At 43.5% G+C, this 72,089-nt stretch overlaps 1 protein-coding gene across 1 annotated transcript; it reads left to right on the top strand.

Annotated features, from left to right (window-relative positions):
- Positions 1-13,346: 13,346 nt before the first annotated feature.
- Positions 13,347-62,628, top strand: SLC7A14 (solute carrier family 7 member 14). Its single transcript, XM_066589999.1, has 7 exons — positions 13,347-13,650; positions 43,637-43,873; positions 45,832-46,049; positions 48,317-48,463; positions 51,662-51,870; positions 51,968-52,845; positions 62,065-62,628. The coding sequence occupies exons 1-7, from the start codon at positions 13,347-13,349 to the stop codon at positions 62,376-62,378; spliced, it is 2,307 nt and encodes a 768-aa protein (XP_066446096.1). The 3' UTR covers positions 62,379-62,628.
- The last annotated feature ends 9,461 nt before the right edge of the window (positions 62,629-72,089 follow it).

Below are 72,089 nucleotides of genomic sequence, written 5' to 3'. Positions count from 1 at the left end.
AAGGGTGCATTCAGACGACCGTATATCGGCCGGGTTTTCACGCCCAGCTGATATACGGCGTCTCTCTCTGCGGGGGGAGGAGGCTGGAAGAGCCGAGAGCAGTGCTCTGAGCTCCCGCCCCCTCTCTGCCTCCTCTCCACCCTCTCGGGACGGGGGCGGAGATAATTCCTGGAACGTAGCCCCGCACCCGTTCCGCCTCCTCTCATTGCAAATAGTGCAGAGGGGCGGAGAGGGGGTGGAGAGGAGGCAGAGAGGGGGTGGAAGCTCAGTACACTGCTCCCAGCTCTTTCAGCCTCCTTCCTCATGCAGAGAGAGATGCCGTATATCGGCTGGGCGTGAATATCCGGCCGATATACGGTCGTCTGAATGCGCCCTAAGGCCCTATTCACACAGCCGCATATACGCAGCTATTTAGCCACATACAGACATCGGACAAAAATCACGACCATCTGAAGCATCGAATTCCAATGTATTCATTCAGATGAGCTATTTTTAGCTGCGTAAAAAAGTCGCATGGGGAAAACTAGGACACCAGCGACCAAAAATGGCGAAAGATTTTATACGCAGCCGGAAAATTTTACAGCTGACTCTAGTTAAATATTAGAAATCATTCCGAGGATTTCTGCCAACCAAGGGATTTCTGCGCTGCAGCGTATATTTTCGCTACTATGCCGCAGCCGTCCATGTGAATGGACAAGAAAATGTGACTAAAAATCAGGACTTGATCACAGCTATTCTTCATTCATGTGATTTTTGGCGGTGATGCGGCCAGCATGAAAACGCATTTGGTCGTGTGAAGGACGCCTAAGGCCTATGTCTGCATGCACAGCTCTTTATAAAATCAACAGAACTGCAAAGACCAGGAAATCTGTCTTTATGGCTGCTTCAGCTGAGAGTGAATGATGTTGATTTGCATGCTTGCCTGCTCTGTTTTCTTCACTTTTTTGCACACTCAGGCTTCTTGCACACAGCTAGCAAATACAGACAACCTAACAATTTCACTTTCCTCGACAAGCTATTGGCAGTCATCTTTACCTTCATTTTTCTTTTTACCAAACCGTAATTATTAAAACAACGCGTTAAAACAAATGGATATTTGTGCCTGAAATACACCAGCGTGGGTTTATAAAGATGATAAAAATACCTCTTCCCCGAAAATAAGCCCTACTCTGATAATCAGTCCTACCCCTATTTTCAGAGGGTCTGGGGAATGGGCTTGAAATATAAGCCCTCCCTCAAAAATAAGCTCTAGCTAATTGGAAAAAAAAAACATCAATACTCATCCAATCAGAGCCGGCGCTTGATCATTCACAGCCATTCAGTGAATGACATCGAAAATAAGACACTGTGCCTCTATTGTGGCTAAAATTAATATTATTTTCTGGGAAACACAGTAGTAGAAAAAGATGTGCAAAGTTCGAATGTACCATAATCGTCGTCATCAACAAGACCTTATTCTAACAGAAATGCTGAAACAGAGGACATTCAATATCCTACAGTAAATTAGAACCGGCGATAGAACATTGTAATCCTGGCCCTGATAGTCCACTGGAGGTCAAGGTGTTCTTTTTTGTGGAACTACAGCATTGTGTAAAAGTTTTAGGCAGGTGTAGAAAATGCTGCAAAGTAAGAATGCTTTAAAAAAAAATAGAGTTATTAACCCTTTCCAATCCAATTTATATCCTGGTTTTCCTAGGGGGCTTACTCTTTTTCTACCATTAACAACGGCGCTATCTGCTGGCTAAAGCCAGTACTGCATGGGGTAACACGCTGGATAGGCTCCGACAGCAGAGAGGCCGGCAATATACAGTAAGAGAGCCCCAACAGATGTCTTCCAACATCGGAGCTGTACAGCCTTAAATCATAATGTCTTCAGAGGTCAGACAGTGGATTGAAAAAAGTTAATCCTTTCCAATCCACTGTCTGACATCTTCCTACATTCTGATTGAAGCTTGTACAGCTCCGACAGGGTATTCTTACCATCTATTTCGAGCCACTCCGCTGTTGGAGCCTCTCTAGCGCACACACACTGGCTTCAGCCAGTAGATGTATAACAGCAAAAAGAGAAAGTCTTGTGGGAAACCCTGAATCCAAAATTGGATTGGAAAGGGTTAATAGTTTTTTGGTCAATTAACAAAATGCAAAGTGAATGAACAAAAGAGAAATGTAAATCAATTCAATATTTAGTGTGACCATTAGAGATGAGCGAGCATACTCGTCCGAGCTTGATGCTCGTTCGAGTATTAGGCTGGCTGCACACGGCCGTGACGGGCTTCGCCGCGGAATATTCCGCGGCGAAGCCCGTCGCGGCGCCCCCAGAGACCCCATACTTACCAGCGGATCCGGCGCTCTGGGTCCCGCGTGACGCTTCCCTGCCCACCGCCGCCGCGTCATATGACACACCGGTCGCGTCACATGACATGCCCACCGCGTCATATGACGCGGCCGGCCGTGTCATATGACGCGGCGGCGGTAGGCGGGGAAGCGTTTTCACGCTATCTTCCGCTGTGCTACAGTGGGAGATAGCGTGAACGGACGGCTTCCATTGACTGCAATGGAAGCCGTCTGCGCGTACACCCGCGGCAAATAGAGCATAATAGCTGCGGGCAACGCAGTGGATTTTCGTCGCGAATTACGCGGCGGAAATCCGGTCGTGGGAAGGAGGCCTTAGGGTGCTCAAGACGCGGTACTCGTCTCGATTAAACGAGCACTGACCATTGAATTCAATGGAGCTGAATGACAGCTGAGAGATGCCCCTGATTGGTCCCTGCGCTGAGCCAATCAGAGGCAGCACTCACCCATTCATGAATTCTTGAATAGGTGAGTGAGAGCTGCCTCTGATTGGTGAGGCTGTGACCAATCAGAGGCAGCCCATTCAGCAGGCGGGGATTTTAAATACTACTCAGAGCAGTTCAGGAGAACTGCCGGCCAGACGCGGCTGAACTCCGGCTGCAGAGGAAAGGTGAGTATACATTTTTTTTTTATTTTTACACAATTTAGGATGATTTTCAGGTAAGGGCTTATATTTTTAAGCCCTTCCCGAAAATTCATCCCACGCTCACCAGCAGCCCATTGCTTTCAATGGAGCCGGCTGTATTGCCGGCTCCATTGAATTCAATGGGCTAACATCGTTCTTCTCTGCCACAGCTGTTACAGCTGTGGCAGAGGAGAACGATCTTTATGCTGACAGTATGGGGGGGGGGTCTCACTCTTGCCACTATTGTGGCTTAATAGTGAGACCTCGGAGCCCGAAATGCAGCCCTGCATGTTGCTCCTCGCCTGCCCTATCTATTTCTGTGTTTTTTACATGACTGGTGATTTGCTAAGATTTTCACAAATGAAAACCTTAGCGGAGCACCAGTCATATATAAAAATGCTCGAGTCGCCCATTGACTTCAATGGGGTTCGTTACTCGAAACGAACTCTCGAGCATCACTGAAAGTTCGACTCGAGTAACGAGCACTCGAGCATTTTGGTGCTCGCTCATCTCTAGTGACCATCCTTTCCCTTCTAAGCAGCATCAATTCTTCTAGGTACACTTGCACAGTTTTTAAAGGAACTCGGCAGGGCATTTTTTTCAAACATCTTGGAGAACTAACCACAAATCTGTGAATGTGGGCTTGCTCAAATCCTTCTGTCTTCATGTATTCCCAGACAGACTGGATGATGTTGAGATCAGGGCTCTGCGGGGTCATATCATCAATTCCAGGACTCCTTGTTCTTCTTCTTTACGCTGAAGATAGTTCTTACTTACATTGGCTGTATGTTTGGGATTGTTCTCCTGCTGCAGAATACATTTGGAGTCAAGCAAACGCCTTCTAGTTTATAAAAAAGATTATTACTTTGCAGCATTTTGTCCGCACCTGCCTAAGACTTTTACATAGTACTGTGGTTGAAAAGAATCATTCTCAATGGGAGAAAATGTATTTTCCATCCGTCAGAAATGTATTAGACAATCCTCTTTAGTGGTAATCGTTATGACTATGACTGTAGCATTTAATGGGTATCTCTGGAGCATATTTTACATTAACGATTGGGCTCGGACAGTGGATGATGTATTAACAGTGGAGTTAATAAACAGCCTAATTAGGTGCAGAGACATAAACCATTTTTCCCAGATAATGAGACCTACCCCTATAATAAGCCCTACCCTTCAAATATAAACTCTCCCACAAAAATAATCCCTTGATACACTAAATTAAAAAAAAAATAAAATGAAAAAAAGCAGTACTCACCTAATAACTTACTATTTGCTTTTCTAGTGGGAAGATTAACTTTAGGGACCTTTCACGTGGTACAGAATAGGCCACATTACACACAGAGATCTGCATAAATTCCACACCATATCCACAGGCTACCTGATAAATTTGTTGCAAAAATTGAAAATTGCTTAAAATCTAACAGCAATTCTGCATCAAAATGCACAGCACAGTTAGGCCCCATGTCCACTGCTGGGTCAGATTCCGCATGTTAGAGCCCGCAGCAGAATCTGACCTTGCCCGCGGCCGAGGAGTTTGCGTACCTGTCCGAGTGTTCTTTTTTCTCTACTGCGGATGCGTGCGGAAGTGCCGGCTGGAGCACATGCGCAGTAGAGTTTTTTTCAACCTCCTGCTTTGCTGCGGACAGGCCACGGATCGTCTGCACCCATTGACTTCAATGGAAGCCGTCCGTACAGAATTTGCACTAAAATGGAGCATGCTGCAATTTGTTTTTGCACCGAAAGGTCCGCAAAACAAATCTGCATACTTTAATTTAGCTGCGGACGCTCATGCTTCTCTATGGGCGGCTTGAATTGCGGATCTGACACGCGGGTGATCTACACAGATTCTGGAAATCAAATCCAACTGTGGACATTGGGACTTAGATGTGCGGATTTTGGATTCCTGCAACTGTGGATTTGGCTGTGTGCTGCGGCGTAATTACATCCTGTGTGAAAGGTCCCTTGGAGGACAAATGGCTTCTGTAATAAATAAAATCCTCCGCCAAGAACAGGAGCGGCTGTTAAACTTTATTATTCTGACACTTCAATGGCTACTGTACAGATTGCTGTAATTTACAACATAAAGCCCGATTCTGTACATTCTCAAAGTCTGGGATTCCAAGCAATGTAAATGAGAACATAAAATCAATAACTACAAATCTTTAAGCATTACCATTCCCAAAGAGTTCTTCTAATCAATGACCATATAATACACCTCTATGAGGCTAAAGCAAGCAATATATTCTAAGAAAGCTGAAGGGCTCTATATTTTTGCAAGCAATGCTTAAATTCTTGAGCCCGAAAACATCGGCTATGTAAGTGAAATTAGTTTGTTTAGTATTGATGTGCGACCAATAAATGGCAGGCGCATTCATCTGTGTACATTTGGGTTAATACTTTCAGAAGATCAGACTGACTGTAGAAATTTCACCCATCAAAATGTATTGAAATTTTTTTACGTTCACTTTTCTTACATTTTTCTTTTTTCCTTCTTTGACCGCTCTTGCTGGCCTTTACTGACCTGGTATAGGAACATGACTGGAAGACATTCCACTAAGGCTTCCTTCACACATGCTTTAAAGATGGCTACTATATAGCTCTTTGGGGAATTTGATGAGTTAGAGATAACCTTTATTATAATGTATGCCCAACCTCCCAGTATAATGTGGCAAGTGAGTATAATTGCTTCCGACAAAGATGATTATCCATTAACCCTTTCCAATCCACTGTCTGACATCTGAAGACATTATGATTTAAGGCTGTACAGCTCCGATCTTGGAAGATGTCCATCAGTGTTCTCTTACTGTATATTGCCAGCCTCTCTGCTGTCGGAGCCAATCCAACGTGTCACCTCATGCAGTACTGGCTTTAGCCAGCATATAACGCTGTTGTATAACGGCAGAAAAGGAGTAAGCCCCCTAGGAAAACCAGAATACAAACTGGATTGGAAAGGGTTAACTATTGTTGGCAATGAAAATAAAGAAAATTGTAAGATATAATTACAGACATATAACTGATGGCAGATCAACAAAGCAAAGGCGAACAGTTTACACTGGGTTACCAACTCTATAAAGACAAATTGAAAATATCTTGATTTTAAGTTTACAGTATTTTTGGTAAGCTAATTGTCAGATAAGTGGATGTGAATCCACCTTCCAGCACCGATTTGACATAGGGCTATCTGTGGAGACAGCACTTGATCAAGCCTGATTTTCAACTTTGACCCCCCCCCCCAGCAGGAAATTGTCTTTGGTGCATGGTCCCTAGACCATGCAGTCACATGCATAGCTAGTCACAGTGGTGTGGCAGCTGACACTGTGCAAGGTTGAGGTGTGGTACCTGTTGGTGTGTAATAGTGTAGTAGACAGGCAGACAATGGTCAAGGCAGGCAGCAGAGATGCAGTAACGAGGGTCGGAGCAGGCAGCAAGCATTAGTGAACTCTAGGAACCTAAGCCAAGGCCAAGGAGCACGGAAGTCGAGAGTCAGGCAGAAGTTAAAACCAGAAATGTACAGAAACTGTGGTTTTGCCACAATGACTTTAGGGGACCAATTGCTTAGGCATCCTCTATGGGGAAAGGATGTCTAATATAGGAGGAAGTGACTGGAGATTGGTAAAAAAAACTTAATAAGAGTGCGTACACTGTCTCTTTAAAAGAAGGGATAGAAGCATATATGCACCCTATGGGCCAAAGCCAGGGAGGAGGCAATGCAGTGAGGAGAAGATGGAAGCAGGCTGTGAGAAATGACAGCGCCCGTCTGTCACTCCTTTGACAAGTGAGCCATGGTGGTAGTGCACCATGACACCAATGAGCTCTAAGCAGAATGTTTTTAATTATATGCTTTGGACAGTGGTATGCAAATAATTAAATTATACACCACTGATATGCACAATTATTAAACGGTATAGAGTTTAGTGGAAAATCAGGTAGTGATCAAAGTTAATGGCATGGAAGCCTGTGTTCAGGCACACAGCAGATCAATATGCACAGAGCCCCTTTGACGTCATAGGGCTATAGACAAACACTCCATGTACTGTGTCATGGTCTTTCCATTGTGGTCATCTTATTTGAAAAGATTCCAGCCTCCTTAGTAAATGGTCATTGTAATTTTGAGGATGTACTGTAGTTGAAATAATCTAATAAAAATCATACGTTGTGTTTGGTTACTATTCTATTTGAAAAATCTTTTAGGGAGACCATTTATGTATAAAATCTGAAAATATATTGTTCATGTTTATTAGTCAACATTAGCCCACTCCTCCTAGCATCATAATAATAATCTTTATTTGTATAGCGCCAACATATTCCGCAGGGCTTACAAAGACAGGGGGAATACAGAAGGACAAAAGTACAAAAATCAGTTGATGTATACAATAGGGGTGAGGGTCCTGCTCCAATGAGCTTACATACTACAAATAATGGGGTGATACAGAAGTTAAAGGGGCTGGAGATGTGCACGGTATGGCAAGGTGGAGAGTGAGGGATGCTATACACAGACAATGGTCAGATATTTGGCTGTGTGAGGGCAGAAACGGTATGACTGCAGGAGCGGTTTATGATGGCTAGCAGGGATTGCAGTCAGTAGGTCAGAGAGCATGTTATCAGGCGGCGTACAGAGGAGTTTGTTTAGGGAATGCGGTATGCCTCCCTGGATTGCCCAGATATCCTTTGGTAGTGCATTTCAGAGTACAGGTGCTGCTCTGGAGAAGTCTTGGAGGCGGGAATGAGAGGTTCGATTTAAAGGGGCACTCAGTCTGGTTTCATTAGCAGAGTGGAGAGCCCGGGCTGGGTGATGGATTGAGATGAGGGAGGCAATATAGGGGGGTGCTGTGCTGTGGAGGGCTTTGTGGATGAAGGTAGTGAGTTTAAATTGAATTCTGTATTTAACGGACAGCCACTGCAGTGACCGGCACAGGGCAGAGGCATCCAAATAGCAACCGGACAGGAAGATGAGCCTGGCTGCTGCATTCAGGATGGATTGGAGGGGGTAGAGCCCGGAGCAGGGGAGGCCGATCAGCAACGAGTTGCAATAACTGAGCCGAGAGTGGATGAGGGCAACAGTAAGCGTTTTTAGCGTATCCGTGGTGAGAAAAGAGCAGATTCTTGCGATGTTCTTGAGGTGCAGCTGACATGTCCGGGCCAGAGATTTGATGTAGGGGGTAAAGGAGAGATCGGCATCGAATATGACCCCAAGGCAGCGGGCATGCTGTCTGGGAGTTATGGTGGTGCCACACACTGAGATGGGGATGCCAGGATGAGGTCGGTTAGTAGAGGGCCGAAACACCAGTAGGTCAGTTTTAAATAGGTTAAGTTTTAGGTAGAGAGAGGACATAGTGTTAGAGACAGAGGACAGACAGCCGGTGATGTTTTGGAGGAAATGTGCAGAGATGTCACAGGAAGATGTGTATAACTGGGTGTCATCAGCGTAGAGGTGGTATTGGAGGCCAAATCTCCTGATGCCTTGTCCAATAGGGGCTGTGTAGATGAAGAAAAGGAGGGGGCCGAGGACCGAGCCCTGGGGGACCCCAACAGCAAGGGGAAGAGGAGGGGAGGTAGAGTGTACATGACTGGCTGCGGCGTCTTGCAGTGCACTGACTCCCTAGCCCCGAAATCCCTTAGCTACCAGAACAGTGAAAGGCTTCCCCGTGGGGATGAAGGAAATCCCCCACCTCGGAGATGAAGGGAATCCCCCACCACAGGGATGAAGGGAATCCCCGCCGCGGGGGACTCCCTTCATCTCCCTTTGCCGGCCGTCTCACATTGTCTCCCATAGAAGTCTATGGAGCCACCGGCGTTGTGCCATCAAAAGATAGGACAAGTCCTATCTTTTGACGGAGAGAAATCACATCATCAAAAAATCACACCTATCACACTATCTTTGGCTGTGCAAAAAAATCACGGCTATCAGTTGTGCTAAATTGCATGAACGAATAATAGCCACAACTTGGTCGTGAGTTTACACAGCTCGCTACGGTATCTTGCTGGAGATGATGGAAGTCCCCGTGGGGATGAAGAGAACCCCTCACTGTGGAGATGAAGGGAATCTCATGGCGGGGTACTTCCTTAATTCATCTGAAAGAACCCATAGGAAACCTTTGGTTCTTTTAGATGGGATTTTTTGACGCACCTACTCTGACGCTTGTGTGAAAGAGGCCTTACAGGACAAAACGAAATGACTGATCTCTATGGGACTTCAGTGGTTTCCTTTTCACCACCTCTTTTAACGGCCGTGTTTTGCATGGCGGGGAAAAGATAGGCACCTGTCGTCGCGGGTCTATTTTCAAACTCTGGCGCGGAGTTTCAACTCCCTGCGAATGGGAAGGGATTCTCCTCGTGCAGGCACAGCTATGCTCTGTACTGCCATGCGTGGTTGCGCCTACGGCAGTCTGAATAGGCCCTTGTGATCAGCACCTTCAGAATTGCATCTACACTACCGTTCAAAAGTTTGGGGTCACCCAAACAATTTTGTGTTTTCCATGAAAAGTCACACTTATTCACCACCATGCGTTGTGAAATGAATAGAAAATAGAGTCAAGACATTGACAAGGTTAGAAATAATGATTTGTATTTGAAATAACATTGTTTTTACATCAAACTTTGCTTTCGTCAAAGAATCCTCCTTTTGCAGCAATTACAGCATTGCACACCTTTGACATTCTAGCTGTTAATTTGTTGAGGTAAGCTTGAGAAATTGCACCCCACGCTTCTAGAAGCATCTCCCACAAGTTGGATTGGTTGGATGGGCACTTCTGGCGTACCATACGGTCAAGCTGCTCCCACAACAGCTCAATGGGGTTCAGATCTGGTGACTGCGCTGGCCACTCCATTACCGATAGAATACCAGCTGCCTGCTTCTGCTGTAAATAGTTCTTGCACAATTTGGAGGCGTGTTTAGGGTCATTGTCCTGTTGTAGGATGAAATTGGTTCCAATCAAGCGCTGTCCACTGGGTATGGCATGGCGTTGCAAAATGGAGTGATAGCCTTCCTTATTCAGAATCCCTTTTACCCTGTACAAATCTCCCACCTTACCAGCACCAAAGCAACCCCAGACCATCACATTACCTCCACCATGCTTAACAGATGGCGTCAGGCATTCTTCCAGCATCTTTTCATTTGTTCTGCGTCTCACAAACGTTCTTCTTTGTGATCCAAACACCTCAAACTTGGATTCATTCGTCCACAACACTTTTTTCCAGTCTTCCTCTGTCCAATGTTTGTGTTCTTTTGCCCATCTTAATCGTTTTCTTTTATTGGCCAGTCTCAGATATGGCTTTTTCTTTGCCACTCTGCCCTGAAGCCCAAAATCCCGCAGCCGCCTCTTCACTGTAGATGTTGACACTGGTGTTTTGCGGGTACTATTTAATGAAGATGCCAGTTGGGTACCTGTGAGGCGTCTGTTTCTCAAACTAGAGACTCTAATGTGCTTATCTTCTTGCTTAGTTGTGCAACGCGGGCTCCCACTTCTTTTTCTACTCTGGTTAGAGCCTGTTTGTGCTGTCCTCTGAAGGGAGTAGTACACACCGTTCTAGGAAATCTTCAATTTCTTAGCAATTTCTCGCATGGAATAGCCTTCATTTCTAAGAACAAGAATAGACTGTCGAGTTTCAGATGAAAGTTCTCTTTTTCTGGCCATTTTGAGCGTTTAATTGACCCCACAAATGTGATGCTCCAGAAATTCAATCTGCTCACAGGAAGGTCAGTTTTGTAGCTTCTGTAACGAGCTAGACTGTTTTCAGATGTGTGAACATGATTGCACAAGGGTTTTCTAATCATCAATTAGCCTTCTGAGCCAATGAGCAAACACATTGTACCATTAGAACACTGGAGTGATAGTTGCTGGAAATGGGCCTCTATTCACCTTTGTAGATTTTGCACAAAAAACCAGGCATTTGCAGCTAGAATAGTCATTTACCACATTAGCAATGTATAGAGTGCATTTGTTTAAAGTTAGGACTAGTTTAAAGTTATCTTCATTGAAAAGTACAGTGCTTTTCCTTCAAAAATAAGGACATTTCAATGTGACCCCAAACTTTTGAACGGTAGTATATATTCTAAAGTATATTCACACATGGCAGATTTGTTACAGACCTTTGACAATTGTCCTATTCCCCTGCAGACATCCATGTACACGCTGCAGAACCATCCATATCCATATGCATGGAACAGATTTATCAGACACAGACATTTCTGCAACAAATCTGTACATGTAAATATACCTCAAAACCAGAATATGAAAATTCATCTATTACTGCAGGGCAGTCAAATATCCCCTCCCAACAAGCTTGCATTCAAAGTGGCCAAATAAATTGAAATATGGGAATTTGATTGGCAAGGCTGGAAATGCCACTGTCAACCAACATCAATGTGCAGATGCTGTATAGTAATGCTAATAATGATATGCTGATATATTAATGATAAGAAGATTATTAATATTGTGCAGAGACTATCAGTATGTGTCCATATTATCTGTAACCCCTCTGTAACGCCTGCGGCTTGCTGTAAGGGTGTAGGGTAGGAGCGAGCAGTCAGGTGCAGCCACATAAGTAGCATAATACAGATAACACACAGACACTAAGCTTCTGATAGAGAGCCAGAGAAGAGTGGGAGGCTCAGTAATCCGTCTCAGTAAAGCTGCTTTCGGGATGGAACATCCTAAGAAGGTAAAAATATCAGAATATCCATACAGCAAATTCTGGATACACGCACACACGAATGCTTCTTCCGATTCGAAAATTTGACGGCTATAGCACCCATTTATTTGAATGGGTCTGCTCAAATGGGCTTTTTTCTTACTCGGACTTTCATATGACCGTACACGCTAAAACTATTCACATAGACAGCATATTTACCCATGAACAAGGTTTAAAAAGGTAGCTTTGCCTGCATGTCTGCGCATGTTACTATACTTTTTGGTGATGCATAACCAGTTCACACACGCATGGCACATCCTTTCCGTGGAATAAAAGTTTAATTAGCGAATTCCGTAACATATACAACTCATAAGAGCACTAGAGAGCAGAATTATGCCCTTAGCACAGTTCAGATAGGGATGCTGCAGTACGCCAATGTCCTGCCAAACAATATGGGGACAAATGCAAGACTATACTTTACGATGTACTATTTCTCCCTTCTATTCCGTTCCTTTTTAGATTTTGATTTCCCCCTTTCTTTTTTCCTTTCTTCCTCCTTTCTATGGTTTGTTTTTCCATCTTACGCCGTCCTAATGTTACACCACAGTTAGCTGTTTAAAATTAGGAGGTTCTCCGTCACTATCACGAGAATAGAGGAATATAGAGGGTACATGGGGTGGGTTGGGTTTAGGTAGAAGGGTGGGGAGGCATGGGTCAGGGATTGACCTTTAATGAGGGTCCTCTTACCTCTTTACAGGGGTTGCAAAATTCAAGACCAAGCATAATTGCAATACCATAGGTAGTACCTGAATAGTCCCACCTCCAGGGGTTTATTGTACATGCTTTAATGTTTAGCACTTTGCCTTAATCCAGTTGGGGAATTCTGTACCACTGGTTAGGTTGCAGGTTGTCATTTTCTTTGCATTACCTAACAGTGATTTAACTTGTTGTTTTGGAAAAATGGAAAATTCATAAATAAAGAATTAAAAAAAAAAAGTCTAATTAGCCTAATGAGGTTCAGATGTGTTCTTATCCCTGCATTTTGAGCAGTGTTGCATGCTTTCCCTTGCGTATTTGCACACCTCCCATAGACTTCTATGAGACCTTTGCTGGCAGAATGCAGGAAAATAGAGCATGGGTTTTTCCATGCGAAAAACCCATGCTCGCGAGAATTAACCCATTGAAATCAATGAGTTCTGTTCTCTGTGATTACGCACGCAAAAACACGTGCAAATTGGTGACAACCCCGAAATAGTTCAAGTACAAAAAAATGTAGTATGTCCTATTGTTGTCAGAATCTCAGCTGAAAACTGGCGTGCACATTGGAGAGCAAACAGACGGAATGTCCATGTGCTTTCAGAAGAATATCTGGCGCAAATTTTTATCAGTCCATGTGTATGTACCCTAATTCTTCTATATATCTGTATAATTTATATACACTGCAGTATTCAGTGCTGCAGTTGCACTAATATTCCGCCCGGGGAACATATCTTATTTAAGATGTTTTATCTTACATATTTAATGCTCAAAATAATTCTCTCTAACCAGACTATTGTATTGATTATCTTACAGATTCCTTTATATCCAGATCACTGAGAGAAGTACATGCGTAATATGAGTCGTAATACAAGCCACGTGCAACTCAACTAAAGCCCTACAAACTGAATGTTGGGAGGAACCGCAGTGAGCTACGTTTTAGCATTCTGCACATTCTTTGAAAGAAATTTCTTAAATCATGAGTGGTTTCCTTTCTTATCTGAATCCAAGACGGATTCCTTGGGGGGCCACATGGCATGCCATCACTGCAAGAGTTTTACGTACCAAACCAGTAGAGTCCATGCTGGAAGGAACAGCAGGAACTTCATCTCATGGAACAAAACTGGCTCGAGTTCTGACTACTGTGGACCTGGTATCACTTGGTGTGGGCAGCTGTGTTGGCACTGGGATGTATGTGGTCTCTGGACTGGTTGCTAAGGAAATGGCAGGACCAGGAGTCATTGTGTCCTTCATCATCGCAGCAGTGGCATCCATATTATCTGGTGAGTCGTGTGCTCCTACTCCATACTTTTGCAGATCCCATTAGAAATTGCCTGGAAAAACACTTGATTCAAAGGTTTTTGCTCTTTAAAAAAAAAAAGTGTTAATGTACAATTCACAGAGGCTGTGTTCAATGTGCTTCCGTAAGAAGTTTTCCTGCATTCATATGCATGCTATTTATAAAGAAACATTTAGGCAGAAATTTATTAAGTGATTTGCACCAGTTTTCTAGTTGAGAAACGAAATTTTTGGTGCAGGCCTGTGTTTGCAACTTTGTGGATTTTATGTCATTCTTGAAACTTTTCCAAAAAGTAGAAAGGGATTGGAAAGAGAGGCAGGGCTGTCTGCAGTCTTATAGAGTTACTAAAATTGGAACAACTTACTCCAATGGGTTTCTGTTTAAAACTTGTGTATGAAACGTCAGACTTAGGGCTCATTCATACGGGTGTTAAAATCGCACAGAAGATAGCTGCACAAAAACATTGCAGCTAACTGCACTAAAAAGTGCGTGAATGGATGATTTTCTGCTTTCTGATTTTTTAGCTTCATTTGCACGTAAATGAAGCTCCCTTTGCTGTATGCAGATAACAGCAGGTGGTCTGTTATCTACCTACAGTTCCATTGTTCTCCCATGGGACAGCAGCTAAAAACAATGTTATCAGCGCTCCCGTTGAGAATCACAGTGTGGAATTCATGTTTAGTTATTTGGTTATGCTGAACTAAAAATCATTGTTCAGATGAAAAGGTAACGATGGTAGCATTTATCTGCAACAATATGGCTTAAAAGACATCGTTTGAATTAATTTAGAGCGATAATCGTTGTGTGTAAATGAGCCTTAATGCTGCTAAGCTCCCTCTACCCTCCCATTCCAACTGTTTAGCGGAGGATGCAGAAGACAAGCGGGGTTTCCCCGCTTGTCTTCTGCATCCAGCTGTTCCCCCGCTCCGAGTGCGCAGCAGTTATACAGCCAAGCGCTTCCAGCGGAGGATGCAGAACACAAGCAGGGTGTCCCCGCTTGTCTTCTGCATCCAGATGTTTTCTGCACGGAGCACCTGGCTGTTATACAGCCGAGCGCTTCGTGCTGGGTATGAAGAACAGAGCTGGAGCGCTCTGTTCTTCATACTCAACCCGTTATCAGGGAGCTGGATACAGCTGAAACAATAGTATCAGCTGTAACCCGCTGTGAATCCCTGATAAGGCTCATCATTGTCTTTCAGCACGCTAAAAGACAATGATGAGCGATGGCTTAACAAAAACTGCCCGATGTCAGTGCAGTTACACACAACGATTATCGCTCAAAAGACGGCTTTTAAGCGAATTTTGAGCGATAATCATTGTGTCTAAATCGGCCTTAAGTCTCTCATTCCCATTGTTTAGTACTAGAGATGAGCGAGCACCAAAATGCTCGGGTGCTCGTTATTCGGGACGAAATTATCGCGATGCTCGAGGGTTCGTTTCGAATAACGAACCCCATTGAAGTCAATGGGCGACCCGAGCATTTTTGTATTTCGCCGATGCTCGCTAAGGTTTTCATGTGTGAAAATCTGGGCAATTCAAGTGATGGAAACGACACAGCAACGGATAGGGCAGGCGAGGGGCTACGTGTTGGGCTGCATCTCAAGTTCACAGGTCCCACTATTAAGCCACAATACCGGCAAGAGTGGGCCCCCCCCCCCTCCCAACAACTTTTACTTCTGAAAAGCCCTCATTAGCATGGCATACCTTTGCTAAGCACCACACTACCTCCAACAAAGCACAATCACTGCCTGCATGACACTCCGCTGCCACTTCTCCTGGGTTACATGCTGCCCAACCCCCCCCCCCCCCCGCACGACGCAGTGTCCACAGCGCACACCAAACTGTCCCTGCGCAGCCTTCAGCTGCCCTCATGCCACACCACCCTCATGTCTATTTATAAGTGCGTCTGCCATGAGGAGGAACCGCAGGCACACACTGCAGAGGGGTTGGCACGGCTAGGCAGCGACCCTCTTTAAAAGTGGTGGGGCGATAGCCCACAATGCTGTACAGAAGCAATGAGAAATAGAATCCTGTGCCACCGCCATCAGGAGCTGCACACGTGGGCATAGCAATGGGGAACCTATGTGCCACACACTATTCATTCTGTAAAGGTGTCTGCATGCCCCAGTCAGACTGGTAATATGTACCTTAACAGTAACCGCGTTGGTGGTAATGTGGTGGTGACTGCGGACCTAGTAGCGCGGTTTTATTTTGTTGGTTTTCGGAATGTGGCCAGGATTAAGTGGGCCGTGGCGGGGGGATGGTGGGGGGGCTCTCTTGTAGTGTCGGTAAAGGTGAAATTCTTTGACTGCCACCAGATGAACCAATGCAAAGGCATTTGCCAAGAATGTTTTCCCTGTTGGAGGAGGAGGGGGATGTTTTTGAGGCACTACGTGTCCTCTCCACGTGTCCGTGGTTATATGCACCTTAACAGTAACCGCGTTGGTGGGAAATGGCCTCGCCGCCATCATGTCTTTGGGAAGCCTCTGTTTCCACACCCCAGAGACATACCATTAGCAGCGGTATAGGCAGAGCCCAGAATTCGTAACATTTCAGCCGTAGCATTAGGCCAGGCCCCACTAACATATCACTAGCAGCATTATAGGAGGAGCGCAGTCTTCGTTCCATGTCAGCAATAGTAGCACTCAAGACAGGCCCCAGTAACAATTCCGAAGCAGCAGTATAGCGGGAGCGCAGTCTTCGTTCCATGTCAGCAATAGTAGCACTCAAGACAGGCCCCAGTAACAATTCCGAAGCAGCAGTATAGCGGGAGCGCAGTCTTCGTTCCATGTCAGCAATAGTAGCACTCAAGACAGGCCCCAGTAACAATTCTGAAGCAGCAGTATAGCGGGAGCGCAGTCTTCGTTCCATGTCAGCAATAGTAGCACTCAAGACAGGCCCCAGTAACAATTCCGAAGCAGCAGTATAGCGGGAGCGCAGTGTTCGTTCCATGTCAGCAATAGTAGCACTCAAGACAGGCCCCAGTAACAATTCCGAAGCAGCAGTATAGCGGGAGTGCAGTGTTCGTTCCATGTCAGCAATAGTAGCACTCAAGACAGGCTCCAGTAACAATTCCGAAGTAGCAGTATAGTGGGAGCGCAGTCTTAGTTCCATTTCAGTAGCTGCAGTATAGCCAAGGCCCAAGCTACATTTATGTAGCTAAAGTGTAGGCCAACCCCACACACACTTCTGTACCATGAGTACAGGCGAAGAACATACAAATTGCTATGATTATACTGTAGGTGAGGGCCCCAAAAAATTGGTGTACCTAGAGTACTAATGTACCTCAGTAAAAATTGGCCATGCCCAACCAAGATGGCAGGTGAAACCCATTAATCGCTTTGGTTAATGTGGCTTAAGTGGTAACTAGGCCTGGAGGCAGCCCAGTTTAACGAAAAATTGGTTCAAGTTAAAGTTTCAACGCTTTTAAGAGCATTTAAACATATAAAAATTGTTTAGAAAAATTAGATGAGTGAGCCTTGTGGCCCTAAGAAAAATTGCCCGTTCAGCGTGATTACGTGAGGTTTCAGGAGGAGGAGGAGGAATATTAGACACAGATTGATGAAGCAGAAATGTCCCCGTTTTGGATGGTGAGAGAGAACGTAGCTTCCATCTGCGGGTGCAGCCTACATATTGCTTACGTATCGCTGCTGTCCGCTGGTGGAGAAGAGAAGTCTGGGGAAATCCAGGCTTTGTTCATCTTGATGAGTGTTAGCCTGTCGGCACTGTCGGTTGACAGGCGGGTACGCTTATCTGTGATGATTCCCCCAGCCGCACTAAACACCCTCTCCGACAAGACGCTAGCCGCAGGACAAGCAAGCACCTCCAGGGCATACAGCGCTAGTTCAGGCCACGTGTCCAGCTTCGACACCCAGTAGTTGTAGGTGGCAGAGGCGTCACGGAGGACGGTCGTGCGATCGGCTACGTACTCCCTCACCATCCTTTTACAGTGCTCCCGCCGACTCAGCCTTGACTGGGGAGCGGTGACACAGTCTTGGTGGGGAGCCATAAAGCTGTCCAGGCCCTTAAAGACTGTTGCACTGCCTGGGCTGTACATGCTGCTCGATCTCCGCACCTCCCCTGCTACCTGGCCCTCGGAACTGCGCCTTCTGCCACTAGCGCTGTCGGATGGGAATTTTACCATCAGCTTGTCCGCCAGGGTCCTGTGGTATAGCAACACTCTCGAACCCCTTTCCTCTTCGGGAATGAGACTGGGAAGGTTCTCCTTATAGCGTGGGTCGAGCAGTGTGTACACCCAGTAATCCGTAGTGGCCAGAATGCGTGCAACGCGAGGGTCATGAGAAAGGCATCCTAACATGAAGTCAGCCATGTGTGCCAGGGTACCCGTACGCAACACATGGCTGTCTTCACTAGGAAGATCACTTTCAGGATCCTCCTCCTCCTCCTCCTCCTCCTCATCCTCCTCAGGCCATACACGCTGAAAGGATGACAGGCAAGCAGCAGGGGCACCGTCAGCAGTGGGCCAAGCTGTCTCTTCCCCCTCCTCCTCATCCTCCTCATGCTCCTCCTCCTCCTCCTCCTGAATGCGCTGAGATATAGACAGGAGGGTGCTCTGACTATCCAGCGACATACTGTCTTCCCCCGCCTCCGTTTCCGAGCGCAAAGCGGCTGCCTTTATGGTTTGCAGGGAACTTCTCAAGATGCATAGCAGAGGAATGGTGACGCTAATGATTGCAGCATCGCCGCTCACCACCTGGGTAGACTGCTCAAAGTTTCCAAGGACCTGGCAGATGTCTGCCAACCATGCCCACTCTTCTGAAAAGAATTGAGGAGGCTGACTCCCACTGCGCCGCCCATGTTGGAGTTGGTATTCCACGATAGCTCTACGCTGCTCATAGAGCCTGGCCAACATGTGGAGCGTAGAGTTCCACCGTGTGGGCACGTCGCACAGCAGTCGGTGCACTGGCAGATTAAAGCGATGTTGCAGGGTGCGCAGGGTGGCAGCGTCCGTGTGGGACTTGCGGAAATGTGCGCAGAGCCGGCGCACCTTTCCGAGCAGGTCTGACAAGCGTGGGTAGCTTTTCAGAAAGCGCTGAACCACCAAATTAAAGATGTGGGCCAGGCATGGCACGTGCGTGAGGCTGCCGAGCTGCAGAGCCGCCACCAGGTTACGGCCGTTGTCACACACGACCATGCCCGGTTGGAGGCTCAGCGGCGCAAGCCAGCGGTCGGTCTGCTCTGTCAGACCCTGCAGCAGTTCGTGGGCCGTGTGCCTCCTATCTCCTAAGCTGAGTAGTTTCAGCACGGCCTGCTGACGCTTGCCCACCGCTGTGCTGCCACGCCGCGCGACACCGACTGCTGGCGACGTCCTGCTGCTGCTGACACATCTAGATTGCGAGACAGAGGTTGAGGAGGAGGAGGGTGCTTTAGTGGAGGAAGCATACACCGCCGAACATACCACCACCGAGCTGTGGCCCGCAATTCTGGGGGTGGGTAGGACGTGAGCGGTCCCAGGCTCTGACTCTGTCCCAGCCTCCACTAAATTCACCCAATGTGCCGTCAGGGAGATGTAGTGGCCTTGCCCGCCTGTGCTTGTCCACGTGTCCGTAGTTAAGTGGACCTTGCCACTAACCGCATTGGTGAGGGCGCGTACAATGTTGCGGGAGACGTGGTCGTGCAGGGCTGGGACGGCACATCGGGAAAAGTAGTGTCGACTGGGAACTGAGTAGCGCGGGGCCGCCGCCGCCATCATAGCTTTGAAAGCCTCCGTTTCCACAACCCTATATGGCAGCATCTCAAGGCTGATAAATTTGGCTATGTGGACGGTTAACGATTGAGCGTGCGGGTGCGTGGCGGCGTACTTGCGCTTGCGCTCCAACACTTGCGCTAGCGACGGCTGGACTGTGCGGTGCGAGACATTGGTGGATGGGGCCGAGGACAGCGGAGGTGAGGGTGTGGGTGCAGGCCAGGAGACGGTTGTGCCTGTGTCCTGAGAGGGGGGTTGGATCTCAGTGGCAGGTTGGGGCACAGGGGGAGAGGCAGCGGTGCAAACCGGAGGCGGTGAACAGCCTTCGTCCCACCTTGTGGGGTACTTGGCCATCATATGTCTGCGCATGCTGGTGGTGGTGAGGCTGTTGGTGGTGGCTTCCCGGCTGATCTTGGCGCGACAAAGGTTGCACACCACTGTTCGTCGGTCGTCTGGCGTCTCTGTGAAAAACTGCCAGACCTTAGAGCACCTCGGCCTCTGCAGGGTGGCATGGCGCGAGGGTGCGCTTTGGGAAACAGTTGGTGGATTATTCGGTCTGGCCCTGCCTCTACCCCTGGCCACCGCACTGCCTCTTGCAACCTGCCCTGCTGCTGCCCGTGCCTCCCCCTCTGAAGACCTGTCCTGTGTAGGCGTTGCACACCAGGTGGGGTCAGTCACCTCATCGTCCTGCTGCTCTTCCTCCGAATCCTCTGTGCGCTCCTCCCTCGGACTTACTGCCCTTACTACTACCTCACTGCAAGACAACTGTGTCTCATCGTCATCGTCCTCCTCACCCACAGAAAGTTCTTGAGACAGTTGGCGGAAGTCCCCAGCCTCATCCCCCGGACCCCGGGAACTTTCCAATGGTTGTGCATCAGTGACGATAAACTCCTCTGGTGGGAGAGGAATCACTGCTGCCCAATCTGAGCAGGGGCCCGAGAACAGTTCCTGGGAGTCTTCCCGCTCCTGAGCATGTGTCATTGTAGTGGAGTGAGGAGGCTGGGAGGAAGGAGGAGCAGCAGACAGAGGATTCGGATTTGCAGCAGTGGACGGCGCAGAACTGTGGCTGGACGATAGGTTGCTCGAAGCACTTTCTGCCATCCAGGACAGGACCTGCTCACACTGCTCATTTTCTAATAAAGGTCTCCCGCGTGGACCCATTAATTGGGCGATGAATGTGGGGACGCCAGAAACGTGCCTCTCTCCTAATCGCGCAGCAGTCGGCTGCGACACACCTGGATCAGGAGCTCGGCCTGTGCCCACACCCTCATTTGGCCCTCCGCGTCCTCGGCCGCGTCCACGTCCTCTAGGCCTACCCCTACCCCTCAGCATGCTGTATTACCAGTGATTTGATTTCACAGGCAGGAAATAAATTGGCGCAAGCCTGCAGGTCAAATATAATTTTTTCCCTTTTTTGCAAAGGAAAGGCCCCACTGCATATATTCAATGAACAATACGTTTAATAACTGTGGTGTGGCCCAGAAAAAGTGTCACACAACTTTAGTGTAGCAGAGTTATTAACTCTGGCAGAGCAGGTATTTGCCAGTCAGGAAAGAAAATGGCGCAAGCCTGCAGTAAACCGTAGCTGGTTGCGTCTGATTTTTGTACGTTCTCCACGCAGCACACACGTACATGGAGACCTTAGGACTGACACAGGCAGGCCAAATATAATTTTTTCCCTTTTTTGCAAAGGAAAGGCCCCACTGAGTATATTCAATGAACAATAACTGTGTTGTGGCCCTGCCTACACAATTCTGTCCCTGTAGTATCAATGGAGGGTGCAATGCTCTGCACAGACGATTTTTAGAAAAAAAAAAATATGCAACACTGCTAACAGCAGCCAGCACAGTACTGCACACGGTTAAATTTGGCCCTAGAAAGGACCGTTGAGGTTCTTGAAGGCTACACTCACTCCTAACACTCTCCCTGCCTAAGCACCACTTCTGTCCCTAATGCCGGGTGCAATGCTCTGCACTGCCGATTTTGAGAAAAAAAAAAAAAACCACTGCTAGCAGCAGCCTGCACACAGGTAGATGTGGCCCTAAGAAGGACCTTTGGGGTTCTTGAAGCCTACACTAACTCCTAACGCTCTCCCTACAGCAGCTCCAGCACGATACCACTGTCCCTCAGCTAACTCACAAGGCATGTGTGGCGAGCCGCGGGAGGGGCCGACTTTTATACTCGGATGACATCTGATCTCCCCAGCCACTCACAGCAGGGGGGTGGTATAGGGCTGGAACAACACTGGAGGAAGTTGTAATGCCTTCCCTGTCTTTCAATTGGCCAGAAAAACGCGCAAATTTCTCAGGGAAGAAAGTGAAAGTAACCCGAACACCGCGTGGTACTCGTTACGAGTAACGAGCATCCCGAACACCCTAATATTCGCCCGAGCATCGAGCTCGGACGAGTACGTTCGCTCATCTCTATTTAGTACTTTAAACTAAACAATCGGAATGTTTAGCTAATCTCCCTCCCTTTATTTCCAGCTCCCATAGGAGTCTATAGAAACTCCTGAGCATGGAGCACCAAAGGTAGGTCAGGACTAGAGATGAGCGAGCGTACTCACTAAGGCAAACTACTTGAGCGAGTAGTGCCTTATCCGAGTACTTGCCTGTTCGTCTCAAAAGATTCGGGAGCGGCGGGGGAGAGCAGGGAGGAACGGGGAGGGGATCTCTCTCTCACTCTCTCCCCCTGCTACCCCATGCTCACTCCCGCAACTCACAGCTCTTCCCTGCCGACACCCGAATCTTTTGAGACGAGCGGGCAGGTACTCGCATAAGGCACTACTCGCTCGAGTAGTTTGCCTTAGCGAGTACGCTCGCTCATCTCTAGTCAGGACCTATCTTTTCGCACAGCAGGGAATTTCAGTTGCTGAATTACAGTCGCTCATGTCCTATCTTTTTGGGTACAATTTTTTTTTTGCGCGCCTAAAATTCCTTTGCCTGAATGTTTCCATAGGAAACCATTGGTTCTAATCGTCACGTATGCAGAAATCTATCGATCAGCAGAAATCCTCGGAATGGCTGCTAATAGAGACAGCTGTCTTCTTTTCCCAGAATTATACGCCGAGTAACTCCCTCCAGTCCTTTTATGGGAGCTTCCTGCATATCTAGATAAGAGATAGGGCAAGTGCTATGTTTTGACACAACAAAAAATGCTTCAGATGGTCGCGATTTTTTGGGCAATTTTTTTGATGCAGCTAAATAGCTGCTTATATACGGTTGTGTGAATAAGAGGGCCTTCACAGTGGCAAGAGAATTGCGCAAATTTCACACAATGTGAGAGTGAGTAAAAACACATGATTATGAAACCAATGATTTTCAATGCTTTCATTCTCATTGCGATGTTTTCACTCCCGTGATGCTGCATGAAAAAAAAAGCAATATGTCCTTTCTTTTTTGCGATATTGCTCAGTGTTTTCAATAGGGCCGGCAGCAGCCGTGCTGGCCCTACTAAAAACAATGGGAAAACATTTCCTGTCATGGCTTTGACAGGTGCGTCAGGGGATTCTTTCAGCCCCGCAGGAATTCCCCTCAGAAGTGGTGTGGAAATCCCTTGAGTCATGGCAGGGTGAAGGGATTCCCCGCAATGATGAAGGGATTCCCCACAGTGAAAAGGCCTCACATCCAGGGGTTTCACAGGGATTGCAAGGGCGATTGTGAATCACGGCCCAATATCGCGGTCGCTAGTGTGAAGCCAGCCTAAGACCTTAAACAGATGAGCGTGAAATTCCTATGTGCATAACACAGTGAATAGAACCCATTGATTTAAATGGGTTCATTCTCACTTCTTTCTTTTTGTGCCTGTTTTTGTGCAAAAAAATAGGACCTGCATTATCTTGTGTTTGTTTGCTCACCAAAGAGCCCAAAAAAGGTCTATGGGAGGTGCGCAAGCACACTTTTTTATTGCATTATTTGTAGTATTGTATCTATTATGTTTCATTGATATATATTTCAGAGCTCCTAATTAGAGATGAGCGAGCGTACTCGCTAGGGCAAATTACTCGAGCGAGTATTGCCTTTTGCGAATACCTGCCCGCTCGTCTCAAAAGATTCGGGTGCCGGCGGGGGTGAGCGGTGAGTTGCGGGAGTGAGCAGAGGGGAGCGGGGGGAGAGAGAGAGATCTCCCCCCCCCCCGTTCCTCCCCGCCCCCCACCGGCACCCGAATCTTTTGAGACGAGCGGGCAGGTACTGGCAAAAGGCAATACTCACTCGACTAATTTGCCTTAGCATGTACGCTCGCTCATCTCTACTCCTAATGTTAAAATAGCTAAATCAGTCTAGCTAAATCAGTTTCAAAAGGGGCCTAGAATTCGATGCATTAACTCACAATATGTAATTAGGTTAATTTAAAAATAATGTTTTGGAATAGTACCTCTGGAGTAAACCAAGGGGTATCTTTATTTGTTGTCGGAGTGTTTCAACCTTGTCTGTCATTCTCTCACATTGCCACCGAAATGCATCAGTCTCAAGTACCTCATTAAATTTGAAATAGATTCTAGAGTTGAGGTCGTAGGCTTTCTGACTAGAAAGTGAAGCGAATACTTCTCATTGGCAAGGAAGGTCATTGCTGGGCTCTTTGTGTTTCTACTGTGACCGTGTCATAGGTTGACATGAAACACAGTGTAAGAAATGACTTCACAACAGACATTGTGGAAAGGTCAAGGCTTTTTGCAGAAGCAACATTAGTAGTCTTCTATACCTAATTAATAGAGATGAGCGAGCATACTCGTCCGAGCTTGATGCTCGTTCGAGTATTAGGGTGCTCGAGATGCTCGTTACTCGAGACGAGCACCACGCGGTACTCGTCTCGATTAAACGAGCACTGACCATTGAATTCAATGGAGCCGGCATTACAGCCGTCTCCATTGAAAGCAATGCGCTGCCGGCGATCGTGGGATGAATTGTCAGGAAGGGCTTAAATATATAAGCACTTCCCTGCAATTCAACCAGAAATGTGTAAAAATAAAAAAAATATATACTCACCTTGTCCCGGCAGAACGATGTTAGCCCATTGAATTCAATGGAGCCGGCAATACAGCCGGCTCCATTGAAAGCAATGGGCTGCCGGCGATCGCGGGATGAATTGTCAGGAAGGGGTTAAATATATAAGCCCTTCCCTGCAATTCATCCAGAAATGTGTAAAAATAAAAATATATATATATACTCACCTTGTCCCGGCAGACGGAGTTCAGCGCGGCCGGCCTGCAGTGGGTGTGAAGGGGGTGTGAGTCAGACATGCCCCTGATTGGCTCAGCGCTGAGCCAATCAGAGGCAGATCTCACTCACACCCATTCATGAATAACTAACTAGAAGTAATTATTTAATTCCAGTGCTAAGCTTTAAATGTTTATGTTCTTAAGATGATCCTGATAATCTTGAGAATAATGGCGGTAGATGTTTAGTTTGTGCCGGCTACGTAGTCAAACATTTCTTTTTCATTTCTGAATTAAAACTGACCCTCAAGGTTTGATGTTAAATTACAAAGCTGAGCAAAACCTTTATGTTCTAATTCATCAAGACAAATTGTCAAGAATATTCTGAGCTTACATTAAATTACATGTGGCAGTTGGATGCGTCAAATTTTATACTACATTACTTATATGAAATATAAATACTCATGTGCCGGTGACTTAAGCTTGACAAAGATTGATGAAACCTAAGTATTTATATACAAGAAATGAGGTTATACGAGGGGCGTTCATTAAAGATTTCCCCTGACGCACTTCCTGTGGACTGAGAGCAACGAAACTTGGCACAGTTATTAGTCCTTCTCTACATAGGTGTCACATAGGGACACACACTTCTCCCATCTCTTTATGCAACTGTAAACACCTCGCTTGTAGAAGTCGACAGGTTACTCCAAAAGTCACATTGTGACTTCAGAAATCAGAGTCTCATCATTTGGAAAATGCTTGCCCTTCAGAAATGACTTCATTGTTGGAAAGAGGTGGAAGTCCGATGGTGCAACTTGGGGTGAGTAAGGGGGATGCAGTAGAATTTCATACCCACAGCAGAGTGCTTTCATCTGGGCAACGTGAGTTGTGAACTGGGGCATTGTCTTGAGGAAGGCAGACACCTTTGGTGGGCATGCCACGTCTCTTGGTTTGATGGCCTCCCACAATTTTCGCAGTAGTGAAGCATACTATGCCCAGTAATCGTGGTACCCTTTGCTCAGAAATCCATCAAAACTACTCCGTGCTGGTCCCAAAAGCTTGTAAGCATGACCTTTCCTGCCGAAGGTTAGGCATGTGCCTTCTTTGAAGGCAGTGAGTCCGGATGCTACCATTGCATTGACTGGACTTTAGTCTCCGGATCATAGTGATGGACCCAGCTTTCATCCTGTGTGATCAGTCTGTTGAAAAGGTCCTCCTGGTTTCCATGGCACATCATCAAAAGAGCCTGGGGGCATTCGACTTGTTCCTGCTTCTGGAAAGGTGTGAGCAGCCGGAGAACCCAGCGAGTGGATACCTTATGCATATGAAGGTGGTCTTGGATATTTGTTTCCATGAGCCCCACACTAATCTTGACATTTTGGGATAGGTTGCAAATAGTTATGCAGCTGTTTTCCAAAATGGCGGCCTCCACTTGCTGGATGGTGTGTTCATCAATAGCGGAGTGGGGTCGTCCTGAAATTGGAGCCATTTCCACTGAAGTCCAACCACATTTGAATTGATGATGCCAGTTCTTGACTACATCATATGATGGGGAATCCTCCCCATAAACCTCTTTCATCTCATCAAACGTCCCCCATGGCGTCTGGCCTTTCAAGTACAGGAACTTCATGAGGTAAAAGAAAGACCGTTATTAGTTCAGAGCTGCAAATTGGCACGTAACCTATAGAGGCTTATGTCATTACACATGTGCAGTTTCAGCATCCTGCAATAAATAGAAGTGGGTCAGGGGAAATCTCTAATGAACGCCTTAACGTTTTTCAGATAGCTTAATTCCATATCTTTAAGTTTCTTTTGTTGTTTTCAGCTGTAGATTATGACTATTGTGGTTACATTCTGCTGGAATCCTCCAGGGGATCAAATTGTGCCCAAGGTGTCTGCCAGCTCTTGTCGAGACTTTCTGTGCAACTATTGTTCAAATGAAGGCTATTCCTACCCCAGCATTCCCTGTCTAGATGTGGTTTATTCCAAGGTGAGGGGAAGCAATGTAGCTAGTAAAATCAGCTACAGATACACAACTGATTCCTGGTCAAAATCCAAAACTACGATGCGGATTTTAACGCTGGATTTTATGTGGAATTTTCTGCAGTGGACATTCCTCAATGCTTCCGCCCCATGTGGAGATAACCTAAGAGGTGTCTTGTGGAGTGTTCCCAGTATGTAGTGGTTAGTAAATACCAAAAGTGGTGCATTACATTGAATAACATTACTTTATTGATGAATATTAAAACATGTAGAACACACTAAGGCCGAATGCACACGGGCGTATTTGCATTGCAGAATCCTAAGTGGCTGTGTGCATTCGGCCTGAGACAAAGAAAAGTGGAACAATGACTGTGACACTCATAACTGAATATAAATGTATTATTAATAATCCTCATGTTCTAATAATACATTTCACCACATAAACACTTAGCTGTGCAATATTATAGGAGAGCAAAATAAAATAAGATTTAATTTTAATGGTGGAGGTGGAATTTCATCTGCCTCTAATAGTATTAGTTTCCCAGTGCAGAAACTCAATATGCACTCTGCAATATGTCTGGAAGACAATTAGGTGAAAATGAAAAACTAATATCATTTGCCTTTATTTTTACAATTTGCAGTTTATAAATTATTCTTCTCCTTTTGAGTTACTCCCAATGATCCCAAGACTAGGCATGTACCATGTCGAAACATTTCATGGAGTAGTATAAAACCTAACAAAAAGCCTGCGCAGCCATTTGTGGCAATGCACTAAAGCATGAGTGCACAACTTTTTCTGGTCCTAGGGCCATATTGTCAAACTAAACCATTTTTAAGGGCCACAACAAAAACCTAAACCGGTGTAAGGCCTAAAAAAAGGGGAGGCGGTGTTGTGTTGTATGTTAGGAAACATTAATTTCCACACAGAGATTCAAGCTTCAGAACATGGTAGTTCTGTAGAAACTGTTTGAGTAAGAATACAAGGAGAGAACAACTGAAAGGACACTATTATAAGTATTTACCATAGGCCATCTGGACAAGCAGAAGATATTGATGAACTCTTTCTACATCAGATGGCCAAGCTCTCAAAGAAGCATGACATAGTGATCATGGGAGGTTTTAACTATCCAGACATTTGTTGGGAATCTAAATCAAAAGAAAAACCTAGTGGCAACTCCAGCCTTGAAGGTAGGGCTGGAGCTGCCGCTAGGTTTTTCTTTTGATTTATTTTGGTTCCCTTACCAACAAACCTGAGCCGAGATTAGTGCTGCATCTTGAGCCTAGACTAGCTAATAGGGCATCTTAGTATATCTATACAAGGTTTGTGGTACAAACCTCAGGGACTATAGGGTCAGAATACAGCTCTAGATTGAGACTGAGGGATACGATATATGTGCTTCGACACATTCTACTTAGCTGTAGACCCTGAGGGGTTATTATTTAGGAACCTACTACCTAGCAGTCCTTAATTTCGTCCTTGTTTGCAAACACTTGCCATCGTTGCTTCTGCAAACTTGGACCTTTATTGTGGCATTTATAGATGAACAATATTCTGCCTAGCACATTTAGATATATGCTTTACGGATATTTCTCCCTAACTGACTCTAGGCATATATCTCAGATGCTGGCGATACATAAACCTTTGTCATTCAGGTTCTATATTGAGGTGTAAGGCTCCTGATGGGTCACGATAGCGGCAGAAACGCGTCGAGCCTATAGAGCCTACAAATGAGACTATAAACAAGTCTACAAACAAAAACAGCTATACACATGAAGTAATTAAGGACCAAGGATTTGGTTAATTTATGGACTGAACTATGCACTGTTGCATGCTGGAGCAGGACAAAATAATCAGCAATATTGCTCTGATAGGATAGTTCCTGCTCACAGAATAGGCACCTTGACCCCCCAAGTGGGTTTCAGATAATAAGGTATACCTTGGCCCCAGCTTCATTTTGACCTGTGGGCCTTTGGATTAGACATGCCACGGGGCACAACAGAACAAATTGTCTGCATCTACACACTATTTTACTTATGAGGCCTTCCCCACTATTATTATTTTTAAGAGGTTATAAGTAAAAGTTATGTTTTAATCTAAAAAGGAGTTCAGGCTGTGAAGGTACAAATTATATTACTGATTCCACTGCAGCTGTGATATCTTGTTTAATTACACGAGCGTATCACGTAAAAAATACTCTGCAGCATGGAATTCCATGCTTCTATAAACTTAAATAGAGCCAGCTGTCTTCTATTACGAGCGTTGGACACAGGTCAACCCCCCCCCCCCCCTCTACTTTTTTCGGCTCACGTAGGAGTCTATGGGAGCTTCCAGCATTTTTTTTAAATCGTCGACCGAAAGCGGAATCTAATGCTTCACATGGAAGCGAGTTTCGGCTGTCATTTTACCACGGCTAAATAGCTGAGTAAAAATGCTCACATGAATGAGGCCTTACTCAAACGTACTACTTATTAAATCAAAATATTGGTTAAGGGACCTCACTCTTCTGATATATAGGAGACCCAAAATTGACAGTGCACTAGTAGTACTTGTTTGTCCCTGCTCATAAAGGGGTTCGGTCAGCAAAATAAAAAAAATTATACTCACCTGCATCCTGCCCTGCGTTCCTGTAGAGTCTAACCTGTGGAAAGAGAAGAGTTAAAAAACCAAAGTAAACTCACCTAATCCCATTGTATTTGGTCCCTCCGTTATTTAGGTGCTGCGTGAGGGGTCATCTTCCAGTGGCTCCACGGAGAATCGACGGCGAGTGCACAAGCGCACCAGCAAAGAGGACGCATGCACACTTGCCGTCGATTCTCTGAGGACAATCAGTGAGCGATGTGTCACTTGTGACATATCAACCACTGACCCGGGTGGCAGGACTTGCCGTCCGGCAGTGGTCGGAGCAGGGGCAGAAGCTGGAACTTTGCCAGCTTCTGCCCTGCGATCGGACAGCTGCCGGAGGGAGAGGAGAAGACCAGCAGCTTCCCCGTGACCGGCCCCGTAAGACAATGGAGAGTATGATTTTTATTTTTCCTGACAGAACCCCTTTAAGCTGGGTGACACTTTTTAACTCTCTGTGCAAATGTAAAAGTAAGGACAGCAGCACTCGCCTTCTTAACCCTTACTGGGCTATTAAATGCACGCCCCGCTAGGACTGGATTCACATCCAAATATTATCCCAGGGAAAAGCAGCCCTGCAGGACAGCAAAGTCTGGTGAAAAAAATAGTATTATGACATCCAGAGATGTATCTTTATTCCTTATATATAGTAAAAAGTAGCGACGTTTCAGCTACCACTGTAGCCTCTGTCAAGCTCAGTACAAAGTAAAAAGGTATATATACACATTAACACCAATCACAGAAAGACAATTAAAAAGACAAGAAACAGCTGTATGTTAACTATTCCACCTCCTGGATGGGTTGCTCCCCTCATCATGCGTCCCTTTGTATGCTTCTCTTCTGGCGTCCGAAGATGTACAATGCGCACGCTCCAACAGCGTAATGACGTTACACGCACCATGGTCCGTGACGTGATCGTTAGTGCGCATGCGCAAGCATTGTGTCAAACAAGCATCTATCACTATAGTTACCAACAACACAGATTTTTGTAACTTAGTCCGCAGATGAAAAAACAGCTTGCGGGAATCCACCAATTGCTCCACAATCAATGTTCATTGGTAGGTATGGTTTAACGCCAGATAACAAAACAAAAAGAAATTAATAATTTGTCAAAGAGTTTAAATGCCGTTCATGTGATAATATTAAAGAGCAAAAGGAGCTATGATCAAAGTGAGAGATGATAATAAACATTATTATACATCAATAGTAAGTATGTATCAGGCCAATAAGATCAAGGCCACAGGATATTATATCCAATCGCTTTAAGCCTATCAGTTCATATATGTTAAGGGCAATCTATCGACATAATTCACAACAGTCATATATATAAGGGATGACAGGACCGTAACCAACCAGGTCCCTGTCGCATAATAGACAATGACAAATAGGTGTCAATGTGACACGAGCTCCGCCCATACCAGCCATGAATAAGCAACACGTATGTGTACTAAATTTATTTTTATTATATATATTATTACCTAGAATACAATGAAAAAGACAATATTAACTATAGTATTATACTAGTAGTATAAATACCCAGGGATTTAATTCATTGTAACCATAAAAATAAGGTGCATTTCCAATATACATAGTAACTCAGAACCACCCTTCTTGCCAGAATAGTAATAATTATATATGAGCAAACCGATTGCGGTTGCACTTAAATGGGGATTTTTTTTAGAAGAAAAAAAAAATTTCTGGAAAATAAATAATTTTTTGGACAATAATAAGTGATGTTTCAGTAGATGCCAAGAAAACAATTCTTTTGATGACAGCATGATGTAAGAGGAGAGCCATCCATCCAAGAAGGAAAACCTATAAGAAAAAACAAAAAAAAAATATTAAAAAAATGTTTATAATTATACAACATATAACCGTTAGTGCTATCAGAGGGGGATAAATAGGGATTCTAAATGAATTGCCAGATGTTAAACTCTATATTAAGCCCTTTAGGGGATAGCCTATCTAGATCAAAAATCCGTTTCGCCTCCTTTCTTTTCAATGCATATGATCGATCACCACCTCTGATCCCTATTGGTACGTGATCTATCACTCTAAATTTGAGTTGCGATATGCTATGCCCCTTTTACAAAAAATGCTTGGGTATTGGCAGATCTTTGTTCCGTGTCCGGTGCTTTTATGCTTGGTAATCCTAGAACGTATTTCCATTGTGGTCTCCCCAACATAGAGGAGACCACAGGGACATGAAATTACATAGATGACAAAACTGGATTTGCAGGTGTATCTAGCTCTAATCTTGAATGGCTGTCCAGTATCTGGGTGAAAAAAGTTGTCACCCCTGCTCATGTTACCACAGCATATGCACCCAAGACATGGAAAATTGCCAAACTTAGTGGGGGCCAATATTCTTTGTCTCTCAACTTGTACAGGGTTGGAATGTGAATGCACAAGACGGTCACGTAAATTAGGGCCTCGTCTATACACCATCAAAGGTAATTCTTGGAACTCTGAGATGTTGAAACAGTTTCTCTGTAATAATAACCAATGGTGCCTCAGAATATCAGAGACTCGGCCACTATAAGGCCCAAACGTGGACACAAAACGAATTCGTGTTGCAGACTTCGCTTTCTTATTGCTAATTAGAAGCTCATCCTGTGTCAGGGCTCTGGCCTTCGGGGACGCCAAGTCAACAGGGTTGCTGGATATCCCCTTGCTTTAACTTATTGCACATCTGTTCAAGCCGACTGTCCACCCTTTCATCATTGACAATTCTCCTTACTCATAGGAGTTGGCTCCAGGGAAAAGACTGTCTCATTCCCTGGGGGTGGTAACTGTCATACATTAAAAGATTATTGCCATCAGTGGGCTTGGTGTATATATCTGTACACAGCTGTGTGTCTTTCTTATATATTAATACATCTAGAAACTGTAATTGAACAGTCGAGTGCATCACCGTAAACTTCAGCTCTGAATATACGTTATTAAGCTCATCCAGAAAATCCAACAGACCCGAATGTGGCCCCTCCGATATCAAGAAAAATATCATCAATATACCTCCACCATCCATTTTTTTCATACTGTCAAAGTTGCATCGCACCGCAGGAAAACGAGTTTTGTAGCGACATTTTGTAGCCCATGTGAAAGAGGCCTTAGACATTCGCGCTGATTATGGTTCGGACGAAACTACTGACTACCTAGTATTCCATTATCCATGATTTGGCCCTGTACATACTGAGACTCACGCATACTAAAAAAGTGGCATTAAGGTTACAGCAACTAATTCAAATCCATGTTTCATGCTGGATACAGTCAGGTTCAACACATAGACATCAGTAAGCCCCAGAATGGTGTCCGTATAAAGAAGTCACATACCATTTACCTAGTGATGATCAGGATTTCCGAGCCGGGCGCTGATATATAGTTGGACACAGGCTGTCATTTAAACATGAGAGCTGCCAACTTTTCCAGCCCTGATTCATTTTTAGCCCCTTTCATTATTCTGGATAAGAGTATTATACTTTTTGAATCTTATTTCTTTATGTAGCATTACTGTGCATACTACAACATAATAAAAATACATGATGCTATAGCGAGCTTTTGAACCTACACTGTTCTTCCTCGGGCTTAGGTCGCCTGCACTGTACATGGGTGGGTCAGACCCCGCATGCAGGATTACCGCAGCGGAGTTCGACTCGGGGCCCGGCTTACCTGTCCAGCGTCTTCTTCTCTGCTGCTGATGTGCCGGCCTACACACATGTGCAGTAGAGATGATGCTGCATTGTCGCTATAGCAGTGATGCGGCTGCCACAATGATTCTGTGATTTCCTGCGAGCACAAAATCACAATCGATTTATGCTTGTGGACAGAAAATCGCATTTTGCCATAGCATGCTATGGTCTGGATTTGCTGCAGAATCTAGAGGCGGAATCCTATTCCGGATTTCGCAATTAAAATCAGCCTTTGTGTAGGAGACTTTAAATGGAATAGATCAGAAGAGGCATACTCGTATACATACATATGACAAGACATGGACATGCAGTGATTAATTTGCACTTAAAACAATACCAGAACAGAATAAGCATAGGAGTGTGACAGTTTTATGGTCTCTGAATTGGTGTTAGGGGGTCACCAGGCTAGCATGTTATCTCTGCTCCAGATTTATCAAATTCTCCACTGATGCAAGGAGCCCCCTATGAAGTTCATTCCAGTCCTGACAGTGTTAAAGGTTGTTATAAATTTGTACTCCCAAATTCTTCTGTGATGTTAAGATTTAAAATTGCTTTTTAGTATAATAACTTTCATATTTTTTATGTTGCGTTCGTGACTAGAAAAATGCTCGGCCACAGGTAATTGTGTCCATCTCTTTTTAGCTGTATGACGATGAGACCTCATCCTCTCTTTCAGTTTTTGTCCTGTTTCCCCAACATAAAGACCCCCAACAGGATATTTACTGCACATGATCAGGTACACAACATCAGACGTGTGAATGTCCCTGAGATCTTATAGTCCTGCTGTGTGTTGGGGATCTGTATCCTGTCCGTAGTCAGTATATGGGAGCAGGTCTTACAGCTCCTTACCTTACAGGGATAGGTTCCTTTTTGTGTGTCAGAGGGCAATGCAATCCTGGTTGCAAGGTTCCTCAAATTAGGAGGTTGCCTGTAGCACAGATGGGGGAGGGTCCAGGAATATGGTTTTCACATTTTGCTCTACTGGCTAACACGGTACTAAACTTTTTTCATTTTTACTACAAGATATACATGAGATGTACTTTATTATCCTTTAAAGGGCACAATGTCACATTGGCAGCAGCATAGTTTCCCGTGGGAGGTAACATTACACGCTGAAGCTCTGATTCCTTGAATCAATCAGTATGTACTGAGCTTTCATCCAATCTTTTTTGTTCAAAAAACATTTTTGGTTAAAAAATGAAAACTAGCGTCGCCCTTCAAATCAAATCTCATCTGTAGAAGCTGAGCCTCCAAGGACACACAACGCATCGATAATGTCAGGAAGGGAGAAGAAGTAAAAGACGAAGATGTTTGTTGTCATATTGCAACCTGTGTCATCACATCAGTTTCTAGGCAACCTCATGCACAATGGAAATGTGGAAAATCCCAATTTGTGTCTGGCACTGCCGACGTAATGACCACAAAAGACGACATTACTGCCTTCATTGACCTCACTGCGACTGAGAGTAATTAAGATCTGACTGATCTGCAGCAGTTTTCGCAGCCTCTGCTTCCCCGCTCTGGCTGAAATATAAGTCCCAGCATTTCCTTACAGCAATTATCTGGCACAACTTTATGGAAAATACACCTGCAAAAACAGAGGAAGAGGACGGTGGAGGACTGGCTGTCCTTTGATTCTCTATTATGTTACAATGGTAATACCTAAAACAATAAATAGAGAAAGTGTTATGCTTTCAAGTAATGGCCCTAACTTAATAAGTGATACATGTCATGTGCAGAGGGTTATTCTATATTCTTACCTCCCTTGAAAACATTGATCACTGCTGCACATGCAAGCTATATACACTCATTCACGTACAGAGAGCTTACAGCACTGCTTTTAGTCAGCCTACAGGCAGCCGCACACGGGCGTATTTGTGCGCGCAATTTTCAGGCACACAATACACAGCTAATATAATCTATTGAGTTCATTCTCACGGTTCGCATTTTGCTCACGCGGGAAAAAAAGACGATATGCTCTATTTTTATATGCATTTGCGCAGCAAAGGTCCCCATGGGAGTCTATCGGAGGGCACAATATGTATGCGGGGCTATGTGCATAACCACGAACACCAGTATGTCATAAGGCTAATTAGCCTTTTAAATCAGAGTCGAGTTGATTCTCCCACCTGCGTGAAGGAGCGGTGCCTGCGCAAATATGCTCAGTATTTGCACGGGCAACAAAAACTCTCCTGCACTGCACATATACGTTGCACATGAGCAAGCATTTTTGTGCTTACGCCCATGTGCGGCCGCCATAATGGCTATGGGGTTGCAGAAATTGTTTATGGGAACTTTCACACTGGCAGAATATTTTCATAACACACAGCGGAATTTGACATGCAGACAATTCTACACCAAATTCTGTGTGCCTTAGCGCTTATTTACACGACCGTTTTAACGGCTGGCCGATATACGCTACCATCTGAGCTTTCTTCCCTCTTCCCTCTCCCTCCGCCCCCTCCCGTTGCTGGCTGCGGACAAGAGGCGGGGAGGGACGGGAGCATAGCTCCGCTCGGTCCTGCCCCCTCTCATTGCAAACAGCCGGAGTGGAGGAGAGAGGCAGAGAGCCAGTGAGGGGGAGGGAAGGTGATAGACAGCTCAGAAAGGAGTGTATATCGGCTGGCCATGAACATGGCGGCCGATATATGCTCGTGTAAATAAACCTTTAATGTGGATTTTGATGTGCAATTGCCACCAGAATTCTGTCATTTTCAATTTCACATGAAAATCCGCACATTAGGGCAGTTTCACACAACCGTATGTGCAATTACACTTGCCGCTAAAATAGCGAGAAGATAGGTCCTGCCCTATCTTTCCACAAGTCCTATCTTTTCTTGACCGTACAATTATCAGGCGAGAATCCCGATAGTGAAAACTAAGCCATTGAAATCAGTGGTTTTGTTCTGTCCCATTATGTGGCCGTGATTATCATAACCACATAAAGGGACAAAGACACACCCATATGTTTAAGCCCTTAGACCTTAGACCTGCGGATTTTAGTGCAGAACTTGCCACATAGCGGCACATTGGCACAGTCCGCCCAGTGTTGCGGAAATATACCTCCAAGGTCCCTATAAAGACTATCTGTATGGCTCCTAGACAGAAGAGGCTATGCCAACCACTAGGGTATGGAACACAGTGGGGTCATTTTCACAAAATTTGGTGTAAAGAAGTATAACAGTTGTACATAGCAACCAATTAGGTTGCAGCTTTTATTTAAAAAGGAACTTCTGAAAATAAGAATGGTAAGTTACTGCTTTTTCACTAGTTTTTTTTAATATAAATCTCCCTCATTATCTTTAGCATCTTTAGAAAATACTAATGGGGATGTTTATAGAGAAGGGGTCAGCTCTCCTGGCAAGGCCTGCTTAGTAAATATTTCCATTTCCAATAAAATAACAACTTGGAAACATCTTTCCTTAGAACTCTGCATTGTGTCCGTCCTCTGTTATTCCTCCTACAAATCCATGAATAAATTAACAATAGGTGGTTACATTACTTTTCCCCCTGTCAAAGGACTTTGTCCCATCACACTAAGGGCTAATGCTCCCGGACGGATTTCTACAGCATTTTTCGTGGCGGAAATCCGCGTGTGAATTCCGCAGCTTTTAGGTTCTACTGAACCTAATAGCTTTCTACCTGCCAATGCTCACTTGTGGAATTCCCCCGCGGATTTCCACAGAAGGAAATAATTCATGGCATGTTCAATTTGCTGCGGATTTACGCTGCAAGAGCTCTCTATTAGGGCTCATGCCACCGAGCGTTACGGGATATGCCCGGGGATTTATGCCACGGGAGTACCACGATTAAAAACACGATAGTGCCTGCGAGTGATCCTGGAATTCCACGTGGATTTACGCGGTCTCCATTAATATGCTATATGGAGACCTCCAGCAAAGAGAACATGCCGTGATTTATTTTCTGCTGTAGAAATCTGCTGCGGAATTCCACAAGTGAGCATTGGCAGGCAGAAAGCTATTCAATAGAACCTAATAGCTGTGGAATTCACGCACGGATTTCTGCAGCGGGAAACACAGTAGAAATCTGTCTGTGGGCATTAGCCCTAGATATAGCATAATAATTAAGACCACGGAAATCTGTGCAAAATTCCGTGATCACTCGTAAGCACTATTGCGTTTTTAAAAGCGGTACTCCCGCAGCGTAAATCCGCGGGTGTATACCGCAACGCTCGTTGGCATGAGTCCCAAGGCTTCTTTTACACAACAGTATGTGTTTTTATAGTCGACCATACACGCCGTAATATTGCTTGAATGAAGAATTGCCACGATCGAGTCCCGACCTTATCCGCGTATTTTCTGTTGTTCACATGCGGCTTCTGCATATACTCAAAAAAATGTTCTGCAGTGCGTAAACCCATCGAACAGCAGAAATCCACGGAATGACTGTTCATGCTAAACTGCCTCCCCAGCCCTTTTTTTCCGCTCCCAAAGAAGTCTATGGGAGCTTCCTGTGTATTTCTGTAAAAAGATAGAGCTAGACCTATCTTTTGACGCGGCGTATAAAATATGCTATTTTTACCGTCACAATTTTTTTACATGCCCCAAAATCGGTCATGTAAATTAATGCATTGGAATCCGATGCTTCACATGGTCGCGATTTATGAGCAATTTTTTTGACGCCGCTAAATAGCGCCGTATATACAGTCCTCCTTCACACAACCATATACATTATTACGTTCGCCTGTATGCACCATATAATCGCATAAATGAAGATTTGCAGCGATCAAGTCCCAATCCTTTTCCCACGATGTATAAAACCAGCGACCGTATCGGTCGTGTATGTGCCATTTTTTCCCAGCGCAATTATTTTAAGCATCAAAAAATCGTTCATCTGAATGAACTCATCGGAATCCACTGTTTCGCATGGTTAAGTTATTTAGGCAATTTTTTTACGCGGTGAAATGCCTGCGTAAATACGGTCGTCTGAAAATGGCCAAATACCGTCAACACTAATTGGATAATGTCAGACTGTGGAGAGACACACGCAAATGGTAACACCCAGCTGTCAATTTACTCATAAATTTCCAGGAGGAATAACAGAGGAGTGGCACAACAAATTGTCATTTCATGGGGAGTATAACTTCTACTAAAACAAACAAGTCTGGAGATCTGACAGTTCCTCTATAAGGCAGCTTGTGCAAAAATTGTTTAACTGTACAGCCAGACATGTGCAGTAAATATCGGCGTTCCTCTGGGTACTCCACCCATCTTGATCTGCGATGACATCTAGTGTGATTTTATTATCAATTATGGTGGAGAACAACAGACTGTGGATCTCCAATTTCAGCCAAATTATTGTTAATGAGAACATTTCTACTGAGTGAGATTGTCAGACATGGTAAGAGTACGAGAAATTTTCTCGTTAGCATTAACCCTTTTCTATCCTGGCGGCATTAGGTATTACATACTTTAAGCAGCTTTCAGATTAAATTAAGCCATAGTTCATGATGGGAAAAAGGGGCAGCAGATCTAGTTGATTGCAATCACTGAATGACCCTCCGACTTGGTACAAGGAGAATTAAAGATATTGCGGATGCCTTGCACCAGTTTGCTGCAGCAGCAGCATTTGCTGTATGCCAAGTTGACTTTTCTTCTGCACAGAGATTAACTTCATTCTGGATACTTCTGCCAAGATCCAAATTAGAAAATGAAGATGAGTAACTCCATATGGATGCTTCGTGGTTTGCATTCATTTCTATAACACAATAAATCCTAATTCCCCACTATGTCGTTATTGCATATTAGCTCTCATAAGCTTTTCATTTCTACACCAAACTGTAGGAAAATGATATGGCTTACGTTTTCACTTTGTCAGCAATTTCTTTATGGGGTGGGGTGGGGGGGTGGGGTTATTTAGAGGAATTATCCTAAAAATATACTTTTATTCAACCATGTTTGATAAAGATATGTGCGTCTCTAAATGTTTTTACTCTCCCTTTGAACACACTTGACCCATCGTCCACATAGATCATTAATAGTTGATCGGCAGGGATCCTCACTCGGGATCCACGCCAATCAGCTGATCTTCTGAACCGCTTTCAGTGCAGCAGAGCCAGATGTCCATATCGTGGTGCAATGGATAGGCTTAGCTCCCGTTGAAATTAATAGGAACGAAGACTTTCACTACACTTCTACCCCATACCACACTGTGGGCATATGGTTCAGCTGCACTGACAGCAGGCCAGAGGATCAGGTGATCAGCAGGGATCCTGATTGGTAGACTCCTGACAATCAACTATTGCAGACCTAACCTGAGAATAGAAATAACAAAAGAAACGATGCTCACCTCTGTTATCCACCAGGGAAACAGTGCAGCGGCTCCAGCAACAACCTTGGCCTGTATTGACAGCTGAAGTCATGTGACAGCTGCAGCCAATCAGAGGCCATAACATCACGGTTCCAAACTCCTGGCTTCATGGTGCCCAGGACATGAGCGCTTGAGGGCTCATTCACACGAGCGTGAAAATCATGCCAAAGTTACCAGCACAAAACAAAATTGTGGCTAACTGAAAAATAGCGTGAATGGACAATTTCCCATAATCAAGTCCCGAGCTTAATTAGCAGTACAATTGCCCTTTCACACTATTGGGAGCTGCGTGCTGCTTTAAAAAAGCACTGCTGCTCTGGGTGGAGAGAGAGAGGTGAAGGGAACCCCCTTCTCTGCAGGGCTTCCCTTCATCTGAGGGATATCCTCAGCAGCAGCGAGACCGGGGGTTCACCTGCAGAGGAGAATAAGGAAATCCCCTGCTACAGGGAATTCCTAGCTGAACAGCAAATTTAAAATGTCCCGTTGCAAACTCCTGCTAGTCCCCGCTGGGAAGAGGGTAAGTCCCAGGGTGATGAAGGGAACCGCAGGGGAGTCCCTCTTACCCTCGCAGGGACTATCAGGAGCTAACAGCAGGGCATTTGAAATGTGCTTCTGTGTTTAGCGGTGCGGCAGCACTCCCTTCCCCCTTATCTCCCTTCATCTCCCATGCCCATTCTTAAGAAGTGTAAATCAAACAATCGGAATACTTTGCTAATCCCCCCCCCCCCTTGTTATCCAGTACCCATAGAAGTCTATGGAAACTGCTGCGCATCACGCACCAAAGATAGGTCAGGTCCTTTCTTTTCATGCAACAGGGAACTTCTGTTGCAGGATTTCAGTCGTGCATGTTTTATTATTTTAGATGCGAAAAAAAATGTATGCACCTAAAATTCTTTCGACTGAACGTTTCCATAGGAATCCATAGGTCCTAATAGTCGAAGTTTTTTTTTTCACTTGTAACTTAGCTGCGCTAACACACTCCTGCTGAATGAGGCCTAAGTCAGCAGTGACTTGACTTCCATAGTCATTACAGAGCAGGATCGTTGCCGGAAGCACTGTTTCCAGGTAGGAGAAGAGAGGTGAGTATTGTTTCATTTGCTATTTTATAGCATGGCCAGATGTTTTTTAAAGAAAATTAAATTCAGACAACCCCTTTAAGTGGATCATCTGTAAGACTAAAGGTAGCAAAAACTAAAGATACATGGGATAAATCCTGCTCAAAGTCATGTTGTTCTGGCTCAAGTTTGTCAAACCGGTGATGGTTGATATAGGTTCTTTATCATTATTGACTGGGCGCTAAAGCCACTCTTATTAACAGTGCCGTACCTTCCATAGAGACAGACCGCACAATTGCTATGGGGTACTTGGTCTGGAGTTTCTGAGTTTTGCTATGGGGCCTTCTGACTTTTGACTACAACGTCGCTCAGTCTTTTACTGCTTTCAACTAGAATACTTACTTTGCATTATGTATAATTCTCAAATTCAATAAAATGTATGCTTTATCTATTTGTTCTTTGTTAAAATATAGAAACATAAAGAGGACAATTGCAGAATCATTTTTTTGTATTAGGGGTGAACTGGGCCAGTGAGCGGGAGGGCATTTACTCCCAGGCGAGTCTCGGCTTAAAATGCTTGATTCCCCACCACCACCACCACCACCTTGATGAGCTTACAGAGCGTAGATTAAGATTTCTGCCTGGTTATAGAGAGAACTATGCAGCCATACAGTGAGCAAACAGGGAGCAGTCAGTGAGACAAGGTATAAGGAGCAGCCTGTGGGAGGGGGCATAAGTAGTAATCTGTGAGAAGTGGTATAAGAAGTGGTCTATGACACATAAAATGTAGAACTCTGGAAAGTGGAGGTCATTTATTCTCATGTAATCAAAAAGTATTGTGGGTAAATCACACGGTACACCAATTTATGATATAAGAAAAATCTCATTTATTTATTAATACACATACCAACAACACACATGGTTTAAAGCATTTAAAAATCCCACAGAAAACAAACGGGTGTAAATATACAAACAAAGGCCATATTTGCAATATAAAATTACCCTAAGGAGCAACCCCAAAAATTTGCGCAAAAAAGATTTTGCAATTCACCGAAATCACAGGTGGAATCCTACTAGATGATAATCACATACAGTGTTCAGTAAATACCAAACAGTACAACGGGGGTTAAAACAACTCCCCAGTTATTTGCACACCAGATGTATAATAAATACACAGAAGTTGACATGTGCTGCATGTCACTCTCATGTTCCATACAGTACAAGCAGAAACGTGTGGCAACAGCACTCATATACATTTGATATCAGTAAAATACATAACCCAGAGAAGAAGAGGTGTTTGTGCACGAAGCCCTAGATTCCTTTGTGAACCCCTGACTTTCTCCCTGTCGCACCACTTTGTGATTTCTACACCAATTGTCCTGCTGGCATTAATTGTATTGTATTTGGACTGTAAATACGTTTTTCACAAGTAAAGGAGCGCTGCCGACCATTCCCAGCTCTGCTAGTTAAACTAACTCTGTGAGTGTTGACCAGTTCTTTCATCATCCGGATTCACAGCAGGGGAAGGAACGCTGGCGTCAGCCAGGACAACCCATCGCCAAGGTAAACTGCTCAGTGAGTTACCATTTTGCAGGCTTTCCCTCAGTTACTTGGATGGGTCCCGTGCTACCCTCAGGGTGGAAGATGGTAGAGCCCCGTGACAAGGCCCCAAACGCTACCCCACTGTCTCCTAGGCTGAGGGCCCGCTCCTCAAATGCTGCACTGGGTTCCCTATATGGAGAGGAGAGGCCTTATAGGCCCCCTAAGACTCCTGGGCCTGGGTGACCCTTATGTATATACTAACCCCATTACAAAAAGCAAAGTTCTTAGTACATATTTTGTACTAAGTACATCAAAGTATGTGGGCCCATCCACCAATGTCCAGGTGATCATGCTTATGGATGGGTCCTAACAATATTAGATTCCAGGCATATGGTTTAGTTACAATGACCTGGGAAAGATGGGTTTCCTACCTTTTTAGCATACATCTCTCTCTGCCTACAAATAAAACCAAGTAAAGTAGGATCCCAATTTATATGGTCTAATTAAAGGGTCATGAGGCAGATGGGAAACATGTTTTTATGGTGCACTTTCATGTCTCATGTCATTTTCATGTGACATAAGCCAGTTAACTCTGTTGCCATTATACAACGGATTAAAGAGGTTATCCAGGGACACGTTTTTTTGCCAGAACTGGCTCAGCCACCTCTTGTAAAATAACAGAAGACACATCCACATCCCCTGTTGCTCCTGCTCCATTGATGCTCAGTTCTGGCTGCAGGGAGCCGGCGATGACGTCACAGACACCTGAGCCATGCGGACACTGTAGACAATCATTGTCTCTCTTCGGCTGGTGATTAGCTGCAGTGGTCACATGACCTGGAGTTGTGTCATCATCAATCTCCTCTCAGAAGTGAAGATCAGCAGGGACCAAGTAGAGGCAGAACAGTAGCAGGGAGTTAGCAGTGAAGGTCAGTAAGTATGTGTCCTCATGTTACTAAGGCAGGCTGAGCCAATTTGTCCAAAAAATGGTGTCCCTGCATAATGCCACATTGCCTGGAATGTCTCTGTAGCCATTGATCTTGAGGGTGGACTTCACTATAACTAATGGCCCCAGTCCTTCCCTGCAGAAACACCACCACACAACAACAGAACCACCTCCAAGCTTCACTGCTGGGCCGATGCGGTCCCATAGAAGCCGCTGTCCAGACAATCGCCACACCCAAGTGTGGCCATCCGATCAGAAGATGGTGTACTGCGTGATTCAGCTGTCCACAACACTTGCTTTCACTCATTTACAGTCCAAGAACGACACTCCAAGCACCATCACAGGATCCTCTGTGCATTCACTGCCATGGGCTTCTGTGCAGCTGCTCGTCCATGGTAACCCTTTGCGTGCAGTTCCCTACGAATGGTTCTGGTACTAATAGATATACCAATGGCCTGTGAGTCCTCTTGAGTGAGGGCAGACAATATGCATGATGCCTTAACAGCTCGTATAAGGCTTTGTTGTCCACGTCTTGCCAATTTCCAGGGTCTCCCTGAACGTGGCTGCACCGCACACACCAGATGTTGTCCATTTCCGAATAACATTGCCAACAGTGCATTTTGACGGCCCAAAAGCGCTGCGATGTCTGATCCCACCACCATACCCCATTGGAACTCTGTCAGCTCTACACCTGGTGGCATTCTGATGGTTTCTGTACTGGGATATACCTGTGTGATACTCTCCTTTATACCTAATGCTCACATATCTGATTCACATTTCTCCTTGACCTGGCAACACAGGATTGGTGGGTGTCAACATAGTCTACTTTCCACTATGAAGTGTTTTGAAAGTGGTGAATAAATATGAAATACACTGTTAGAAATCCTTGTAATTTACTAGAGCTGTCATGTATAACCAGTAATTCTCTTTTTGTGTCCACAGGGGTGTGTTATGCTGAATTCGGAGTACGTGTTCCCAAAACAACCGGATCTGCTTACACATACAGTTATGTTACTGTTGGTGAATTTGTGGCATTCTTCATTGGCTGGAACTTAATCCTGGAATATCTCATTGGTACAGCAGCCGGAGCAAGTGCCCTAAGTAGCATGTTCGACTCGCTTGCCAATCACACTATCAGCCACTGGATGATTCAAAGTGTGGGGACATTAAATGGATTAGGTAAGGATTTTGTGGTAAATGCATTCCGCTCTGCAGATGTATCCTGTGCCAATTAACTCCTCCAATATCAATAGGTGTTTTTCATTATCACATACATTCACTAAAATGTATGGCATAGTATTTGCATGAGTTTTGCATATTTAATTAGCTCAGTATTCCTAATTGGAGATGGTTAATTTTCATTTTACGTTTGAGTAAATGGGGAAATGAATACAAGCATATAACATTACTATAGTTAGGAGATAGAACTAATTCTCGTTTGTCGTTCAGTTGGGGCATGAATTTACACTGAACGATAATCATTCAAATTCCTGCGGGAATCTGAATGATTTATCGGCCCGTGTAGAAGGGCCTTAACTGTGAGCCACCCCCAGTTGTTGGTTAGCATAGCTGGGGAGGAGGTTTTCACAGCAGTGGTTATATGCTATCCAACCCTTTCTATCTACCAATTTCAACAATCTCTGGTTCAGGGCTCCTGCTGATGGGCATTGAATTATGAATGGCTAAGTACTGCCTGTGATTGGCTGAGGCTCAGCCAATCAGACACAGCCCTTTCAGCAAGTGAGGATTTTGAATCCCCGCCTGCTAAAAGAGCTTCAGAGCAGTGCAGGGGCACCAAGCGGCTAGACGCACCTGAGCCCCGACAACAACAGAGAGGCGAGTATATATTTTTTTACACATGCTAGGGATGATTTTCAGGGAAGGACTTATATTTCAAGGCTTTCCCCGAAAATCCCTGCAGGGGTTGCCAGCAGCCCATTGCTTTTAATTTGGCCGCCAGCAGCAGCCAAAGCTTCATTCACTGTGTTTTGGCACGTCCATGGAAGCGTGGATTTGTGCGCACATACAGACGTGCAAATGCTTGCTCGTGTGAATGAGGCCTTAGGGCGGATTCCCACATAGAATTTTCAGAAATAAGTTTTTTGCAGCCTTTTTTGCTAAGCTTTTTCATGAAGAAAACACTGCAGCCAAATATTAGTTGTAGACCAATAGGGATTTATAAAACACTACAAATAGTGCATTTTTGTGGTATTTTACTCACTTCTGGTGCAATTTGGGGGGGTCTGTGGAGTTTTTTTCCAAAACAATGTGCTCTAGGTATATTTTTTCCTAGACTTTTATCCATGAACTTCTTTATGGTAAAAAGAAAACTTCTGAAGAAAAGTAAGTACCCAATAGATAAAGGTTTGTACCCCCAGTGGTAGATGAATCAAAGTTTCGGATCCTACAGCCTGCAAGAGAATATAGCAATATGATAAAGTAAAGAGTGAGGTGGTAACTGTATTGTTTTGGACTAGATACAGAAGTGACTTGGTACAGTGTAACTTTGTGTGTAGCCTATACTAAAGGATGGGCTTCAGCCAATGACTGTATCAAAAATTTCTTCTACGCAAGAAGCTAACATTTACTTGGCCGCTGTGGCTACAACATTTTTCTTCAAAGATAGTCTTCACTTAAAGCCCGTATATTGTCTTTAAAATAAGTCATGTTTCAGTATAAATGCTTTGAAATTTTAACATCATTTATTGCTTCGGACTGTCAAATTACTAATATTCGCAGTAATTCTCGTTATGTCATTGGTGTCACCTTGGGCATGCTATTGGATGAACGCAATAAAAACATAACAGAAGCTGACAAAATGCAGACATTTCTCATCCTACAGTCGAGTCTGTGTGTAGAAATGTGCACATTACAGTACAGAGGATGATACATGCACTGCAGAAAAAAAGACAGCTATCTGCTAAAGGCTTGAATCATCAACCTATTACTCACTCTTGTGACTCATAAGAAGACATTCTCCTCTGGCATGACTATTCTGCACCATCTGATCAAATGAGCAGACAGAATTCTACAACACATACTTTTTTTTCTTTTTGACATTATATTGTCATAAAGTATAACATTGTACATGTATATGGTATATTCCAATTTGATTCCTTATGATTATTTAATTTCAGGCAAAGGTGAAGAATCGTATCCAGACCTTCTGGCTCTGGTCATTGCAGTTATTGTAACAATAATTGTTGCCCTGGGAGTAAAGAATTCGGTTGGATTTAATAACGTACTGAATGTAATTAACTTGGCCGTGTGGGTCTTCATCATGATTGCTGGCTTTTTTTTCGTCAGTGGAAAAAACTGGTCGGAAGGGAATTTTCTACCTTATGGATGGTCAGGGGTAGGTGACTTCAAATAATATTCTGGTTCTCTTATGCACTTGTATCCAAAAAAAGTAGAATAATGAAGGGAACAGAGTAAATGTGAACTTTCAAGGAATAGAGGAGCTGTCACCTCACGGAAGTTCAGTGATACTTTTTATTAGAAGTATCAATCCCAGATTCTAAATTACTAGAACCGATGTCAAAAATCGTTTCAGTACATTTATTAAAGTGACTCTGCAGTTTTGGGACAGAATTTTGTCCCATGACCGGAGTGTGTTACCTTTAGATGATCTTCTTGGTGATCCTTCCTTTGTGCCAGTTCCATGTACTGTTTTCAGGCAGCCAAGATAGTTGCTGCCATCTTTAGACTACTTAATCACACACAGTGCATGGGTAGTGTTAGGACTACAAATGCACTGTACCTGCTTGTGATTTGCCACCATTACTCACATGATCAGCACTGGCCAATCAACCTAAGGGGTTATATAGCCAATATCACATTATATTACAGCCAGCTCAGCCTCTAAGCCAACATTATCATCACACCAAACATGTACGGAAACTGTCTTTAGGCCGCCTGCAGACGAGCGGGTTGGATCCGGCAGCGAGAATTCTTGCCGCGGGACCCGACCAGAGAGCCTGCAGGGACGAGCGCGTACTCACCCGCGCCTGGCGGCCCCGGCTCTTTCATGTGCCGGCTGCTGCGCAGCCGGCGCATGCGCAGACCGGAGCCGGCGGCTGGGTGAGTGCGTGCCCCGCACAAAAATAGGACATGCCGCGGTTTGTTTGCCGCGTGAGATTTCGCACGGCCAAACCGCGGCCGTCTGCATAGGAGTGCGTATTGTAATGCACTCCTATGCAAACTTTCAGTGGCGGAAATCCCGCGGGAAATCCCGCGGCGGGATTTCCGCCCGTGTGCAGGCGGCCTACAGTTGCAAAAAAAAGTTAATGAACCCTTTGGGATTACCCAAATTTTGCTATTGATTACTGATAAAATGTGCTCTGTTATCTAAGTCACAATTATAGACAAACATAATCTAATTAAACTAATGGCACAAAAACAATTAATTTATTTTATTGATCATATTGAGTAAACATCCACAGTGCAAGAGAAAAAGTAAGCGAACTTCTGTGTTAATAACGTCTCCAACAGTGAATTGGCAAAATGTATTTCTATTAAGGAAATGAGATTGGAAGTATGGCCGGCTGTCCACGGGCGATGCGGTATCCCGCGGCGAAGCTCCGCCGTGGGTGCCGCCGCCTGGGAGCAGGAGCCGCCACGGAATCTCCGCTAGGCTGACCGCGGAGAATCGGGGAATTCACAGCATGCTGCGAATTGCCCGCTGCGAGCGGAGAATTGCAATGATTCTCCGCTCGTGGACAGGTGCCGGCGCTTTCCATAGCAATGCTATGGGAAGTGTCGGCCGGCGTGATCCACTGGCGGTTTACCACTGACGAAATCACTGCCGTGGACAGGGGGCCTAACAGGTACTTTGTTTATTAAACAAATGCACACAAAGCCTGGTTACTGACAAATCTGTTCTCAAGAAAGATTAGTTAGTGTGAACTATACTTCAATGCAAAAAACTTTCAGAAGACGTTATGAAAATGCATGGAGTTGGAAGAGGCTATAAAAGCATTACTAAAGAACTGGCTGCGTAGATCAATCCATGGTTAGACAAATTATGTACAAAAGGAGAAAATGTAACACTGTTGCTACTGTCCTTAGGAGTTGGGCATTGTATTAAGATCACTTCTAGAGCAGTGTTTCTTTCTTGCAACTTTAACTCTGTGACAGCAGCACTGGGTAGATAGATAGACATTAGATGGATAGATAGATAGATAGATAGATAGATAGATAGATAGATAGATAGATAGATAGATAGATAGATAGATAGATAGATAGATAGATAGATAGATAGATAGATAGATGGATGGATGGATGGATGGATGGATGGATAGATAGATAGATAGATAGATAGATATGAGGTAAATATGAGATAGATAGATAGATAGATAGATAGATAGATAGATATGAGGTAAATATGAGATAGATAGATAGATAGATAGATATGAGATAGATAGATAGATAGATATGAGATAGATAGATAGATGTAACATGTCACCAAGGCGTTAAAACTAATGTAGAAATCTTTTACTACAATTAAACCGCTATCCCGTATATGTTTCCACTGAAGATAAATGAACATTTGTACTTTTATTGAAAAGAAAACCTAAATAAAATGTGTATAATTTGCTTATTTCACCTCTTTTCATCCTGTAGGTGCTGAAAGGTGCCGCCACTTGCTTCTATGCTTTCATTGGATTTGACATCATAGCTACTACAGGGGAAGAGGCAAAGAGTCCCAATACTTCCATTCCTTATGCCATAACTGCTTCCTTAATCACCTGTCTAACAGCATATGTATCTGTAAGTGGTCCTAATTTATATAATCCATATAACAAAGTCATGTTCTCATTCCTGCTAAAACAGAACATCCATGGTTGTATTTAAATAACCGGAGCTGAAAGGAGAACTACCAGATGCATATATGAAAGGCATATGAAAACATACACAACTAAAATGTGATATATTCTGTGCTGAGTGAGATATCACTGCTTGAAGGTACATGGGTACAAGCTGATCGCATGCTGAATCTGTAGTGCGGTTATGTTTATGACAATACTTACTGTTCTAATTTCTGTTAATTAATGTTCAGTGTCGTCATAGGGATACCATTAGCATAAATGCACACACATAACTGCCACTTCTCAAACCAGTTAAGTTGGTCATAGATGTAATGATTATTGGTAATGAACCGTTCGTTCATCTGTTAAAGAGAATCTGTCACCTAATTTTAGCCCTATAAGCTAAGCTTATGGGCGGAAAGTAGGTGACCCGCTGAGTCCAAGGATGTTAGTTGTATACTTGCCTTGCCCGTTGCTCCTCAAATGTGAGCACTGAAAGTTGCCGCTGAATGCATTGAGTGGTGCTACTAAGTAGTCCGCCCATTATAAAGTTAGAAAGCACTGACTACTTGGCAGCATGTCTCAATCTCTCAATACATTCAGCGGTGGCTTTCATCACTCACACCGGGGGAACGACAGGGAAGGTAAGTATAAAATTTACATCTTAGACTCCACGGGTCACCTACTTTCAGCCCATAAGCTTAGTTTATAGGGCTAAAATCAGGTTCCCTTTAAATCTTTAAATCCCCGGCTGCTGAATACTACAGAGAGCAGTTCAGGAGAACTGCCGCCGGCCGCGGCTGAACTCCGGCTGCCGGGACCAGGTGAGTATATATATTTTTTTATTTTTACACATTTCTGGATGAATTGCAGGGAAGAGCTTATATATTTAAGCCCTTCCCGAAAATTCATCGTGCGCTCGCCGGCAGCCCATTGCTTTCAATGGAGCCGGCTGTATTGCCGGCTCCATTGAATTCAATGGGCAAACATCGTTCTTCTCTGCCACAGCTGTTACAGCTGTGGCAGAGGAGAATGATTTGTCTAGTATATGTTCTCAATGGGGTCGGCGCTGCTGCCGCCGGCCCCATTGAGCGCATATAGAGAAGAGAACACGAATCGCAGATCGCAGATAGGTGCGACCGGCGATTTCTGTTCTATAATTTATCGGAAGAGCGCATAAAAAGCGCTCATGTGTCCGATACCATTGCAAAGCAATGGTTTTAAAAAAACGCCGGACGCGTGCGCATGCGCAAATCGCGCGAAAAAACGCCTGTCTGACTATGCCCTTATACAGATATTAGTAACAGGAATTTTTACACACATCTTATATTACAATGTGAAAATGTAATGGTGTTTAATGCAGTAAACTGCCTTCATTTAACAAGCCCTGCTCTGCACTAACTTATGCTTCCTAATAACCCAAATCCTTAAAGATGCGGCCCCTTTTTTTTCCATTGGTTTTCAGTTTCTCCTCCCCACCTTCAGCAAATCCTAACTCTTTTATTTTTGCATCAGTGTAGATGTCTGACAGCTTGGCTTTTGCCGATTGAGTTGTATTCTTCAATGATACTACTCAATGTACCATATAATGTACTGAAAAACATTTACAATTTTCTAACTGGAGTGAAATTTTAAAAATGGGGTGTATTTTTTTTACAACGTACACAATGCTGCAGAAATAATATGAAAACTTTTTTTCATGGGTCTGTACAATTATAACAATACCAAATGTATTCAGTTGTTTTTCTTTTGCTGTACTACTTTAAAAAAAATGAAATATCTTTTAACCCTTTCCAATCCAATTTGTATCCTGGTTTTCCTAGGGGGCTTACTCTTTTTCTACCGTTATACAACGGTGCTATATGCTGGCTAAAGCCACTACTGCATGAGATGACACGTTGGATAGGCTCCAACAGCAGAGAGGCTGGCAATATAGAGTAAGAGAACCCCGACGGACGTCTTCCAACATCGGCGCTGTACGGCCTTAAATCATAATGTCTTCACAGGTCAGACAGTGGATTGGAAAGGGTTAAAAAAACTACTTTCTGTCACCATCTTCTTACCACCATTATTTTTCTGTTGATGGAGTTATGCGAGCGCTTATTTTTGTGGGACGACCTGCAGTTTCTGATTCTTATTATCGCTTGTTATTGATTTTTGTTTTGTAGAGTGTATGGCCAAATAAGTGCAATTTAGTTTTTTTCTCTGGCGACGTTCACCATACGGGATAAATAATGCATTATTTTGATAGATCAGACATTTACAGATGCAGATATACCAAATGTGTTTTTCTTTCTTTATTATGAATTTATTATGAAAAGAGGGTTTTTTTGAACTTTTAGGTCACTCTCACACAGGTGTTTGTAAAAATGCGGTGATTTTTAAAAGCAGTGTTTTACAGCATTTTACAACGGTGTTTTTAAACACGTTCAACAGTGTTTTTAACACACCCCATCATTGCAATGGGTGATGTGGTCTGTTAAAAAGCGCTGCAATGCAATAAAATCGAACAGACAGCATTTGATTTAGCACGCATTACAAACGCTGCACCAAAATGTTCGTCTAAGAAGCCCCATTAAAACCAATAGAGGCTCAGTACAGCATTTTTAGCTGTGAAAAAAAAGCCTGTGTGAAAGTATCCATTATTTTTTTTATAACATAAAACTTTATTTTCCACTTATTTTACCTTTTTTTTAGTCCGCATATGGAACTTCAACGTGTGATTGTTTGTGCAATTATACCATATACTGCAATACTTCAGTATTACGGTATATGGTATTTCTACTGGCATTCTATTAGGACAGGCCACAGGCTTGTCCTAATAGACAGAAGTATACGGCAGCCCTAAAAGCCTTCAGAAGGCTCTGTGCTGGCTTGACAACTGAACGACATCTCGCAGTCTCATTGTGGGGAGCCGTTCGCAACCCCTAAACTCCAATTGGGGCATTTAAAGGGTTAATAGCTGCTGATTGTGTTGCAGCATCATCTGTCAAAGACAGCCAGTACCCCACCATGTATGGAGCAGGATCGGCCTCCAATCTTGCTCCATATAAACTCTACACCCAGTGGGCGTAAATGTGTGTCCTTTAGGTTCAAGGGGTTGATTGATTTTTGGCCACCTACGTTCTAAACCTAACCATATTGCTGTTTCTTTTTTTAGGTAAGTGTTATATTAACATTAATGGTCCCATACAATATGATTGATTCAGAATCACCACTCATGGAGATGTTTGTAGCCCATGGATTCTATGCTGCTAAATTTATTGTGGCCATTGGATCTGTCGCTGGGCTCACTGTTAGCTTGTTTGGTTCTCTGTTCCCTATGCCCAGAGTGATCTACGCAATGGCTGGTGATGGGTTGTTATTCAGGTTAGTATTGCCTTTATCGGTTATACAGTATAGGCCAGTGATTGTCTGCTTACGATGAATCTATTTTCATGCTCTATTTCCTTGCTTGTATCTTTAGGTTTTTAGCCCATGTGAGCTCTTACACGGAAACACCAGTTGTGGCTTGTATTGTCTCTGGATTTCTTGCTTCGCTTCTCTCTCTACTGGTCAGTCTTCGTGATCTAATAGAAATGATGTCTATTGGAACTCTTCTAGCCTACACTCTTGTATCTGTGTGTGTCTTATTATTGCGTTACCAGCCCGAGAGCGACATTGATGGTTTTGTTAAATTTCTTTCTGAAGAGCATACCAAGAAAAAAGAAGGAATCATTGCTGAATGTGAGAAAGAAATTTGTTCTCCAATGAGTGATGGAGAGGAATTTAGTAGTCCAGCCACCAACACATGTGGGGCAAAGAATTTGCCATCGCTTGGAGACAACGAGATGCTTATTGGTAAATCTGATAAATCCAACTACAATGTTAACCATCCAAACTATGGAACAGTTGATATGACGTCGGGCATCGAGGCAGATGGGTCTGAAAACATTTACCTTTTCAAGTTGAAGAAGTTCATAGGTCCACGATATTATACACTGAGAATACGGCTTGGATTACCTGGAAAAATGGATCGGCCAACACTTGCCACAGGTCGCACAGTCACCATCTGTGTTATGCTTCTTTTCATCTTGCTATTCATCTTCTGCTCCTTTATAATATTTGGTTCAGATTATATTTACGACCAGGTGTGGTGGTCTGTCCTGTTGGTCGTATTAATGGTACTGTTGATCATTGCTTTGGTTTTTGTTATTCTGCAACAACCGGAAAACCCCAAAAAATTGCCTTACATGGCACCCTGTGTTCCATTTGTTCCTGCATTTGCAATGCTAGTCAACATTTATCTTATGCTGAAATTGTCATCCATTACATGGATCCGATTTGCTGTCTGGTGCTTTGTAGGTAAGTTGTGAACATCACCGAACCTGTATTTATATGTTTTGTATTCTCAATGTTATTAACCTACCGTAGCATAATTTAAACAGATTATTAACCCTTTGCAATCCAATTTTCGAATCAGCGTTTCCTAGGAGGCTCTCTCTTTCTGCTATTATACAATGGCGCCACCTGCTGGCTAGAGCCAGTACTGCAGTATTGGACATGCTGGAGAGGCCCGCGACAACAGAGCGGCCAGTACCATACAGTAAAAATACCCTGCCAAACGTCTTCCGACATCAGAAGCTGTACAGCCTCCAATCAGAATGTCTTTGGACGTCAAACAGTGGATTGGAAAGGGTTAATCTATAGGAGTAATAAATAAATGAGAAAGACTTATTCAAAATGCTTTGTGGAACAGTTTACAAGATTTGTGCATATTTGAGGCCATCTCTACAATATGGTTTATAAAAAATCTTTAGTGCTTATAACTAGAGATGAGCGAGCATACTCGCTAAGGACAATTACTTGAGAGAGCATTGTCCTTAGCAAGTATCTGCCCGCTCGGAAGAAAAGATTCGGGTGCCGGCGGGGGGCGGGTAGCGGCGGGGGAGAGCAGTCGGGAACGGAGGGGAGATCTCTCTCTCTCTCCCCCCGCTCCCCCCTGCTCACTCCCGCAACTCACCTGTCACCCGCGCCGGCACCCGAATCTTTTCTTCCGAGCGGGCAGGTACTTGCTAAGGACAATACTTGCTCGAGTAATTGTCCTCAGCGAGTATGCTCGCTCATCTCTACTTATAACCTTTTTTTTCTTTTTGCAGTCTTAAAGGGGTTTTACTATTATTTGACATGTCTACCAATCGGGGTCCTCTTTGATCCGGGGATCCTTGGACCCACCGTCAATACAGAAATTGCTGGAAGCAGATAGCACTGTCAACATTGCAGTGATCCATTTTGGAACTACAGGCATAACTCCTATTGAATTCAATGGGATCTGTGCCTGTAGGCCACTGCAATACAGACAGTTCTCTCTGCTAACAGCACTGTCCGCATTGACAACAGTGCCAGAAATTAGTTGATTGGAAAGGATCCTGAACCTAGAACCCTCGTCAATCAACTGTTGATGACCTATCCTGAGAATAGGTCATCACAAGTAAAAAACTTGTGGGACCCCTTAAAGCTTCATTCAAATCTTCTCGTACGCATTTCGTTTTCCTGTTCTATCATAGGAGTAGGGAAATAGAATGCCAGCCAGGGATAGATTCATCACATGACGGAAATTGATTATAATGGGATTCATCAGGCTATCGTCATGTGACCTGGCATTTTCCAGGACAAAATAACATAGCGAACTGCACTCGATTGAGCTCTTGTGCTGGAGGGTCAAAAAGGAGATTCTGACACAGATGTGAACACAGCTTTAGATGCTTTGTGAAGAACTAATACAATCCTGATTTGTATTACTCCTATTTATGTAATATACATCAATAAGATAGTGAGTAAAGAATTTAGGTCAGGAAATTGGCACGCGATGATAAGTATTTGATGTATTTTGAAGAACCTTTTTCTAGAACTGGCCCATGAACTAAAAGGCCACTATTCATGTGATAGAAGAACAGATTCTCATGAAAAAACATTAAAAACAATGAAATCTGAGAAGACCAATCTATGTTTTCTCTGACAAATTTTCAGTTACAACATAACTTATGTACTGTGTGTACTGGTCGTCTTCTTTGAGAAGACCACCCCTCTAGAAGACCTTGGTCTTTCTTCTCCTATTATAATAATCTTTATATAGCAAAATAAAGCTAGAAAACCATTAATACAACATTATAAGGCTTTTAGAGCAGGTAAAAGAAAGGACAAGGTCCAACTGGCTAAAAACAATGAAACCTGGCATAGTATAGGCATCTATGATTAATGTGCTGTTTGGTGATTTAAAATCTTTAAGGTATATATATATACATATATATATATATATCGTGGCAACCTAGGGGTTACTCGCCATTAGGATCGCCCTCTTTAAATTCAGGATGGGTGGCACATGTGTAGAAAAGACTTGGGAGACATAGCGCTTCTTTAAGTTCTGGTGCCTGCAAGTATTTATTCCATGTACAGCACAATGCCATAACATCAACAAAAGTTCATTATCTGTACCCCACCAGGGTATGAGTCTAAGGGTGTCTACCCTGTCAGATTTGGGGCTTTCATTTCAGGGTATAAGTCTAGGGTCATCATCCCTGCTAGACTTGGGGCCTCTAGGAGTCCACACAGGACCTCTGGCTTGCAGCCCATTCAGTTCTGCTAAGCTGTCTGTTTTCCTTCCCCTGAGTGAGGCAGGAACTGATCCTTTTTTGTTACTTCGGGCCACACCCACAGGTGTTTTCCCTCACTTCAGGTTCCAGAATGCCTGTTTATAGGTCCCTTCAGTCCATTCTGTGTACTGCACTCCTACAATATATATACTCGAATTAAACATTGGCTTTATGACATTAGAAGTGCCGAAGTTTCATAAGAAGTGATTATTTTTAGCCTGTTGCTCATCATTAAGCAGTGAGGTGATGTGCATATTGATGTTTCTATTTCAATAGCACCGTCATATTTCACAAAACTTTACAATTTAGGGCCTCGGTCACACTGGCGTTTTTTGCGTGATTTGCGGATTGCATGACGGATGCGCATCCGCAAATCGCGTTACCAGGGTCGACGATTCGCCGAAAAATCTGCAGCTAGCAGCGTTTTCAGCGAAAGCGCCCAGCGCTTCCCGCTATCCTCTGCCACAGCTGTGGTACAGCTGTGGCAGAGGAGAACAATGTTCGCCCATTGATTTTAATGGAGCCAGCAATACAGCCAGCTCCATTAAAAGCAATGGGCTGCCGGCGAGCATGGGATGAATTTTCGGGAAGGGCTTAAAAATATAAGCCCTTCCCTGAAAACCATCCTAAAATGTGTAAAAAAAATATATATATATACTCACCTCTTCCCTGCAGATGGAGTTCAGCTGTCATTCAATAGCTGAGAGCTGCCTCTGATTGGTCCCTGCGCTCAGCCAATCAGAGGCAGCACTCACTTACCCATTCATGAATTCATGAATGGGTGAGTGAGAGCTGCCTCTGATTGGTGAGGGCTGTGACCAATCAGAGGCAGCCCATTCAGCAGGCGGGGATTTTAAATCCCCGTCTGCTGAATACTACAGAGAGCAGTTCAGGAGAACTGCCGGCCGGACGCGGCTGAACTCTGTCTGCAGGGAAAAGGTGAGTATATATATATATTTATTTTTTTTTTACACATTTTAGGATGGTTTTCAGGGAAGGGCTTATATTTTTAAGCCCTTCCTGAAAATTTATCCCGCGCTCGCCGGCAGCCCATTGCTTTCAACGGAGTCGGCTGTATTGCCGGCTCCATTGAATTCAATGGGCGAACATCGTTCTTCTCTGCCACAGCTGTTACAGCTGTAGCAGAGGAGAACGATCTGTATAGTATATGTTCTCAATGGGGTCGGCGCTGCTGCCGCCGGCCCCATTGAGCGCATATATAGAACACAAGGAATCGCAGAACGCAGATAGGCGCGTTCTGCGAATCGTTGTGTCCTATAATTTATCGCACATCCGCATAAAAAACGGACATGTGACCAATCCCATTGCGAAGCATTGGGTCTATATATGCGCGGATCGCATGCGCAAATCACGCAAAAAAACGCCTGTCTGACCGAGGCCTAAGAAATAATAAACAGGTAAATTGTGAAAACAAATGAACAAAAAATGAGACAAAGGAAGAGAGATCCTTGTGTAAAAGAGCCCACAGTGTAAATCAATCCTGACTGTACAGTAGTTCCAGCTACCATGTTTCCCTGAAAATACGACATGGTCTTATATTAATTTTTGCGCAAAAAGAGGCACTAGGTATTATTTTTGGGGAATGTTTTATTTTACTTACCTAGTAGGCTCAGTCCAGGTCACTTTTGCTGCTCTCCAGAGCCCTGGCACAGTTCCCGCAGTCCTCGGCTGCCCTCACAGAATCACTTACTGGTCATGGGATTCATAAATCTCGCCTCCACGAAAAGATGGCTGTGATTGGTTCTTCAAATGCTGCATTAATTGGCTGAGCCACGGTGCTTGAAGAACCGATCACAGTCATCAGTTCGTGGAGGCGGGATTTATGAATTGGTGACTCAGACAATTCATAAATCCTGCCTCTGCAATGTGATGGCTGTGATTGGTTCTTCATGTGCTGCTCAGCCAATTAATGCAGCGCTCGATGAACCATTCTCAACTATCGCTTCGTGGAGGCGAAATTTGTGAATCCTGTAACCAGGAAGTGATCCTGTGTGGGCGTCTGAGGACTGCGGGAACCATGCCAGGGCTCTGGAGAGCAGCGGGAGAGACCTGGATCGAGGCTGCTAAGTAATGTATTCCAATTTTTTTAATGTAATGCAGCTAGGGCTTATTTTCAGGGTAGGGCTTATATTATAAGCCTCCCTGCAAATTCTGAAAAATCGGGCTTGGGCTTATTTTCAGAGTAGGTCTTATTTTGGGGGAAACAAGGTAGTAATTCTGATATTGAGCTAGTCTTATTAAAAAAACTAAATATAAAATGAAATTACAGGAGGAAAATAACCTGATATTAGTTTATATCTAATGGAAAACAATTTTAACTTCAGGCATTTACCATAAAGTCAAAAATGTGCTTTTATCGTAGATGCCCCAGTGCACCATAGAAGGCTGGGCATATTCTGGGGATGGATATGCCATTAATTTTCATATCTGGAATACCTATTTGGTCTTTATAAGGCAACTTCAGCATTTACAGTTATGTGAAAAAGTAATGGCACTTCATGTACAGCATTTTCTGTTTTAACAAATGTGTGAATAACATTAGTTTATGGTCATTTAAACAATATGTAATGATAAAGGTAGATGGAGACATGCGACTCCTTTTCTCAATATCGGTATGGGTCTCAGTGATTATACACCTACCAATTAGCCTTATGGATTGCTTGAAAAAATATATTTTGGGAATTACCCCAACTTTTGCCCTGGGACAGGAAGGGCACATATATGTTCTTTTTGTGTTGATGCACCTCTGATCTGCTGGTTTCAGGTTCTGTTTTCAGCTATCCAACATGGCCAACGTAATATTCACAGTTAGACTACCAATGCACTATACCTGCTCTCTGATTGGCCAACACCGGTCATATCAGTGCTGGCCAATCATAGAGCAGTGCGCAGTGTCTCTTAGGTAGCTAGATAATTGCAGTGGCCATCTTGGGCATCTGAAAACAGGACTCTGAACGGGAGGATTGAATGGACATCGGCATAGAAGAACGACAACAAGTAATATCCCTTCCTCTCTTCAGAATTTTGTTCCGAAAGTGTCACTTTGACCCTCAACTTTTGGGTCACTTTTACAATGCTAGTTAGTATTATAGATCAATGTCTGTAAGCCAAAACCAATAGTGGGTCCAAAACATGGAAAAGGTGCAAAGCACCAATCAGAGGCAGCCCATTCAGCAGGCGGGGATTTTAAATCCCCGTCTGCTGAATACTACAGAGAGCAGTTCAGGAGAACTGCCGGCCGGACGCGGCTGAACTCTGTCTGCAGGGAAAAGGTGAGTATATATATATATATATTTTTTTTTTTTACACATTTTAGGATGGTTTTCAGGGAAGGGCTTATATTTTTAAGCCCTTCCTGAAAATTTATCCCGCGCTCGCCGGCAGCCCATTGCTTTCAATGGAGCCGGCTGCCACAGCTGTTCCTTCACCCCCATGGTGTTTTCATGCTCTTTGTTTTACACGCATCCTCATGGCATTTTTTATGATATTATGGCAATTCATGTAGAGAAGTCTGTCGGTAAAACACCATGACCAGAACATGTTGCGTTTCTGGAAAACACCCCTACTCAAAAGATGGTTACAAACCAAAGCCGTTAGTGCAGTATGTGTATTTTTCGGTGTTTCAGTAATGACTTTATACTACCATCTAGCTGCAGAATTTTGAGCCTGCTCTAAAATGGTACAGCAGTGTATTTATTAAAATGTCCGTTTGATAAACCCAATAGTTTTCCCTGGATGTATTCCAATAGAAGATTGCATAAGCATGCGTGGGTAAGCAGATGGCGCCCAGGTTTGCTAATATATGTCCCTCCCATAAGGGTCATAGAATCTGTATGGCTTGTTGCGTGTACGGAGGTTTCCAAATTGGAAGCACTTCATATAACACTTATGTGATAGGGGTAGGTATATCCTCTTCTCTGTACAGCCTGAGGGCTTCTTTATAAGGGCGTATGTACAACTATGCTTGACGCTATGGAGCGTAGTTGCGCATGAACAAGGTAAAAATCTTTTTTTTTCTTTACCTTTCAAACTATGCACTATTCCATGTGAGTTTGAAATAAAAAGCAGGAGGATACATCCTGCCCTATCTATCTCAGGCAAGCCCTGTCTTTTCTCAGGCATGGTATTAATCCCAATAGTGAAAACGAAACCCTTGAAATCAATAGTTCCGTTTCGTCCCGTTATGCGTCCGTAATTTTCACAGCCGCATAACAGGACAAATACACGCCCATCTGTTTAAGCCCTAAAGAGCGGACGGCATTTCTCCTGAAGTGTATATACAGGCAATATTTATTTGCTTTTTGCTTTTCTCTACCAAGCATAACTAGTTGCTGTGGAACTAGTGTGTGAATTCACATTGAGCCCAAAATAAAGCACACTAACAAGCTTAAGCATGTCTTCTTTTTTTTCACCTTGTACCCCATGGAGTACAAGGTACACTGTAAAGGGCACTGAGATTTCCTTTACATCTTTTCCACTGTATTCACAGGTGTACATAGCAATTATATATGCAGTTCTGCCAACATTTCATCTCCTTAAGTCTTTGACTTGCAGCTGTGAATAATGAGTTCTGCATACAAAATGTTACATAAAAGAGTTATGCACATAAAAGGCAATTAATACATTTATATCTTCAGTGACTAAGATTCGCGTCAGATCGTTTGGTTCTAAAAACCCATCAAACAGGGACCATCAGAGCAGATAGTTGCAATTTTAATTGGGCTTTCGCAGGACAGCACTCACCATGACTCGGACAAGAGAGAACCTCATTAAATTTCTATGAGCAGAACTTTACACACATACCATCTGGCACTGCTAGACCTGAGGCTTCTCTGCACATCAAGAGATTTCTCTAACACTCATCATGCATATTTAATTCGTGAAGCTGTCAGCGATAAAATAATTTAGCATCTCAATCAACATATTATTTTCCTTATGTGGCCAGATTTAATGATAGGGGTCTATCATCAACAGTCAAACATATGCGAAAATAAACCAAACTCATCTTCATAGCCATGTAGATAAACATGAGAAGGGTTAAAGAGACATGGCAGGGTTCTTCAGGTTAAACTGCCCTTGTATTTTCACAGTTCAGAACCTGGATGTCTTCCAAGATCTCATTCATTTAAGATGCATGTAGCAATCGGACACCAAGGAATTTATTGACATGTGATAACATCTAAAGAGAGACAGTAGAACATGGTGTTCACAACGAAAGTGCCTTTACTAGGACAACAGTTCTGACCCATTTCGTTTCTGAGACTCTTTAAAATGGTTTATCTAAAACTTGATGACATTGAATGGAAACATTACAAAATGGTGAAATCAGAGGCGTAACCTGAAGCTTCTGGGCCCCAATGCAAAATCTGTAACAGGGCCCCCAACTGCAATGCTTTACTCATAGTACTGGGTTCCCTATATGGAGAAGAGAAGCCTTATGGGTCCCCTAAGGCTCCTGGGCCCGGGTGCAACCGCATGCCCTGTATCCCCTATAGTGACGCCCCCGGGTGAAATATTTCTCAAGTGCTTGTACAGCATTTTATTAAAGGGCCACTTAAGTAAACTTCTTTTCATGCATTATGTAACTCGTAGCCAGTATATAAAAGTCGGCTAGAATTACCTTGGTTATTCCTTTCTATCTGAAACTTCCCGGAGTCCTTCTCTTTAAGTGGGTTGTGTAATCTTTTTGTGACCACCTGAGTTTTATTTGGCTTTATGTTCTCTTAAAAAGTCAATTTTTTAGTCAGTGTAATTGCTGTGTTATGATTTCACATGTACTGTACCATATAAGTTCTTCATTGGGGGACTAAAACTCATATTACAGTTACTGATGATAATAACAGCTTTGTATTACACAGTTATAAAGAAAGACGGAGATCATAGCTCATCCTCTTGACTCTATAATTGTGGTATGTAGTTTATTTAGGTGAATATAGAATACAGAAGGAAATGGCAGTGTCCTCCCAGCAGGCAGAGATGATACTGGCTCTAGCTGGTCATGTCATGCTGTACTGATTGATATACATCATGGGAATGTTAGCAGAGCATAGAGAAAGTGAGTAAGAAGCTGCACTATATGGAAGTGATTGCAGTATACTTAGGGGATGTCCAAAATGTGACAGGCAATTAGGTGAGGGGGTAGTGATGGAAAAATGTGTTTTCACTGGAGTGGCCCTTTAAAGAATCACCCAACTCATGTCTATGGATTACATCTGGTATTGCAGCTTGGCTCCATTCAAGTGGACAAAAGTAGTATATTCTCTGGGGTCATTAGGCCTATTTTCTTAATTCCCTATTTAACTATCATAATAGTGAGGGATTTACAATTGCAATGACCATTTCTGAAAATTGTTGGCCAAATCAACATGCAAGAATGTTACAGAACTAGAAATACTCAGCAGAATTTGCTTGCCATGGTCATATCTTCCCTATGTATTTTCAAAGAGTAAAAGTTCATCTTTAATTACAATTAGAGATGAGCGAGCATACTCGCTAAGGCAAACTACTCGAGCGAGTAGTGCCTTATTCAAGTACCTGCCCGCTCGTCTCCAAAGATTCGGCTACCGGCAGGGGGCGGGGAGCGGTGGGGGACAGCGGGGAGGAACAGAGGGGAGATCTCTCTCTCCCTCTCTTCCTCCTGATCCCCTCTGCTCACCACCCCAACTCACCTGTCACCCGCGCCGGCACCCGAATCTTTAGAGACGAGTGGACAGGTACTCAAATAAGGCACTACTCGCTCGAGTAGTTTGCCTTAGCGAGTATGCTCGCTCATATCTAATTACAATATTTATCATAATTAGATAACATAGAAAATCAGAGGTAAATGGAAAAAAATACATATGAGAGTAAATGTTCACACTTTCATTATCATTACTAATACTATATTATCTTTGTTTCTGTTGCTCCACAGGCTTGCTGATATATTTTGGCTATGGTATGTGGAACAGCACCCTGGAAATTAGTGCAAGAGAGGAGGTTCTCCACCAGAGCACATACCAGCGATACGATGTAGATGACACCTTTTCAGTGGACGATGGCTTCTCCTATCCTCCTGAAGAAGAAAAATCCCAGGACTGGGGTAGTGCAGATACAAAAGGCTACTATCAGCAGACAGGAGAGGCACAGGACAGCAACCGGACAAACAGCAGATCCAAGAGTAAAGGAAAGCATAAACAAGACTTTGATGCTTTGATTGCCAATGAGGAATTAGACTACCCAGAATAACAGTCACACATTGTGTTTGTGATCCACCTCAACTGTGGCCCAACATGCAACAGCTTCACAGGCCGTGTATGGGGATTTTCTTCTCTCTCATACAGTGTACTGCTTACTAAGTTGTAAACAAGTGTTTAATGTATCGCTGATTTTCCTTTTCATACATATTTGGCTTTAAATTATGTATGTTTTATTAAATTATTATGAGCATAGTCAAAAACAATACAGAGTAAAACATTTTTATTTCTCATGATTAAAGGTAGGGTTGAAATACATGGCTACAGTTGGCAATTCTTCAATTGATTTTTCCTATTTGCATAGAATTTCTATATTTATAAATCAAAAAATGTTCATTTTGATTTGGGGAAAGAGTAGAGAAAGGTTCCAAAAATGGTCATGAGCCTGGAAGGATTAATAGTTCCAAAATAGAGTTGATATTATAAAACCAATGTAAAATATATGGCACCGGGATTACTATTCTATTTGTCTAAAATAGTATGAGAGTTGTGATGGAAAAGAGCTGTATTTGTAGGGGAAATATGAAGGAAAATGACTGTACAATCAGAATTTTGGCAAAGTTACAACTACCTAGGAAATTCCACTTTTAAATTACGTAATGGAATTGTGATTAGAATGGAAACTGTTGAATCAGACTTTTCATAGACACATGAACACCAACAATGCTATTAAACAATACAAGTATGGTTCGAATAGAAAGATATTTGTGTGTCTTTGGAGAAGGGAAGATTTGTGTAGAAGTTTTTGGTCTACCAGTAAACTTATGGAACCTTCCAGTAATAATAGGAAGCATTAGGAACTGCATGAAAGCAAAGATATTTGATATTGAAATGGATCTACCAGGAATGGAGATAAATCAGGAGCGGACTAAGAGAATCCTGGGCCCTAAGCCGCTAAAAGATCACAGGCCACTTACCAACTACTATAGTAATGATAAGGGGCCAATGACCCTGGGACAAATGACAGACAAAATAGAAACCATGAAAAAGATAGTATAAAGCCATGCGTGCCAAATAGTTTGGTGAAAAATAAATATTTAATGGTATTTATTATTATATTACAAACCAACAGTTCTACTCAAAGCTGCCTGTACATAGCTAAATACATAGAGTATTGGAAACAGTGGCACGGTTATATATGATTGGGTTCTGCTGCTTCTTCAGGATGCCTGTTCCTCTATAAGAGAAGTTTTCTTATGTAGATTTGATATAAAATTTAGTAGAAAATAATTAGTAATTATTGATACAAAGAATGCTACCCTCAGGTTTGTAATATAAAAATTTGATGATGCTGATGATGATATCCTTGAATGCACCTCGGTTGAAGTGCAGTTTCAGATGGTTACTGTGCTGAGTATGGAAGACTTTCTAAAACCAGTCTATTTTTTTGTGCATGTGGGAAATATATTGAAAACTGAAAAGACTGATTCTGATTGTATATATTCTGTTATAGATGTAATGTCTGCAGCCTAAGAACACTATTGCTGCAACTTAAAGGGGTTATCTGAGACTTTAAAGGAATTGTCCGATTACGGAACAACATTTCAGCAATAGCTCAAACTGTCTTAAAATAACAAACAGAACAGTACGTACCTGACCTCTATCGGAGAGATCCAGCATTGTTGCCCCTCCGTCCACTCGGTGATTGTTGTGGCAAATGACGTCAGCGGAAGTCAGGTGACTGCTACTGCCAATCAGAGACTGCAGCATCCCTGCTCGTTCTGGGCGGCATGATACCAGGAGTTTAGCACAGAGACACTGCAGTCTCTGATTGGCTGGAGCAGTCAAGTGACTTCCTCTGATTTCCTCTTCATGACCATTACCAAGAGGACAGCATGGCAATGTTCAGGTAGGTACTGTTCTATTTGTTATTTTAAGACCATTCAACCCATTGCTGAAAAGTTTTCTAGTAACCAGACAACCCATTTGGAATTGATAGTTTATCTGATAGTTTATCTTCAGGATATGTTGTTATTATCAGATTGGTAGAGGTCCATCTCTCAGCACAGCTGTTTGAAGGGGCAGATACTTTTAATAGCAGTTGTATCTGTTATTACAGCTCAGTCCCATATACTAAAAGTATGGAGTTATACCTGGTAAATAATGAAGGGGACAGAGCGCTTGCCAAGAGTTGCCCAGTTGGTGTAACATTGATGGCCCATCCTAAAGTTCAGCATAACCCCTTTAAGACACTTTAAGACACATCCAGTATATTTTTACACGACTAAAAGTATTTTTCAGATGTAGTTGCATGTTTCACTTCAATTTCTAAAATCGTGTGATTTTCTACCTCTGCTTTTACTTCCACTATTCTTTCAATGTATTGTAGCATTGAACTTGGCAGTCAATTCATTCAGTCTTATTTGATTCTCTTAATATGCGTAGAATGTTTATAGATGTTGCGTTACTTCCATGTCTGTTATGCAGTGTGTCTATTGAGCTCTATATCTACATTCACAATTAAAGGCTGACCGTGTGGAAGGCAAGGCATTGTGCTGTGAAACATTGTATTCTTGCACTTAGTATGCTCGATACTGTATATGAAGACAATATGGATATGAATGTGCTGTATAATTGTACATGTGACCGTAATGTAGTATAACATCTAAAAAAAGACATATAGATAAGGAATCATTCAAATGCCATAGTAAAGTGAAGAGTCGTGTCCACGGTGTTGCTTGTAGCCATCTCTAAATACTTGTCTTAGTTTTGATATATTTTTTAAAGTTATATTTCGATATCGTGAAGCTCCTTTGAATGTTTTATTTTTTTTTGTGCTAAGGTTTAATGGAAGCTACCGTAACTAAGAACTGCTACATGTGATTGTCTATCAGTGAAACTATACTTAAATGGCAGTTCAGTGAGTAAATGTAGCTTCAATAAATGCCTGCAACACTCAAAGCTTTAAGTGCAAGAAAACAGACACACAGGATAGGAGGAAAGCAAATATTTTTATGTATGTATGCCTTAATCTGTTTAGATTGCAAAATATTTCATTCTACAGTACAGCTATACAGTTTATCCAAATCCGAATACAACACAATACCAGCACATCCTGACTGCTCAATTGCACCACTTGTCTTTGGTGGGTCAACAATGCTGGTACCTAATAATAAAGGAGTATGGGATCCTTTGCATCAGACCCCACTGGAACATAAATGTGTCTAAAACTGGAACTAAAGTTGCATTTGCTTCACTGTAATACTCTCCTTGAAATTGATATTGCAAGACCAAGAAGGATAAGCCATAAGGAAGTAAAAGGTGTCGCTAAAATATGCAAATGTTCACATTTTCAAGCACCTAGCTCCAATCTGTGGCAGGTGAGAGGGGTTTCAATGATATCAAAGCCAGACTGAAACCAAAATGGTTTTCAACCCTATGAAACCTCAAAATTTGGATGAAGTCTTGTGGTATGGTTGTGCAATACTTCCTGTCCGTCAACATTATAGTTATCACCACTTGTTGCAAATTAAGAGAGACAGAATCCTTGAATTTAAAGCTTGGCTTATCACTCTGGTACATTACTACATGCATAGGCCAAGATGTCAGCACTGTTAAACGTTGAGTGCCCCAGTGGTTAGGAGAACAATGATGAACTCGAATGTCAATCAGATGTGCACATAGTTAAGCCTCTGCACGGACAGATCATCAGATCAGAAGAATGACGCCCAGTGATCTATTCTGTACTGCAAGTGAATGTGGACGTCAGTCACTTCCCAAGCCTAGGGCATTAAACAGTGCTTACACAAACCATCAGAAGGTGCTTGCATGACATTGGGCTATGAGCCACATGTCCAGCAACATGTGTTCCATTTGACCTCGTGACACGTCTCTCAAAGGCTATCATTGTGCAGAGCAAGACGGCAGTAGAGGCTGAAATGGAGGTCTATCCTCTTCAACTATGAGTCCCACTCTGAAATATGGATAGCCGGAAATTGGTTTGGTGACCACATGGGCAACATAAGGAAGAGGCCTTCACGAGGGAACATTACACTCGTCCTACTCATGGGATTATGGTGTCGGGAGGCATAGTATACGGTAGCCGGATCCCTCCAGCTCACCGTTATATTGATTTGGTCGTGAAACCAGTGGCCATTTCTCTTAAGCTTCCTAGGAGCCATTGCTCATACAACTGTGAGCAGCCTGCGTGGCCTACAGGTGCTACCATAGCCTGCAGCATCTCGGTAATTGTCTCCAATCGAGCACATCTCGGACGTCATTGGTCAGTAATTACAAAGGAAGCTGCCAGCAGCCATCTTGGTGATCTGCATGCCCAATTGCATTCAGTGTAGTAGAACATTCCTCAGTCAACCATTAACAACCTCATTCATAGCATGCTGAGGCATGTAAGTGTATGGGACGCTAATACATGATACTGAATAAATCAAGATGTTTTGAATATTTTGTTTCCATTTTTTTATAATTATAGTACTAACATGTCTATCAATCCTGTAATTTCATTAATTCCATGACTTTTCCTTCTTGGTGTTGCAATTTCAATGTTGAGGAGTTTATGTAACTGAAACCTTGGGGGGTTATGGTAGACATAACATATAATAAATGTGGGCCTATGTACAGACCTTTATAGCCCCAGATTTCTATACTTTTCCCACAAACAATACCGCAATTCAGTGTAGTCATATACTGACTGCTAAACTTGCAAGACAGTTGCTATCAATTCTGTCCAAGTACAAAAAAAGAGTCCATGAATACTCCTAACAAGAGTTACGGTCCATAAGAACACATGAAGTCACATGTACATGTATCGTTCATGAGATTATCATGTGACAAATTTGCTAATAAGAAAGGCAGGGTGAAAGGTTGTAGAAAGTTATATGCAATTGTGCAAGTTGCCATTAAAACTTCTTGCACAAGTTGTGTAGCAGTTGCTGTCACGTGACAAAAGTCTGAGTTTTGCTCCAACCTCATGTAAAACAAGCATAAATCAGAAACCACATACTTATATATCTCAAAGCCCAAGCAATTAGTAGAAAAATAAGTAGATAATACGTGCAAAAAAAGGACAAATATCTCGTTATAATTGTCTTTGCTGCCTCATGTATAATGCTGCCTTTGCCATGTGCCTATCTTACTCACTATGTAAATACATTTCTTGATGCTTTTAGATAAAACACTGTCAACAAATGCAGATTTTTGTTTATAAGGAAAAGAGAAATAATTTCTAACAAATTTTGTAGCCATGCTGCGTTTTGTAAAAGTAGCTTAGGCCTTGAAAAACTAGGTAAAATAGTCACATAAGCTAAGAGAACTTTCAGACAAAACAGATCCTAAAACTTTATTTGATGGAGGTGTAAACTATGGAATCACTGCTCTAGAAAAGTGACAGATGGACTCGAATTGGCTGCTGTCTGTAACAAACGCACTATTGCGTTGTGCTAGTTTTCAGAAATAAACCCCATTAGTGGGATTAAATGAAAGTGAAACCAAGTACAGTTGTAAGGATTAGAGATGAGCGAGTATACTCGCTAAGGGCAATTGCTCGAGAGAGAGCATTGCCCTTAGCGAGTACCTGCCCGCTCGAGAGGAAAGGTTCGTGTGCCGGCGGCAGGCAGGGAGCTGCGGGGGAGAGCGGGGCGGAACGGAGGGAGGATCTCTCTCTCCCCCGGCTCCCTCCTGCTGACTGGCGTTACTCACCTCTCCCCTGCGCCGCCACCCGAATCTTTCTTCTCGAGCAGGCAGTTACTCGCTAAGGGCAATGCTCTCTCGAGCAATTGCCCTTAGCGAGTATACTCGCTCATCTCTAGTAAGGATTAAATATGTTTTACTATTGTGATCGGTGGATAAATTAAAGTTACTAAGCTGATCATATAGAACATTTCTGTTTATGCTCCGTACACATCTGTATGGGAAACTTCCTTCACAGCCTCCTGCACAGATGGAGCATGAAATCCTGGATGAAGGCGCTATTTAGTCTGTGAAAATTTGTCTATGCATCCTAAAAATCACAACAACCCCGTTACAGTCAAAGGGGTCTGTTCGGCCCTGTCATTGTTTTTCTGTTGAACCCTGCTTTAGTTTTATCATCTCAGAAAAATGCATGGGAGCCAAAAATTCCCAAGATTTCTCACAATGCAAGTGATTTTCAATGGAAAATTTGTATCATGGGGAATATTTATTCATGGAAACCATTTTCCCACAGACTCAAAAAAGGAGAAATTGCTTTTAAACTTTTCGACCTGATCAAGATAAAAAGCTCCATCCTACATGATACATTTTTTTTCAGTCATAGCAAACATTCCGAAACTACAATTGTAATGATAATGGTGATTGTGAGACAAACAATGGTTCTTGTCAGCAGCCACAATCCAAACTCTGGAACAAAAATATATAAATAAAAGTAGTTATGAAGTCAAAGCCTTTTTACTGATCTGTTATGACATAAAAGGAACAAATATAGCAACAGGCATGATTACATGTTAGTAAAAGCTGCTCAAAATAGATGCTGCTGATCTTGTTTTTTTTTGTAGAAAAATCTTTTACAGGTTGAAATGCAAGAAAAAGTCTTGGGGCTTATTCCCACGAGCGTATACCGGCTGGCGCTTCCATCTGAGCAGTGTCACCCTTTCCTCTCTCTCACCGGCTCACGGCCTCTCTCCTCCACTACGGCTGTTTGCAATGGGAGTGGGTGGGGTGGGGCGGAGCTCCGTGCCACCTACTCCTATTGCTGGCTGTAGATAAGGGGCGGGGCTTAGCTCCGCCCCCGCCCGACCCACTCCTCTTGCAAACAGCTGAAGGGGAGGAGAGAGGCAGAGAGCCGGTGAGGGGGAGGGAAGGGCGACACTGCTCAGATGGAAGCATATATTGGCCGGCCGTGAAAACGCCAGTCGATATATGCTCGTGGGAATAAGCTCAGATGGTAGTGTATATCTGCCGGCTGTGAAAACGCTCGTGGGAATACGCCCATTAGGAAAAAGTCAGACCTGCCAATTTCATCAGACCGGCTAACTCTCATATGTATATGGTGGCCTCTCATCTCTCTGAAAGAAGTATCAGCATGTTGAATTTCACTTTCCAATTCTTTTGTTACTCCTGAAAATAAGCCACCATTTCTTTTAAACGACTGCACGAGCGCTGACATTACTGCTAAGGGCTTCTTGTCCACTCCTCTCTCAGCGCTTTACCTCCTATGGGAAGTGCTGAGTGGGGAGCGTTTACACGGGAGGAGAAGCCAGCGAGCTAACATTTTTTAAGCTGACTGAATAGTCAGCTTAAACGACGCAAAAGCCAAGTGAGCTATTTTTTCGCATTTGAATGAATTTGAGTGATAATCGTTACGTGTTAATGGGCCTATCATAAAAAGGGGAAATCAGTAGCAGACTACCACTCCCAAACTAGGGCAAGTCTATTTGATATGTTTGCAGTGCTTGGAGTGTCAGGCTCCAGCCCAAATTCATCCCACCTTCAAATAGTAGATAGGAACTGCATTACTTCTTTTGAGCTAAAAATCCAAAAACGTTACTCACTGACTCAATGTTTCAGCGTATATTGGGCCTTTTCAAATATGGGGCTCCGTGTAGCTCCGTGTAGCTCCGCCCCGTCACGTGCCTATTCCAGCCAATCAGGAGGCTGGAATCGGCAATGGACCGCACAAAAGCCCTGCGGTCCACCGAGGGAGAAGATGCCGGCGGCCATCTTCATCGGGTAAGTAAGAAGTCACTGGAGCGCGGGGATTCAGGTAAGCGCTGTCCGGTGTTCCTTTTTAACCCCTGCATCGGGGTTGTCTCGCGCCGAACGGGGGGGGGGGGTTGAAAAAAAAAAAAAAAACGTTTCGGCGCAGGACAACCCCTTTAAGTATACCTTTTTATGTTTCTTTGGCTGGAGAATGACTTCAGAAATGTCCACAAACTGCCATTGGGTGTGAAAAGTTAAAATGGCTCATTCAACAAGATTGTTTGGGCCTTTTTTTTTTTTAGGGAGGGGGTGTAGGAGAATGTAGTAGTAAAATGTGGGCTGTTCTTCGTGCGCTTCTGCTATATAAGGGCACCCACCCACTGGCGTTTGCGTTTTTCCCGCGTTTTCCGCCGCGTTTTTTGCCTCGTTTTCGCGGCGTTTTCGCGGCTTTTCCATTAATTTCCATTGACTTTCATGGGTGCATTAGGAGAAAAATAAGGACACCTATGCAACTGACAGTTCCTATGTTAAAAAACGCAAAAAAAAACGCCAGTGGACAGGAGTACATTCAATTCTAATTGCTCTTGAGAAAAAAACGCAAAACGCAAAGAAAAAAAAATCGCCAGTGGGTGGGCGCCCTAACTCTGTATTTCTACTACATTGTACACTACTATAAGGAGTCCTATGAATTTTAGTTACATTTCTGCTTAAACATGCAGGCTTGTGACCCCTCGAGATATGCAAAGCAACTTTGATAGAGCTGTTTGTGGCCTCCATATAGCTGTTGCTTCAAGAGTGGAAAATAATAATTATCTCTGTTTTGTATAACCAGCCATTCTAACAGCTGATGTTCCTGATGTTTGGAGAACAGCCAGTGTTGTAGCCATCTGTAACGAGAAGATAGTAGAGAAGAAGCCAGTAACTACAGGCCAGTTACTTTTGACATCTGCAAATAATCAAAGAATCCACAACACTCTCTTGCATATCAGTAATTCATACATTCTTTATTTTCTTTTATTCACTTATATTCATATCATTGCTGTGCAGCCAGGCTCGGACCAGTAAAGAAGGTTAGAAATGATATCAGTGTACTTGGGAACATTTCAGTTTTACATGACCTTCCTCAACATCACATCTCTATCTGAATTCTTGCAAACTAGGGACTAAGAATTTGGAGAGTGCTGTGAATTCTTTGATTAATTGAGAAAAGTCCTCCACAGGCACCTCATTTACACGGTGGGCGGTGTGCCAAACATATTCTATAGGACTTTTGACATCTGTAGTAGTAAAAATAATGGAATTTTTCCTTAAAAAGGCTAATTGACCACCTAAAATCTTGGACCCTAAACAGCAGAACTTTACGGAGGGCAGGTCAAGCCAAACTAATCTTATTAAGGGTTGCATGAAGGTGGCGCTGTGTATATTGTCTACCTGGATTTTGGCTAAGCCTTTCATACAGTTCCACATGAGGAGCTTGTAGATAAATGTAAACTCTTGATACATTAGTGGATTCACATTTGGTTAAAGGATAGATATCAGAGTGTTGTTGTTAGAGGAGTGTATTCTGAACAGAGAATGGTTACAAATGGTGAACACAATATTCTGTCCTGGACCCTATTCTTTTTTAATATATTTGCAATAGGGTTGATATTACTGGAGGTGTCTGTAACATGGTAAATCACTTAGCTTTACTGGATGGATGGTAAAAACTATGGAATTAATAGTTCAAAGGTACAAATATAAAATAATGTACTTGCAGAGAAAGAATTGTTTAGGCAGCTTGGAGCTAGCGAGGATTTCAGAAGAGAAGGATTTAGAGGTTCTGATTTCTGATAGCTTCAAAATGAGTCAACAATGTGGCCAGGCTATAGGGAAAACAGTGCTTGGCTGTATAGCTAGAGGTATAACCAGTAGAAAGAGGGAGATTGTGATCCCGCTGTATAGAGCTCTGGTGAGACCACATCTGGAATACTGTGTTCCGTTCTGAAAAACTCACCTACAGAAAGACATTGATGAAAAAGAATGATTCCAATTTGTGGGCTACAAAAATGGTGAAAGGTCTCAAGCATAA

Source organism: Eleutherodactylus coqui, chromosome 1 (genome assembly GCF_035609145.1).
Source record: "Eleutherodactylus coqui strain aEleCoq1 chromosome 1, aEleCoq1.hap1, whole genome shotgun sequence".
NCBI classification, from domain to species: Eukaryota; Metazoa; Chordata; class Amphibia; order Anura; family Eleutherodactylidae; genus Eleutherodactylus; species Eleutherodactylus coqui.
This window is presented reverse-complemented; position numbering and strand designations above follow the sequence as displayed.

Bases quoted from the DNA above. Each gene is read 5' to 3' on its own strand.
- SLC7A14 (XM_066589999.1), top strand. From the start codon at position 13,347: ATGAGTGGTTTCCTTTCTTATCTGAATCCAAGACGGATTCCTTGGGGG. The intron at 43,874-45,831 runs GTAAGGATTTTG...ATTTAATTTCAG, and splicing joins GGGGACATTAAATGGATTAG to GCAAAGGTGAAGAATCGTAT. The intron at 51,871-51,967 runs GTTAGTATTGCC...TTGTATCTTTAG, and splicing joins GGTGATGGGTTGTTATTCAG to GTTTTTAGCCCATGTGAGCT.